The following is a 72,089-nucleotide window of genomic DNA, read 5'->3' as shown; positions in this document are numbered from 1 at the left end:
ACCCAGTAGCCATATATGAGCCAAATGCTATGTATATAGCTGTCACATAATTATCCGAAAAGTAATGTAATGTGAGATAATCTTACAAGAACGTTACCCTGTTCCACGTTTCTAACTCAATCTGACCCAAGAATAGATTACATATCATAGGACCAGCCATTTAGGCCACTAAATCCGGCGTGTCTTATGGTATAATCCTTTGTCGATATGACGTACGTTTAGTAGCAGTTAATCTGTAAATGAAGGTCTTCAGTATTGTAAACACGCATATAGTTTCGTATGTCGATCTATATATATTCACTGATGTCGGTTTGTAGCGATCGTGAAAGGGTGGGTCTGCTATTGTAATCAGTACTCCCCACACCGACTTTGACTGGCAGTATGAAAGGGTTCCTTCTCCAACTCCTGTGTAACTGTCATTAGTAAGGAAGGTCTACAATTGTAATGAATAGTTCACTTCTCGATTTGACTTGCAGAAGGCAAGTGAGCATGCAGTTTTGTTTAAAACTCCCCTACCCGATTGTGTTTGGCAGTAGGCAAGGGTGCCCGCCATTATAAAGAAATGTCCTCATCTAAAATGTGACTGGCATTAGGCATAGTGGCCTGCTATTTTGATGGAAACTCACCAACTTGGTGTGACTGGCAGTAAGCTGGCTGAAAGTAGGAAAATGGGCCTGACATTATAATGATAACTGCACAACTTAATTTCGAGTGGTAGTAGGGTAATTGCATGCCATTATAATAAAAACTCTAATCTGTCTGGAAGTAGGAAAGGGGGGCTGCCATTTTAACGAAAACTCCCCAAATCGATTCTGTCCGCATAGTAGGCAATGGGGCCTGCAATTATAACGTAAACTTCCCAACTCGATTGTGAATGGCAGTAGGCAGTGAGCCTGCCGTTATATCACAAATCCATAACAAACACTTTACATTGGAAACAACGTACGGGGACATCCCCATGCTCTTTCTCGGATAACGCTAAGAGACATGCAATTTTTAAACAATCTTATTTACTGCATGCACACTATTTACTTCGATATTCGAATACAATGTAGAATACCGTAGCGAAGCACGGGTACATTCGCTAGTCTATATCTATCTATATAAATAAAATTGTTTCTGTTTGTCTGTTTGTCTGTCTGTTTGTCTGTTCCACCATCACGTCGAAACGGCTGGATAGATCTCAACCAAACTTCATATTTAGAGTATACTGACCCCGGGGAAGGTTTCGATATGCATATCATTTTAAAATCTTTGAAAAGACGGGGGTTTTATAGGAAAAACGGTTTTCCTCCATTTTCTCTTATACTATTATAGGCAAAATATCGAATTTGTCGTATAAGGACGAGACAAAGCTCAATTTAATCCTCTTGACGCAAAGAACAAAACTCGGTAAGCCCTACGGGCCCGAAAACCATGTTTTAAGGCCCTAAAACCAACCGTTACGGAGATATTGGCACCACACTACCCCTGCTCTAGGAATCGGATAAAGAAATGAACTGCCGTAACCATGGCAACGTCAGCTCCAGGATTCTAGAGCAGTGAGATTATGCATGTACGTTTGGGCATAGCTGTCAACAAAAATAGGTACAAATAAGACTTAATATCTGGGAAAAAAATATACTGTTGTGTAAGGCACTCATAGGACTCCTTTGGGCGGGGATGGAAAGGGGGTGAAGAACGAGTGTAAAAATCTTACTATATATAGAAATGGAAGTGTGTGTGTAAATGACACATCTCCAACTAAACCACCGGAGCAATTTCAACCAAACTTGGTACACGTATCACTTACTATCGGGAGACGAGCACTGTGGGGGTTAAGCCATCCCTAGCGCCCTTAAGGGAGAGGGTCAGGGGGGGTAGTTACAATAATAATCGAGAATAGTGTCGAATTCATAGTTTTCGGGGTCGCTGAGTTGAAAAGTAATACTCTAGAATTTTTTAAAGTCCAGCCCCCCTTTTTTTTTGCTAGGGGCTTTACGTCGCACCGACACAGATAGGTGTTATGGCGACGATGGGATAGGAAAGGCCTAGGAGTTGGAAGGAAGCGGCCGTGGCCTAATTAATGTACAGCCCCAGCATTTGCCTGGTGTGAAAATGGGAAACCACGGAAAACCATCTTCAGTGCTGCCGATAGTGGGATTCGAACCTACTATCTCCAGGATGCAAGCTCACAGCCGCGCCTCTACGCCTCTACGCGCACGGCCAACTCGCCCGGTAGAGCCCCCTTTTAGGTGGGGAGCAAAGGGTGGGGGTGAGATATAGAAATAATAAAAAATAAAAAATAAACAGTTTCGAATCCATAGCTAGTAGGTTCGAACCCCACTGTCGGCAGCTCTGAAAATGGTTTTCCGTGGTTTCCCATTTTCACACCAGGCAAATGCTGGGGCTGTACCTTAATTAAGGCCACGGCCGATTCATTCCAACTCCTATCCCTTCCCTGTCCCATCGTCGCCATAAGACCTATCTGTGTCGGTGCGACGTAAAGCAACTAGCAAAATAAAAAGAATAAAAATGTTTGTTTGTTCCACCATCACGTCGAAAGGGCTGGATAGATCTCAACCAAACTTCATATTTAGAGTATACTCACCCCGGGGAAGGTTTCGATATGCATATCATTTTAAAATCTTTGAAAAGACGGGGGTCTATAGGAAAACCACAACGGTCTTCCTCCATTTTCTCTTATACTATTGATTTTCTGCAAACTCTGTGGACCGTATGTGAAAGGTCTCTTCATCACAAACAACTTTCGTTGTGTTCATAATTTACCTTACTCTTCAAATGACGGAGAAATTTACTATTTTCTGCCGATACCATGCTCGGCATTGAGGGACCGACAGAGCGATAACGAATATATGGGTTACCATGGCAACGTCTCTGACTGCTTGCCAGCAGGGAAGTAACGTATTGTCATTTTCCTCATCATTCCTTTAAATTCGTGGTTGTTCCTTGGGTAGAAAGCAAGAGAGTCGTCAATCGGCCATTCTGCGGGATATTGGCGGAATATCATTGGAGGTTATAACCGTCCTCGAATAGCATAAGTAATAACACAAATATTCATCTTCTTATCTGATTACCTAAGAATCCCTGCGCCTAAATTTCTCTCCGATTACCGCTTTCTTATATCCATAACTCACTCCGGCATAATTTATTGAGGAGCATTTGATTTTCCAATACATTCACTTGGTATTTATATATTTGTCGTCATCCGGATGTCCTCTGTTATAATCTATTTTCTATTAATTTCAACTTACTAAACTGTATTACTTTCTTCCTTAATTACCACGTATGTATGCGAGTGCTAATCCCGAATGCTGTACACTCTTTCCTTTGAGGAAATATTCTAAGCTATGCAAATGTATAACTTCTGGCCCAGGAAAATTCCGAAATATGGATGCAATTTTAACGGCGGTGCAGACCTTCGTTTCGGGGTAATTGGTGGCTAATCAGTAAGTCGTATCAAAAGTCACAAAGCAAATTGCGTTTCATTTTGGAGAGATCTACAACTTTTGTCCTGTGACTTTTCGTCGTATTTCTATCCCTAATACATTAAACACAAGTTGATTTTGTACTTTTACACGTATATGTTATCATTTGGCACACTTATAGGAAAGGTAGAATCATGACATTCGGCACGCACATTGACATGACCATTGGCAATGTTATAGCCAAATTTTATGATTCTAGCTGTCACATGAGAATCAAAAATATAAAGTAGCATTCAAAAACTGTACAAGATTTCACCCCATTCAATGACTCTAACTCAATCTAACCCATAAATAAAGGAGATAGGAGAAGATGTCATAGGACCAACCATGTAGAGCACTGAAAGGGGCGTCTGATGGTGAAGTCCGTTTGTAGATACGTCGTACAGTTGCAAAGCAGTAACTATCGAAATAAAGGTCTACACTTCTAGAGTATGTCTGTACATTGACAATTTTGGCGAAATTTCCGTACAGTTATCCGTTTTAGGTGTAATAATGACCATCTGCATATATTCTCTTCTTGTGTCTGTATGTTTGTTTGTTTGTCTGTTTGTCTAAAACTTGGAAACTACTGGATATATTTCCACCAAACTTGATATTTAGAATCCATCTGTCCTTTGGTAGGTTTTAGGGCAAGTATTGTTTCTGAATCCCTGAATTGACTGGGGGATTATACGAAACCGAAACCGTCATTTTGCAACCAAACTTAATGTAAATTTAGCTGCCGTAATGGAAATTCATTTCTAGGCCTTTTTCCTCATGTGCATCATTTCAATACGAGGATTAATAAGGGAGATATCATTAACGGACCGTTTTCCGGTACAAGTCCCACCGGACTTAACTCAAGAGCGGGTGCGTGTAAAGCGTATGTTTTACAACTTGAAAACTACTGAAGATATTTGAGTCAAACTTTATATTAACATCCACCTGTCCAACGGTAGGTGTTAATCGTCAATAACATTTCATGTTCCCGGAATGGACTGGCGGTTTATAGGGAACCGAAATGGTGATTTTACTCTTCCAGAATATATACAGTACAAGACCAACCTGACTGGAAATCGACCAAACATGATGGAATTCCATCTCTAAAACTTTTTTCATATGCATTTTTTCGACAGGAGGATTAATAAGGGAGATATCATAAACGGTCCGTTTTTCCGGTTAAGTCCAGCGGATATAGCCCAAAAGGTGTTGTACGTGGAGCAGGTTCCTTATTTATCTATGTAAATAAAATCGTAACTACTGTGTGCCTGTACATAAACTATTTTGTCGAAATTTTCGTACAGCTACACGCTTAAGGGGTAATAATGATCATCTGCATATTTTTTGGTTTAGTATCTTGAAAGTTCTACTTTTTACACTTCTCACTGAAAACCCAGATTGCGGCATAATCTACCAGTCGAGAAAGAAAACTGAAATTTGGCAAAATTTTACGACTTAGCCTGTAACGGGCGGAAAACTTCCAAGAGCTTTAAATTTTTCCCTTTCTATCCCGAAGAATATGGAAATATGGAGGCAATTTTAATGATGGTGCAGACCTTGGGGAAGTATCATCACATAACGGATGGCACAATCCCCGTTCAATTTGGAGTGATCTACAACCTTGGTCGTACGACTTTTTGTCGTATTTATATCCATTTTACGTTTGACTTTTCTCTATTTCTCGATCTTAAGTAAAGTAGTACTTTTCACATACATAATTCATACCTTCCATCACTTAGAGGAAAGATAGAATCATCATACTCTACACGAAAATTGGTCCACCCAGTAGCCATATGTGAGCCAAATGCTATGTATGTAGCTGTCACTTAATTATCCGAAAAGCAATGCAATGTGAGATAATCTTACACAAATTTTACCCAAGTTTCTAACTCAATCTGACCCATGAATAGATGAGATATCATATGACCAGCAATTTAGGCCGCTAAATCCGGCGTCTTATGGTACAATCTTTTCTCGATATGATGTACCGTTTAGAAGCAGTTAATCTGTAAATGAAGGTCTGCAATATTGTAAACAAGCACATACTTTCGTATGTCGAACTATATATATTCACTGATGTCGATTTTGTAGCGATCGAGAAAGGGTGTGTCTGCTATTGTAATCAGTACTCCGCACACCGACTATGACTGGCAGTAAGAATGGAGTCCTTCTCCAATTCCTGTGTAACTGGCATTAATGAGGCAGGCCTACCATTGTAATGAATAATTCACTTCTCGATTTGACTTTCAGAAGGCAAGGGAGCATGCAGCATACAGTCTTTGGCTGTAGGCAAGCGTTCCCGCAGTTATAAACAGATGTACCCATCTAAAATGTGACTGGCATTAGGCATACTGGCCTGCTGTTTTGATGGAAACTCATCAACTTGGTGTGACTGGCAGGAAGCTGGCTGGCAGTTGGAAAAGGGGCCTATCATTATAATGATAACTGCACAACTCAATTTTGACTGGTTGTAGGGAAGTTTCCTGCCATTATAATAAAAACTCTTCAATTTGTAATATGTCTGGAGGTAGGAAAGGGGGCCTGCAATTGTAACGGAAACTCCCCAAATAGATTGTGACCTCGCAGTAGGCAATGGGGCCTGCAATTATAATGTAAACTTCCCAACTCGATTGTGAATCGCAGTAGGGAAGTGAGCCTGTCGTTATCATCACAAATCCGTAACAAGCACTTTACACTGGAAACAACGTATGGGGACCTCTGCATATTGTTTCTCGGATAACGCTAAGAGACATGCTATTTTAAAACAATCTTATTTACTGCATGTACAGTATTTACTTCAATATTCGTATACAATGCAGAATACCGTAGCGAAGCACGGGTACATTTGCTAGTCTATATAAATAAAATTGTTTCTGTTTGTCTGTTTGTCTGTCTGTTTGTCTGTTCCACCATCACGTCGAAACGGCTGGATAGATCTCAACCAAACTTCATATTTAGAGTATACTGACCCCGGGGAAGGTTTCGATATGCATATCATTTTAAAATCTTTGAAAAGACGGGGGTTTTATAGGAAAAACGGTTTTCCTCCATTTTCTCTTATACTATTATAGGCAAAATATCGAATTTGTCGTATAAGGACGAGACAAAGCTCAATTTCATCCTCTTGACGCAAAGAACAAAACTCGGTAAGCCCTACGGGCCCGAAAACCATGTTTTAAGGCCCTAAAACCAACCGTTACGGAGATATTGGCACCACACTACCCCTGCTCTAGGAATCGGATAAAGAAATGAACTGCCGTAACCATGGCAACGTCAGCTCCAGGATTCTAGAGCAGTGAGATTATGCATGTACGTTTGGGCATAGCTGTCAACCAAAATAGGTACAAATAAGACTTAATATCTGGGAAAAAAATATACTGTTGTGTAAGGCACTCATAGGACTCCTTTGGGCGGGGATGGAAAGGGGGTGAAGAACGAGTGTAAAAATCTTACTATATATAGAAATGGAAGTGTGTGTGTAAATGACACATCTCCAACTAAACCACTGGAGCAATTTCAACCAAACTTGGTACACGAATCACTTACTATCGGGAGACGATCACTGTGGGGGGTAAGCCATCCCTAGCGCCCTTAAGGGAGAAGGTCAGGGGGGTGGTAGTTACAATAATAATCGAGAATAGTGTCGAATTCATAGTTTTCGGGGTCGCTGAGTTGAAAAGTGATACTCTAGAATTTTTTTAAAATCCAGCCCCCTTTTAGGTTGGGAGCAAAGGGTGGGGGGTGGGGGGTGGGGTGAGATATAGAAATAATTAAAAACAGTTTCGAATCCATAGATTTCAGGGTCTCTGAGATGAATAGTATTACTCCGGATTTTTTGCAAATCCAAGTGGGGAGCGAAGGGGGTGAGATATAAAATTAATCGAAAAACTACATATAAAAATATTATCTTCTTCTTCTTACTATATATAAAAATTGATGTATGTGTGTGCGTGGGTGTGTGGGTGTGGGTGTGTATATGACACATCTCCTCCTAAACCACTGGAGCAATTTCACCAAACGTGGTACACTTATCAATTAGTATCAGGAGACAAACCGCGTGAGGGTAAGACACCCCTAGCACCCTTTTGGCAGGGGGCGAGGGGAGTGGTATAAAAATAATCTTATAAATCAAGTTGTTCGTTTCTGTTTGTCTGTTTGTCTGTTTGTCTGTTTGTCTGTTCCACCATCACGTCGAAAAGGCTGGATAGATCTCAACCAAACTTCATATTTAGAGTATACTCATCCCGGGGAAGGTTTAGATATGCATATCATTTTAAAATCTTTGAATACACGGGGGGTTTATAAGAAAACCAGAATGGTTTTTCTACTATCACGTCGAAACGGCTGGATAGATCTCAAGCAAATTTCATATTTAGAGTATACTCCTCCCGGGGAAGGTTTCGATATGCATATCATTTTAAAATATTTGAATACACGGGGGGTTTATAGGAAAACCAGAATGGTTTTTCCACCATCACGTCGAACGGCTGGATAGATCTCAACCAAACTTCATACTTAGAGTATACTCCTCCCGGGGAAGGATTAGATATGCATATCATTTTAAAATCTTTGAATACCCGGGGGGGGGGGGTTATAGGAAAACCAGAATGGTTTTTCCACCATCACGTCGAAACGGCTGGATAGATCTCAACCAAATTTCATATTTAGAGTATACTCATCCCGGGGAAGGTTTCGATATGCATATCATTTTAAAATCATTGAATACACGGGGGTTTATAGGAAAATCAGAACGGTTTTTCCACCATCACGTCGAAACGACTGGATAGATCTCAACCAAACTCCATATTTAGAGTATACTCATCCCGGGGAAGGTTTCGATATGCATATTATTTTAAAATCTTTGAATACACGGGGGGTTTATAGGAAAACCAGAATGGTTTTTCCACCATCACGTCGAAGCGGCTGGGTAGATCTCAACCAAACTTCATATTTAGAGTATACTCCTCCCGGGGAAGGTTTCGATACGCATATCATTTTAAAATCATTGAATACACGGGGGGTTTATAGGAAAACCAGAATGGTTTTTCCACCATCACGTCGAAACGGCTGGATAGATCTCAACAAAATTTCATATTTAGAGTATACTCATCCCGGGGAAGGTTTCGATATGCATATCATTTTAAAATCTTTGATTACACGGGGGTTGATAAGAAAACCAGAATGGTTTTTACACCATCACGTCGAAACAGCTGGATAGATCTCAACCAAACTTCATATTTAGAGTATACTCCTCCCGGGGAAGGTTTCGATATGCATATCATTTTAAAATCTTTGAATACACGGGGGTTTATAGGAAAACCAGAATAGTTTATCCACCATCACGTCGAAACGGCTGGATAGATCTCAACCAAACTTCATATGTAGAGTATACTCCTCCCGGGGAAGGTTTTGATATGCATATCATTTTAAAATCTTTGAATACACGGGGGGTTTATAGGAAAACCAGAATGGTTTTTCCACCATCACGTCGAAACGGCTGGATGGATCTCAACAAAATTTTATTTAGAGTATACTCATCCCGGGGAAGGTTTCGATATGCATATCATTTTAAAATCTTTGATTACACGGAGGTTTATAAGAAAACCAGTATGGTTTTTCTACCATCACGTCGAAACAGCTGGATAGATCTCAACCAAACTTAATATTTAGAGCATACTCCTCCCGGGGAAGATTTCGATATGCATATCATTTTAAAATCCTTGAATACACGGGGGTTTATAGGAAAACCAGAATGGTTTTTCCACCATCACGTCGAAACGGCTGGATGGATCTCAACCAAATTTCATATTTAGAGTATACTCATCCCGGGGAAGGTTTCGATATGCATATTATTTAAAAAAAATTGAATACACGGGGTGTTTATAGGAAAACCAGAATGGTTTTTCCACCATCACGTCGAAACGGCTGGATATATCTCAACCAATCTTCATATTTAGAGTATACTCCTCCCGGGGAAGGTTTCGATATGCATATCATTTTAAAATCTTTGAATACACGGGGGGTTTATAGGAAAACCAGAATGGTTTTTCCACCATCACGTCGAAACGGCTGGATAGATCTCAACCAAATTTCATATTTAGAGTATACTCATCCCGGGGAAGGTTTCGATATGCATATCATTTTAAAACCTTTGAGTACACGGGGGGTTTATAAGAAAACCAGAATGGTTTTTCCACCATCACGTCGAAACGGCTGGATAGATCTCAACCAAATTTCATATTTAGAGTATACTCATCCCGTGGAAGGTTTCGATATGCATATCATTTTATAATCTTTGAATACACGGGGGTTTATAGGAAAACCAGAATAGTTTATCCACCATCACGTCGAAACGGCTGGATAGATCTCAACCAAATTTCATATTTAGAGTATACTCCTCCCGGGGAAGGTTTCGATATGCATATTATTTTAAAATCTTTGAATACACGGGGCGTTTATAGGAAAACCAGAATGGTTTTTCCACCATCACGTCGAAACGGCTGGATATATCTCAACCAAACTTCATATTTAGAGTATACTCATCCCGGGGAAGGTTTCGATATGCATATCATTTTAAAATCCTTGAATACACGGGGGGTTTATAGGAAAACCAGAATGGTTTTTCCACCATCACGTCGAAACGGCTGGATGGATCTCAACCAAATTTCATATTTAGAGTATACTCATCCCGGGGAAGGTTTCGATATGCATATCATTTTAAAATCTTTAATTCAGGGGGGGTTTATAGGAAAACCAGAATGGTTTTTCCACTATCACGTCGAAACGGCTGGATAGATCTCAACCAAACTTCACATTTAGATCATACTCCTCCCGGGGAAGGTTTCGATATGCATATCATTTTAAAATCTTTGAATAGACGGGGTGTTTATTGGAAAACCAGAATGGTTTTCCTCCATTTTCTCTTATACTATCGATTTTCTGTAAACTTCGTTTACCGTACGTGAAACGTCTCTTCATTATAAACAACTTTCGTTATGTTTATAATTTACCTTACTCTTTACATGACGGAGAAATTTACAATTTTCTGGTGGTACCATGCTCTGCATTGAGTGACCGACAGACCGACAACGAACCTACAGGTTACCATGGCAACGTCTCTGACTGCATGCCAGCAGGGAAGTAACGTATTGCCATTTTCCTCATTATGCTTTTAAATTCTTGGTTGTTCCTTGGGTAGAATGCAAGAAAGGCGTCAATCGGCCTATCTGCGGGATATTGGCGGAATATCGTTGGATGTTATAACCGCCTTCGAATAGATTAAATAATAACACCATTAGTCATCTTCTTATTATTTGTTTACCTAGGAATCAATGGACCTAAATTGCTCCTCTGTTACCGTTTTATTATGTCCATAACTCACACTAGCATAATTTATGGAGGGGCATTTGTTTTTCCAATACATTAACTTGGCATTTACATATTTGTCGTTTTCCGGCTGTCCTCAGTTATAATCCATTTTCTATTACTTTCAACTATCTTAACTGTATTATTTTCTTCCTTAATTACGCCGTATGTACGCGAGTGCTACAAACTACTGGATGTATTTCCACCAATACTCATATTTAGAATACACCTGTCCTTGATAGATTTTAGGGCAAATATTGTTTCTAAATCCCTGAACTGACTGGGGGTTTATACGAAACCGAAACAGTGATTTTGCACTTCCACAAAATATACACAACCAACGTTAATTTAAATCTACCTGCCTTGGTAGAAATTAATTTCTAAACCTTTTTTCTCATGTGCATCATTTCGATACGAGGATTAATAAGGGAGATATCATTAACGGACCGTTTTTTTGTACAAGTCCCATCGGACTTAACTCACGAGCGGGTGCGTGTAAAGCGTATTCCTTACAACTTGAAAACTACTGAAGACATTCGAACCAAAATTCATATTTAGCATCCACCTGTCCAAAGGTAGGTTTTAAACGTAAATAACATTTCATATTCCGGAATGGACTGGCGGTTTATAGGGAACCGAAATGGTGATTTTACTCTTGCACAATATATAGAGAACAAGACCAACCTGACTGGAAATCGACCAAACGTGATGGAATTCCACCTCTAAACCTTTTTTTCATGTGCATTTTTTCGTCAGGAGGATTAATAAGGGAGATATCATGAATGGTCAGTTTTGCAGGTTAAGTCCAGCGGCCATAACCAAAAAGGTGTTTTACATGGAGCAGATTCCTTATCTATATAAATCAAATCGTAACGACTGTGTGCCTCTACACTGACTATTTTGGCGAAATTTTCGTACAGCTTTCCGTTTAAGGGGTAATAATGACCAACTGCATAATTTTTGGTTTAGTTTCTGAAAGTCCTAATTTTTACCCGCCTCGCCGAAAATCCAGATTGCGGCATAATCTGCCAGAAGAAAAAGAAGATAATTGAAATTTGACAAAATTATACGTTTTAGCCTGTAACGAACGGAAAACATCCAAGATCATTAAATTCTTCACTTTTTATCCCCGAAGAATATCGAAATATGCAGGCAATTTTAATAATGGTGCAGACCTTCTGAAATTCCTATCGCATAACAGATTGCACAATCTCCGTTCAATTTGGAATGATCTACTACCTTGGTCTTATTACTCTTTGCCGTATCTGTATCAATTTTACGTTTGATTTTTCTCTATTAATGGATGTTAAGTCAATTTGGAATTTTCACATGCATAATTTACACCTTCGATTACTTATATGAAATACAGAATCATCAAACTCTTCACGAAAATTGGCCCACCCAGTAGCCATATATGAGCCAAATGCTATGTATATAGCTGTCACATAATTATCCGAAAAGTAATGTAATGTGAGATAATCTTACAAGAACGTTACCCTGTTCCACGTTTCTAACTCAATCTGACCCAAGAATAGATTACATATCATAGGACCAGCCATTTAGGCCACTAAATCCGGCGTGTCTTATGGTATAATCCTTTGTCGATATGACGTACGTTTAGTAGCAGTTAATCTGTAAATGAAGGTCTTCAGTATTGTAAACACGCATATAGTTTCGTATGTCGATCTATATATATTCACTGATGTCGATTTGTAGCGATCGAGAAAGGGTGGGTCTGCTATTGTAATCAGTACTCCCCACACCGACTTTGACTGGCAGTATGAAAGGGTTCCTTCTCCAACTCCTGTGTAACTGTCATTAGTAAGGAAGGTCTACAATTGTAATGAATAGTTCACTTCTCGATTTGACTTGCAGAAGGCAAGTGAGCATGCAGTTTTGTTTAAAACTCCCCTACCCGATTGTGTTTGGCAGTAGGCAAGGGTGCCCGCCATTATAAAGAAATGTCCTCATCTAAAATGTGACTGGCATTAGGCATAGTGGCCTGCTATTTTGATGGAAACTCACCAACTTGGTGTGACTGGCAGTAAGCTGGCTGAAAGTAGGAAAATGGTCCTGACATTATAATGATAACTGCACAACTTAATTTCGAGTGGTAGTAGGGTAATTGCATGCCATTATAATAAAAACTCTAATCTGTCTGGAAGTAGGAAAGGGGGGCTGCCATTTTAACGAAAACTCCCCAAATCGATTCTGTCCGCATAGTAGGCAATGGGGCCTGCAATTATAACGTAAACGTCCCAACTCGATTGTGAATGGCAGTAGGCAGTGAGCCTGCCGTTATATCACAAATCCATAACAAACACTTTACATTGGAAACAACGTACGGGGACCTCCCCATGCTCTTTCTCGGATAACGCTAAGAGACATGCAATTTTAAAACAATCTTATTTACTGCATGCACACTATTTACTTCGATATTCGAATACAATGTAGAATACCGTAGCGAAGCACGGGTACATTCGCTAGTCTCTTAATAAAATCTTAAAACGGATAATGTATCGCGGACGACTTGTCCATAGCCGTAGCCTAGTTGCTAACTTAGTAGCTTCTCACGCGATCGACTAAGTTCAATTCTTGGCTGTGCTACGAATTTCAGATTTGTTCGAGTGACTGGAGTAGAATACTCTTAACTAACTGATGTGGGAAGAGTATTAAAATATAATTTTCTGGCATACTAACCTTCCTGCATTTTAAAGGGATATTTTTACTCATGCCAACATCTTTTTAAGTTACCTACTTTGAGTCGAATTTAGTTTCTTTCTTTCTTTCTTTCTTTCTTTCTTTCTTTCTTTCTTTCATTCTTTCTTATTTACTACCATTCCCTAGATTGGAAGACTCGTGATTTACAATGGAATGTCCTGCTTGACGCCAACCCTATGAGGAGGAATACATTCGACTATTTAGTATTTCTGTGGTTGTTGCTACTTTGATGTATTGTATGAAAATGAAACAAAACAAAATTGGTGTAAAATCTTATCGAGCATGCAGCCAGCTACAATTTTGTATTTTTCTTATTGATTATGTACTGACTTGATGAACTGAACTTATATATTTAAGAAGCACACAAAAACACCCTGCCCCGTGCCAGATAAACTAACCAGATGAAGTTAAAATCCCCGACCCGGCCGAGAATCGAACCCGGGACCAACGATGATGCTGACCACTCAGCCAAGGAGACGAACACATCAATTTTGCCAAACTATCTCAATAACGCATTGAAAATTAGTAACATATGCTCCAAGACTATTTAAAATAGCGTCACTTCCCCCTGCTATATGTTTCAGACTCTCAGGGATATAATTACTGATCTGCAGGTTTTCATCTAAAATTATAGAATTTCATATACATAATATAGGAATAATAATCTCGTTATTCCGCTGAGCAGCGTAGTTAACAGGACTTTTACAGTCAGTTCGCGTTCTAGGATAATCAGATGGGCGGGACACACGGCAGTAGATTTACTGGCTCAGTAACAAGAACATTTGCAAACTTCTGGTGCCACTTAAATATTTTCCAATGAAACGAATAATATAAACAATGCCGGGCTGAGTGGCTCAGACGGTTGAGGCGCTGGCCTTCTGACCCCAAGTTGGCAGGTTCGATCCTGGCTCAGTCCGGTGGTATTTGAAGGTGCTCAAATATGTCAGCCTCGTATCGATAGATTTACTGGCACGTAAAAGAACACCTGCGAGACAAAATTCCGGAACCTCGGCGTCTCCGAAAACCGTAAAAGTAGTTAGTGGGGCGTAAAGCAAATAATATTATTATTATTAATATTAATCATCATCACCATTACAATTTACAAGAAGAAGGGTGACTGGAGTGACTGTAACAACTACCGTGACATCTCATCCCCGAGCATAGAAAGAAAAGTCAATGCACGGGTTACTTTGATGTGCTTACAACACCTTGATACTCGCGTCCATCCAGAGTCACAGTGTAGATACAGATCTGGCCATCCCCTGCGGACACAACAGTCTCATTACGTCAGCTTCAAGAAGAGTGTCGTGGAGAACAGAAACCCCACTTCATTGCATTTATTGATTTGGCCAAAGCGTTTGACTTAACAGAAACAGACTGCTCGGCGTTATTGCCTCCTTTAATCACAATATGTAAGGAGCCGTCTGCTTCAACTGGAAATCAGAAATCCGGGCGAGTTAGCCGTGCGGTTAGAGGCGTGCAGCTGTGAGATCGCATCCGGGAGAAAGGGGTTCGAATCCTATTGTCGGCAGCCTTGAAGATGGTTTACCGTGGTTTCCCATTTTCACGCCAGGAAAATGCAGGGGCTGTATCTTAATTAAGGCCACGTCATATTCGTTCCAATTCCAAGGATCTTCCTGTCCCATCGTCGCCATAAGACCTGTTTGTGTCGGTGCGACGCAAAGCAAATAGCTAGAAGATCAGAAACATTTCCAGTGAATAGCGATGTAAAACGGACGAGTATTCTTAATCCACAATCTTTGGTATCTTCTTTTCCATGGTTTCGAATTATGCTTTTGGAGACTGCACTGAGGATGTGTATCCTGCTCTGAGGATGTGTATCCTGCTCTGAGGATGTGTATCCTGCACTGAGGTGTGTGTCCTGCACTGAGGATGTGTATCTACACGTCAGAGCTGAAGGGAATTTCCTCAATTCTGCCTTAATGAAGGCTATGAGAAAAGTGAGGAGAGTACATGCTTGTGAAATTCTATGTGCTGATGACGCCACTTCGATGGCCCATACACAATTCCAGCTGCAACACCTAGTTGAACGATTCTCAAGTACCTGCACAGAGTTCGGTCTTACTGCCAGCATATAGAAAACTGCTGTAAAAGCCCAGGGAAGTGACAATATCCCGTCAGTTGCCATCGGAGGACACGTACCTGAAGGTAGTTAAAAGATTTCATCTACCTAGGCTTCACTATTTCTAACACTTTTGTCACTGCGTGCCGAGATTACAAACAGAATTGCCAAGACTATGACCATCATGTTGTTTGAGCCATCAGTCCATAGATTGGTTTGAGGCAGTACTCCATGTCACCCTATCCCGTGCTAACCTTTTCATTTTTACGTAACTGCTGCATCCTACGTGTTCTCTATTCTACTTCTCATATTAATACATTGGTCTACCCCCTACTGTTCTTACCGCCTACATTTCCCTCAGAAACCAACTGCACAAGTCTTGAGTGTCTTAAGATGTGTCCTATCATTGTACCTCTTCTTCTGGTCAAATTTAGCTAAATTGATCTCCTCTCACCAGTTCAGTTCAGTATCTCTTCATGCGTGATTTGATCTATCCATTTCATCTTCAGCGTTCTTCTGTAAAACCACTTTTCTAAAGCTTCTATTCTCTTCCTTTCTGAGCTAATTGTCGTCCATACTTCACTTCAATACAATGCTACGTTCCAGACCATAGTCTTCAAAAACATCTTTCCGTTTCCTATATCAATATTTGAAGTGAGCAAATTTTTCTTAAGAAAGGTCCTTTGCTTGTGCTAGTCTGCATTTTATGTCCTCCTTCTGCCATCGTTAGTTATTTCACTACCCAAATATTAATCTACTTCCATTAATATTACCTGCATCAAGTGACTTCGCTTGACTGCATTCCATTACTTTTGTTTTGGACTTATTTATCTTCATCTTGTACTCTTTGCCCAAGACCCTGTCCGTACCATACATCACTTTCTACAGATCTTCTCCAGTCTCAGATAAAATAACAATATCATCAGCAAATCTCAGGGTTTTGATTTCCTTTCCTTGGATTGTGATTCCTTTCCCAAATTCCTCTTTGATTTCCGTTCCGGCTTGCTCTATATAAAGGTTGAAAAGCAGAGGGGCAAAATGCAATCTTGCCTCACTCCTTTCTGGATTGCTGCTTGTTTTTCAAAGCCCTCTATTATTATCACTGCTGACTGAATTTTATACAGATTGTAGATAATTCTTCGTTCGCGGTATTTGATCGCGATCACCGTCTGCTTGGTCCAATCAACATTATCAAATGCCTTTTCAAAACATACGAACGCTGTGTATGTGGGTTTGTCCTTCTTAATTCGATCCTCTAAGATGAGACGTAGTTAGGATTGCTTCACGAGTTCCTAAGTTTGTTCTGAAGCCAAACTGATCTTCTCCCAACTCAGTTTCAGCTTGTCTTTCCATTCTTCTGTAAAGAATACGTATTAAAATTTTGCAGGCATGACATACCAAACTAATGATAGGGTAGTTCTCACACTTGTCAGCACCATCTTTCATGGGAATAGGTATAACAACATTCTGCCGAAAATTGGATGGCACTTCTCCTGTCTTATACATCTTAAGCACTAAATGGAATATCCTCGCCATGCTGGTTTCTCCTAAGACAGTCAGTAATTCAGAGGGAATATCATCAATTCCACGTTCCTTGTTCCTACTTAGGTCTCTAAAAGCTCTGTCAAATAGTAACCTCAAAATTGCGTTTCCCATTTCATCAGCATCAACAGCCTCTTCTTGTTCCAGAATCATAATATCTAAGTCTTTACCTTGATACAATTGTTGGATATGTTCCTGCAACCTTTCTACTTTTTCTTATTTTTCTAGAAGTAGCTTTCCACCTGAGCTCTTGATATTCATGCACCTAGATTTCCTTTCTCCAAAAGTTTTCTTGATTTGCCTGTATGCAGCATCTACCTTTCCTAGGACCATAAATAATTGCACATCCTTACACTTCTCCTTCAGCCATTCTTCCTTAGCTACCTTGCATTTTCTATCCACTTCATCCTTTAATCACCTGCATTCTTTTCTGTCCTCTTCGCTCGCAGCATTCTTGTATTTTCGTCGTTCATTCATCAGATCTAGTATCTCCCGAGTTATTAACTGATTCTCAGTTAATCTTTGTTTCCTTACTAACATTTCTTCAGCATCCTTACTGACTTCACTTTTATGACTATCCACTCTTCCTGTATTGTGTTTCCTTCAGCCTTTCCATTTAATCCTTGTGAAAAATGTTCCTTGAAAAAGTCCCTCACAGCATTTTCTTTCAACCTGTTTATATCCCATCTCCTTGCATTTCTTTCTTCAATTTTTTCAACTTCAGGTGGCATTTAAGGAATAAAAACTTGTGGTCAGAGTCCGCGTCTGCTCCTGGGAAAGTTTTGCAATCCAACACTGGTTTCTGAATCTCCGCCTAATCATAATGAAGTCCATGTGATACCTTCCAGTGTCTCCAGGTCTCGTCCACGTATACAGCCTTCTTATGTAGTGTTTGAACGAAGTATTAGCAAGGAGTAAATTATGAACGGTGCATAATTCAACTAACGGGCTTCTTTTCTCATTCCTTTGTTCCAATCCAAATGATTCTACTGTATTATCTCCTCTTCCTTGGCCTGCCACTGCATTCTAGTCTTCCATCACAATTAGATTCTCGTCGTCTTTTAAATATTGTATTAAATATTCTCCCTCTTCCTACACTTGTTCGATTTCTTCATTATCTGCTGGAATGTTAGGCATATAGACATGCTCTATTGTGGTGGGCATTGGTTTGGTGTCTATCTTGACAACATTAATCCTTTCATTATGCTGGTCGTAGTAGCTTACCCGCTGCCCCATTTTCTTATTTATTATTAAACCAACTCCTGCATTTCCCCTGTTTAATTTTGTGCCGATAATTCTGTAGTCACCTGACCAAAAGTCCTGCTCTTCCTGCCAACGTACTTCACTTATACCAGCTACTTCTGACTTTAGTCTATCCATATCGCTTTTCAGATTTTCTGACCCACCACAGCGATTCAAACTTCTAACATTCCACGCTCCGTCATATCCAGGCTGGAAAACAGGTTGTGGACCAAGAGACTGCTGGGAGTAATACGGGTCTATAATGCATAAGTCATCATCATTATACTTGTTTACAGCTAGATCTGGACCACATTTCCCAGAAATGACACCTTCACTGTCCTTCAGATCTCATGAAGTGGAAGAGTAACTAACACTTCAGTCGTACAGCGTACAAGGATCTTTAGTATGTATCCTCTGCTCAGTAATAAGCAACTCAGATGCCTGGGTCATGTAAGGCGAATGGATCCAAGACCTTACTCTATGGAGAATTGCTCGAGGGTACGAGACCATTTGGAATACCACATATTCGGTTCAAAGTTGGCTGTAAACTGGTCAACATCTGGGAGAGTTGGACTGCCAATGACCGAGATACGTGGTGAATGATTGTAGTGTAGAAATCGTAGAAGGAATGGAACGAAGTTCCAATGGCATAGCAGCCAATCAGAAGTACAGAATGACTTCTTTCCGCACTTACCAACACTGAGAAAAGGATTGAGACTGCAATTTGAGCCACCTCAGTCACTTAAAGGATGTTGTAGAAACTGAATTAGGGCGCAACACCATCGTCCTACGAGTTCGAATGGGTGAATAATAATAATAATAATAATAATAATAATAATAATAATAATAATAATAATAATAATAATAATAATAATAATAATAATGAACTTGCAGATCCCTTTCTCCCTAGTTGATATAAACCTATTTGTGCAGGTTTTCTGTGGCAATATGGTATTTAAAGGCTACGTTTCACAAGTGACTCTTATTAATATACAGTCGAGGTGTTGGGTGTGAAAGCGAGTTGGTCTGGTTCCAAACCGCTATGTTGATCAAAAGAAGCTATTCGGTCATTGACGGTGGATGAACGGATATGAAATGTATGCTACAGTTACTGCTCCACTTCTCTATTTAGTTCGGCGGTTACAGAGTGAACTTCGGTATACAGGTAGCCAGGGCTGGTCCGTGGTTCGACGCCTCTGAAGTCCGACCGACGACCCTTCAGCGACTTAATGAAAATGTTTTAGTATTAGTAGTTCTGTATTTCCCCAGTACCACAGTTCCCTACATATATTCTAGTACTTGTAACTCGAATTCCTCCCCAAAGCCAGTGGACAAATGCAATAAATATATTCAGTTCAACAGCGAGTTCTGGAAATCCATACACCATCAAATTTTCAAACTGATAATTTCCAGTATGTCATGTGAATTTTCATCGAATTATTTTCAGTAAAAATACTTCTGAAGAGACTCATTTTGTGAGACCTGATTGATGAACGACGAAAATACAAGAATGCTAGAAATGAAGAGGGCAGAGAAGAATACAGGCGATTAAAGAATGAAGTGGATAGAAAGTGCAAGGCAGCTAAAGAAGAATGGCTGAAGGAGAAATGCAAGGATGTCGAAGGCTGTATGGTCCTGGGAAAGGTAGATGCTGCATACAGGAAAATCAAGGAAACCTTTGGAGAAAGGAAATCTAGGTGTATGAATATTAAGAGCTCAGATGGAAAACCACTTCTAGGGAAAGAAGACAAAGCAGAAAGATGGCAGGAGCATATCCAACAGTTGTATCAAGGTAAAGATGTAGATAATTTGGTTCTGGAACATGAAGAGGCTGTTGATGCTGATGAAAAGGGAGACCCAATTTTGAGGTCAGAGTTTGACAGAGCTCTGAGTGACCTCAATAGGAACAAGGCACCTGGAATTGATGACATTCCCTCTGAATTACTGACTGCCTTAGGAGAAACCAGCATGGCAAGGTTATTTCATTTAGTGTGCAAGATATATGAGACAGGAGAAGTCCCATCCGATTTTCAGCAGAATGTTGTTATACCTATTCCCAAGAAAGCCGGTGCTGACAGGTGTGAAAACTACCGCACCATTAGTTTAGTATCTCATGCCTGCAAAATTTTAACACGTATTATTTACAGAAGATTGGAAAAACAAGTTGAAGCTGAGTTGGGAGAAGATCAATTTGGCTTCAGAAGAAATGTAGGAACACGTGAAGCTATCCTGACTTTACGTCTGATCTTAGAGGATCGAATCAAGAAGGACAAGCCCACGTACATGGCATTCGTAGATCTAGAAAAGGCATTCGATAATGTTGATTGGACCAAGCTATTTATGATTCTGAAGATGATAGGGATCAGATACCGAGAACGAAGAATTATCTACAATCTGTATAAAAATCAGTCTGCAGTGATAAGAATCGAGGGCTTTGAAAAAGAAGCAGCAATACAGAAAGGAGTGAGGCAAGGCTGCAGTTTGTCCCCTCTCCTTTTCAATGTTTACATGGAACAGGCAGTAAAGGAAATCAAAGAGAAATTTGGAAAGGGAATCACAGTCCAAGGAGAGGAAATCAAAACCTTGAGATTTGCCGATGATATTGTTATTTTATCTGAGACTGCAGAAGATCTCGAGAAGTTGCTGAATGGTATGGATAAAGTCTTGGGTAAGGAGTACAAGATCAAAATAAATAAGTCCAAAACAAAAGTAATGGAGTGCAGTCGAACGAAGGCAGGTGATGCAGGAAATATTAGATTAGGAAATGAAGTCTTAAAGGAAGTAGATGAATATTGTTACTTGGGTAGTAAAATAACTAACGATGGAAGAAGTAAGGAGGACATAAAATGCAGACTAGCACAAGCAAGAAAGAGCTTTCTTAAGAAGAGAAATTTGCTCACTTCAAACATTGATATCGGAATTAGAAAGATGTTTTTGAAGACTTTCGTGTGGAGCGTGGCATTGTATGGAAGTGAAACATGGACGATAACTAGCTCAGAAAGAAAGAGAATAGAAGCTTTTGAAATGTGGTGTTACAGAAGAATGCTGAAGGTGAGATGGATAGATCGAATCACGAATGAAGAGATACTGAATCGAATTGGTGAGAGGAGATCGATTTGGCTAAATTTGACGAGAAGAAGAGATGGAATGATAGGACACATCTTAAGACACCCAGGACTTGTTCAGTTGGTTTTTGAAGGAAGTGTAGGTGGTAAGAACGGTAGGGGTAGACGAAGATATGAATATGACAAGCAGATTAGAGCAGATGTAGGATGCAGTAGTTACGTAGAAATGAAAAGGTTAGCACAGGATAGGGTGGCATGGAGAGCTGCATCAAATCGGTCTATGGACTGATGACTCACACACACAACACACAGGTATACACAGGGGACGAAAAAAATACAGAGAAAACTTTGGGAAGATGTATTAAGGGAGAGGGAATCAGAACTTTAAAATGAGCCTATTATTTCATCGGAATCTACAGTATGTCTAGAAATATTACTCACTGGTACAGACACAGCCTTGGGGAAGGAGTGCAAGATGAAACGAAATCTGAAACAAAAGTAATGGAATCCAATCTAATCTCAAATCAGGATATGAAGATTTAGGAAACCAAGTAAATACTGCAATTTGTATAGAGAAACAACCAGTGTTGATAAGAAAGGAAGCAGAACTCTTGGCTTAATGGTCAGCTTGTCGGTCTTCGGTTCAGAGAACCCCTTGCTCAATTCCCGGTCGGGTCGGTGAGTGGGTGCTTGTGTTTGTCTCAATACAAATTTCCAGCTACGCACAATACCTCACACAAGAAACCACCGCAGAAAAGCAATAGTGAAAACATCACTCCAGATAGGAAAAGCATCCGACCGTAAAACTAGGCAGAATACACAGTGCAAACCACAGGTAACTTGGGAAAGAATATAGAATAGTGTAGGACATAAACCGGAGATAAACTTAAGCAAGAACTTTAATGTGTGACTTAACAGAAATTAAATATGGACAATAAATGGTGCAGGGTAAAAAGAATATGTGCTTCTGCAGAAGAAGTGTAAATATGATACTGGTTGATCGAATCACAAATGAAGAGTTTATGACCCACATTGAAAGGCATTCTATTTGGGGAAACTTAGTAAGGAAAACATTGATAGGAGATAAATAAAGACGCCCAAGGATTAATCAGTTCGTTTTTGAGATAAGTGTAATGGATAAGAAAGGTGGAGAGCGACCAATAAGGACTTTGTAAGGAGAACTGGTATACAATAATCACGAAATTACGAAGAGTTTACCACAAAATAGGGTCACATGGAGAGCTGCATCAAAGACGTACAGTGTATCCTCACCTAAAAAGCAATACCTCGTATCTCAATGCTCTTTCTATCAATTATATTCCTTAAGAAAGGACACGCCTCCCAGCCGCTTTTCGATACGCAGTCCATCAGAACAATTCGTTGTGTTCATTTTCCTATGGGTGCGTGTAAAGGAAAACGAACCTTATCATACAGTACTGAATGTACGTATGTTTGTATGACATATTTACGCACTCCTCAGGCGTCAACATGTAATGATAATTATATATAAAACTCGACGGCACTGTCATAGCTCTGCAGGTCACATTAAATTTGGACTTAAAGAGATGGATATTATAAACTGTAACTTATTTGGATACATTATTTAAAAAGGGTTCATTTACCGTCTATCTGCTGTTAGCATTACACTTTACGAAATTAGGGTTTGCATGATTTTCAAGGTTAAAGTTGATGATGATTATTGCTTTAAGAGGAAGTACAACTGGGCAGCTATCCACCTTAACACTAACCGTACGGAAATTGAAGAGGTCTGAACATTCGAAGATTGAACGTATCGGAAAATATGGGAAAGGGCCATGATGAGAGTGGAAATGAGACTCCCTAGGCCTTGAAAACCTAATATTGTCATGGTCCGACGATAAAAGGAGTTGACCAAGAAAGGCTGAATAGGAAAAGTGAAAGTGACGAGCCCGACACAAGTACGTGGAAGTAGGCCAGCTAAGCTAGAGCCCCGTGGTCACCATCCCATGCTTCCAAGTCGAGAGCCCTTGGGATCCGTCTTCAGTCGCTTCTTACGATTGATAGGGTTACTTTGGATGTAACAACAACAATAATAATAATAATAATAATAATAATAATAATAATAATAATAATAATAATAATAATAATAATAATAATAACGGCGTGTAGCCTCCAGAGAGCCCTGGTGGAGGTTTTTCTTTGACACCTACAGGCGACCTGCAAGTCAGTGAGTATTAGGCCCTAGCAGTGATGAATTCTAATGGTGAAACTGATACACACTGTGTTTTCTCCTACCACTACTGCAAATATTAATTACCTTCACACAGTTACCCTTTAAATTAGTTAACCACCAGCCACTGTAATAAGCGACGAATTCGGAGAGCATACGTCTTATATTTATTTTTGTCAAGGCGTGGGGTGATAAACTCACACGCCTGACAATATACAGGAATATGGATCAGGACAGATGTAGATTGTGGTCGCATTTCCACAATTGAAGATTGTACTTTGAAATTGAATCAATTACTGTTATCCCATGAAAAGTGAACTCATGACTATACCCTGCATCACAACTAACTTGCACTATTTTAATTGAATAATATCAAAAATACCCTATGAGGTTTGGTGTTACATACAACAAAACCTGATATAAATTTAAGAAGCTATTGGCATTTTACGCGAATTTAATTTGATATCGCCGCTGATTAATTTCTTCATATTATTCATGCATAACATATCAGATGCTGTAATTTCTTTATGTCTGCAATCACCGCCGTTGAACTTGGTACTCCTGGAACCACCCCGTCTGATTTGTAGTAGGAGCTGTAGTCCGTTCTCTCATCTTCTTGCGTACCTGGGGTTGACCTACCTTCCTCGTCCGAGTGTAATGACCTTCATTTGGTCACATCCACACGTATTCATAGTCAGAAATTGCATGAATTTACTGAACAACCTGTAATATTCGGGCATGTCTGTCTGTCTGTCTGTCTGTCTGTCTGTCTGTCTGTCTGTCTGTCTGTCTGTCTGTCTGTCTGTCTGTCTGTCTGTTAGGTCATCACCCCAGAGGCCGGTTGGATCCTCAAATAGCACCACCAAAAGTTATGCGATTATAAGGAAACCCCAAAAACCAATGGCAGCACCAAAATGAGGCGTACTAGGCAAGATGAGGAGTGAGGTAGTTTGCCATTGCTTTCCTCACTGTGTCAGAAAGTACTATTGCAGCACAACTGACCCTATGAGCAGCACCTTTCATAACACTCAGATGCACTAGTCGTGCTCCGAATGTCATTACTCAGCACTACCCTTACCCCAGCAACTTTCATATTGTCACAGCCATGGATGTTGACTGGGACTTCGGTGGAAGCTACACTTTGCTCTGGCCTGTGCCAAGAGATGGATGCAAAATACTGCATCCATCAATAAATTACAGCAGGCAGGTGGAGACTGTATCTACGCATTATCAAATTCTCGAACACAGTTCGCGAATTACATAATAGAATTCAATAAAGAATTCAAAGTACACTGGCGACTGTTAACTGCATGGGCCTATTAAGTTCGATATATACTGCATATACATCTGCAGACAACGGCACAAAGCCTCATGTGAATATACTGAAATAAATTTGCATTCAGGCGTTCTACCTCGCAATTAGATGCTGCTGCTTGTCCATCACATCAGTACAAGTTAAAACTCATATTAGAAGACTCGACATTTCTTACATAGACTTATATTAACTCGTCATGTCCACACATCTCTCTTCAACAGGGTTATCCTTTCCACACCGATACACGGTTGCTAGCAAATACGGAAGCAAGTACGAAGCCACGTGGCTACGCGCGATACAAAATTTGTCAAGTGGCTCACTAGCTTCCCCACGCGCAAGAACGGTTACGAACTGTCCGTGTCAATGGAAATTTCCTTGCTAAGGCAACATTGATTAAACATGGTTGCACAATGTCAGCTACAATGCCTTCAGTTTCAAGTTAACATGTAACTTTGTTTTCAAATCAACAAATCTCACTTATTGACATTAATAATAATTAAAGACATAAAAGACGATGAAGAATATAGAGAAAACTTTGGGAAGATGTATTAAGGGAGAGGGAATCAGAATTTTAAAATTATAATAATTAAAGATATAAAGGCATAAGATGTATGATACATAATACTACAATCTAAATTATGAAAATCACAATATAAAATCTAATGAATCGCGTCAATAATGATAAGAATTATAATGAATGCTGAATGAATATGTAACCCTGTTGTACGGTTACAACACACACACACACACAGCCCCTGCCTGAGTAATTGGAATTAACCAATTAAGGTTAAAATCTCCGACCCGGCCGGGAATCAAACCTGGTACCCCTTGAACCCAAAGACCAGGACGCAATTACGTCTACGGGGAGATAAGTACCGAATCTGAACAATATTTTAATAAATCAGATTGAAATAATACAAGCTATTTTCTGTGTTAAGTAGATGTGAATTTTGCCTACATTTCATGCAATTTCCAAACGGAGAGAAGTGGAAAAGTTTTATATAAACGGTGATGAATTTTTTAATCGAGTTGGTTACGGCCATAGCCACGAATACTGCCTACTGTGGTGACACGGATGCAGGAGCAGTTCTGGGCCATTAGTTTGCTCATTGCGAAACGTACACATTACATTTGACCTGCAACCGAACTGTGTGCTTGGAAGTCACAGTAAAATTAAAAATATTGTCCCTTTCTAGGGACTACAGATTTCTACTCTTAGTTTTAATGAACATAATATTTTATCCAAATTGTGAAACGTCAAGTGGGGTAAGGGAGCCATGATAATATCTACTAAACAATAAATAAATGAATTACTACTAAGGATAACCACTCTGAACGTTGAGTTTCGGACCTACTTGTAACAATTTTCATACATCCTGATGCTCGCCTATCGGAAAGGCTGCCTACCATCAGTACAGTAATTACTTATAAGAATATATCAAACAACTAAGGGTAATATTGTCTCTATAAGAGTCCTTTAAGTTCTTCACAAAGGTAACCAAATATGCCAGCACGACTTCCCAACCAACCTACAGTCCTCAGAATGATTGTTGAGTAGCACTACCTTAGTTTGGCGTGGAGTTCAAGCACTCAAATCTGTGGTATGGAATCCCGCGCAATCAGCCGTTATTAAGAGATTTTAAATGCGAACGAATTTTCCAGCAAATTTTATTACAACAGTAATGAATTATATTTCAGAAAAATCTCTCTGATTCTCATAAAATATATTTTGATTATATGGCCATCGATTAAATGGACATGACAATGTTGTTACGGTTTGGTGAATTCTGGAGAATAGGATACAATTTCTGGCTGGTAGCTTGAAACGAACTTCGAAGCACGGAAGCAAGTTCTCAGCAGCTGTTGCTTATCGTTGAAAATGAAGATTGAATTCCTTTATTTTGCATGCGCGTGTGTTAATTGTCTCACAACTGGTGTTACTATTGCGTTTGTAATAAGATACATACTGAAATATTCGGAAATAGGATAGGTTAACTTATCCATGAATCAGGGGTAACATGTCAATACTATGCTAAACCTTGTAGGGCTATATAATGGGAGACTGGAAAACCAGTTACTGTATACGGCCAATTTTCGCTGGTGTTGCAAGAAAGGTAAACCTGTAAGGAAGGACGCATTCACTATTGCCTGTTTCATTACTTATTTATTTATTTATTTATTTGATTTTTGTCCAAAAGGCATTTTGGACGCTTACATAACATTTCCCTTTCTTATTCCTAGTACTATAAATATTATAGAATAAAAATTATAATATGAAACCTAATACTATACTTATGAACTATGGAGAGTGGTAAGTGTGTTTTTCAACTTCATATTTTAATTTCTCCTAAAATATACATTTATAATCTAAATTAATATAAGGGCTAAACAATTATGGTACACAAGTATGATACTCTATTTAATTCATATGTTCTCTCTGTGTGAGTTTCCCCCTGACTGGCCATAGAAAGGCAATCTCCTCATGAAATATGTCCTCATTCGGCATTTTATTAATTGACTGGCATATTTTGTTTATTGGCGAATTCATACAGTGATTTGCGTATGAATTTTTAATAAAGACATTTACATTATTTCTGTTAATTCCAAATGGTGCATACAGGTTTATTTGGTGGAGTAACTCTCGGTTATCTGATCTACCTTTGAGAACTGTATGTAGGTACTCGTATTTTACATTAGTTAATGCTCTCCTAGTATGCAACTTATCTATCATGAAATTTGTTATTAAGTCATTATATGCCACATTTTTGCACTAGTTTTAGGGATACAGAAATACAAATATGCTAGAAACTTAGTTTGAACATCTTATATTACTTTTATAGTTATGTTTATTACATGATAGATTCCAGACTATAGATGCATATTCTAGTACTGTTCGAAGTAGTGAATTGCATACCTTTATAGACCTAATGGCATTGATAATTTTGAATTTGTTTGTGTTCCTCATTAGAAATCCCAGGCTCCTCTAGGGCTTATTTACATCGTTATTTATACGTACGTTTAACAGAAGTTTACTAGCAAATATTACTACTAAATCCTTCTTGACTTCAACTCGTTTTAGGATAATACTGTCCATTTTATAAAAATGGATTTGTGGTTGTCTTTCTCTAGTAAAGATCATGGATTCATATAACTCAACATTGAATTGAAAGAAATTGTATTTACCCCACTCAACCAGTGCTGTGAGGTCTTGTAATTTTTCGTTATCCTTGTTTGAAGAAATCTGCCTGTAAATATTAATGTCATAAGCATGTAACTGAAATTTAGAATTCTTCAACACAGAACAAATATAATTTATTATTATTATTTGTTAATAGTTTAATGCCGCACTAAGACACGGAAGGTTTTTGGTGGCATACAAATTGGGAAGGAATGACCGTGTCCGCAATTATTAAGGTGCAAGTTGAAAACGGAAAACCATGGAAGTTTATCTTCAGGGCGTCCAACGGTGGGGTATGCTTTTTTTTTTACTAGTTGCTTTACGTCGCACCGACACAGATAGGTCAGATGGCGACGAGGGGACAGGATAGGGCTAGGAGTGGGAAGGAAGCGGGCGTGGCCTTAGCCCCAGCATTTGCCTGGTGTGAAAATGGGAAACCACGGAAACAATTTTCAGGGCTGCCGACAGTGGGGTTCGAACCTACTATCTCCCGAATACTGGATACTGGCCGCACTTAAACGACTGCAGCTATCGAGCTCGGTGGGGGTGGGGTATGAACCCACTATCTACCGAATACAAGTTCACAACTACATGGCTAAAATCGCTCAGCCAACTCGATCGGTGTGTGATTCTGCGACGGTCGGTAGTGTGATGATGTACACAAACACCCAACTCTGAGCTAGAGGAGTTAGCCCGACGCAGCTAAAATACCTCTCCTGTTCGGGAATCACACCTGGGGTCCTTTGAAAAGAAGACCACTCGACTGACCCTTCAGCGAAGGAGATGGACTTCGTCCAGTAAATGTCACGATGATATCTCATCCATAGTGCCGGAATTCCTTCCTCGCTCATACGTACAAGTAGTCACATTATAACAACAAAGGTTATGAGAATGTGTACAGATATATTAAATATTCCCCACCCCCTACAATGATTTAATAACGTTATACATATCTAAATGTATCCAAATTATCAGAGTAATCTACAAAAATTGTCTGTCTGTTAGGTCATCAGCCCAGAGGTCGGTTGGATCCTCAAATAGCACCACCAAAGGTTATGCGGTTATAAGGAAACCGCAAAAACCAATGGCAGCACCAAAATGAGGCGTACTAGGCAAGACAAAAATTATGTAAAATTAATTGAGAAATAATTCTCAAATTCAGTGCTTCATGAACCATTGATTAGATATAACTTCCTGTTTGGAAACAAGGTACACATGAGACTCATCTAATTTGAATGTAATCAGAGTGCCAGAGACTCGAACCCATTGTGACATCAGACATTCTCCTCACGTAAGCTGCCCCCGGGGGGCAGTTCTCACTCAAACTGGGTTAGAAGGGAAGAGAACGACAGAGGGCGCTGCCTGGGCCCACCATTATTCATGAACATGCGCTCCCAGCCAAGAGAACACCTACGGAATTTTCAACTCTGTCTACGTTGGTATGAAATATCTAAAATATATCACGAATGCGTGTCAGAATGAAATTACGTTCTCAGACGAAGTGATTCAGTATAACTTCAAGATTGATAACTTCAGAATTCAAACGTGGAAACTTGCTTCGTATGGAATTACAGTATACATTACACATTTTAAGTTTACTTCTAATTGTCGACAAATATAAACTAGGATCGTTAAATTGATACTAATATAGTGTCAGGAAACTTGAATAATATTTTTAAGTGGAACCCGAGAGTTGGTTTGTGAATTTTTATTTGGGACATCTTATTTAAATTGTCTGGGACCCAAACCACAGCCTGCTGAGCGAGAAAGCAGTGGCAAAGTCTCTGAGCTCTCACGCATCCAGTGGCATTTAAATATGAAAGCTGTTATGTTTTCGAAATATTATAATTGAGGAACTGCGTGGAATAACGACTTAACTGAAAAAACATAGATCTGGGGTATTGAGGCTCAAATATTTCCTGTGTGGACCAACTGCTTAGCGGGCGGCAATTTTAAAATACTGACCACGCATTCTATGGAGGAGATATTGAATTAATAATTTCTGAATCGACAAACAGTGCACGCAGGATATTATTTTTGGAATAATCAGAAGAACTGCCCAACTTAAGTTAAGTTATTATTCAACCAAACTCCTCAATTAATTTCCATAGCTTTATCTAAACTGTGTTTAATTCAATCACGAGAAATGTAATTGTTGATATTTTATTCTAGTTGTAGTGCGCATGGTCCGCCTCTGTGCTGTAGTGGTTAGCGTGATTAGCTGCCACCCCCGGAGGCCCGGGTTCGATTCCCGGCTCTGCCACGAAATTTGAAAAGTGGTATGAGGGCTGGAACGGGGTCCACTCAGCCTCGGGAGGTCAACTGAGTAGAGGTGGGTTCGATTCCCACCTCAGCCATCCTGGAAGTGGTTTTCCGTGGTTTCCCACTTCTCCTCCAGGCGAATGCCGGGATGGTACCTAACATAAGGCCACGGCCGCTTCCTTCCCTCTTCCTTGCCTATCCCTTCCAATCTTCCCATCCCTCCACAAGGCCCCTGTTCAGCATAGCAGGTGAGGCCGCCTGGGCGAGGTACTGGTCATTCTCTCCAGTTGTATCCCCGACCAAGAGTCTGAAGCTCCAGGACACTGCCCTTGAGGCGGTAGAGGTGGGATCCCTCGCTGTGTCCGAGGGAAAAGCCGACCCTGGAGGGTAAACAGATGATGATGATGATGTAGTGCACATGTTGTATGTAAATATAAGCAATAAGTAATTATAAGCAAATTACATTAAACACTTTGTCCGATTCGACGAATGTAACAGGATCTCCAATTTACATTTTCTCAAATGTAACTCCGACAAGGATAAGAAAAATGTATGTGCATAGAATAGTTTACATTTGAATTTTATCTTCAGTGGAGGTTAAATATTAGCAGCCATTAGCAGCAATAACAAGAAAAATGACCATTGTTAAATAAGGACTAACAACGTGTGAGACGTATGTGACAATTTCAATATTCAACTGATCTGGCACTGAATCCATTTGTTTGTACGAGACTCTTCTGATCATCACTTTTCTACGATCTTCCATGATCTACTCTTGTTCTTTTCCGCTTGTGACTAGGTTATGTATGCCTCTGTTACGAATTTCGTGGCACTTTCTTCGTTTAGTCCATTTACACTGGTCGGCCCTACTCGTCCGTTTGCTGTGATTAATGTTATTAATACTAACTAATACCGTTAACGGGTAAATGGTCACCCGAGTTCCCTTTGGTTCAGAAGACCCCGGGTTCGATTCCCGGCCCGGTTAGGGTTTTAATCTTAAGTGGTTAATTCCCTTGATTCGGGAACTGGGTATTACGCTGATCCTAAAATTCCTGAAACTAACACAGCACACATATACTCCACCATAAAAAACTCACTTTGCTATACATGATGTATGCCGCTCACTCTCATCGGAGAGTCTGCATTACAAGGAATGTACCAGGCTACCAATAACCACATGAAATTATTCTTGTTGTTATCATCATTGTTAATAATAAAGTACTCTAAATAACAGTCGATTTACTCTTGAACACGTAATGGGGATATACAGGGCGAAGCGAAATTCGCGCACTCGGGCGTCGCAGCACGACTCCTCACATGTCTCTCACAAAAGTTCGTCCTGCGAGTATAGCCGGGAGAAAAAGGACGTTGAAGAGTGGCAATCTGGCAACACTGTAACCACATGTAGGGTAAACTACCTCTGTCAGCACGTTGCCTACGTGATCAGTAAAAGGCCTCCGCATGGCAGCTTACACAGCGTGAAATACACGGCCGACGGTGAAATACATTCTAGTTCCAGAGTCGCCGCTAGACTTCGTGTTAGTCCTCCACTGTTTAACACTGATGTATATAGAAATTGTGCAGCAAAATGTTAAGTTAGTGAGTTTTTAGATCAGGTAGACCTTAAAAATAATTATGTAAGGTGTTGATTTGTGTATTCAGCTTGTAGGGAGTATATACTTTCTATATAAATGTAAGTTTAAGATAAAGTAATAGTTATAAATATATACGAGGTTCTGTACTTACCGCCGAGGGAGTATTTATTGTAAACGTCCGATTCCTTGGATGAATTGTCAGAGTTGAGGCATTCGGTTCAGAGGGTCCCGAGTTCGATTCCCGTGTGAGTCGGGGATTTTAATCGCGCATTTCATGTTAAATTCTTCTGGTTCGGCGTCTGGGTGTTTATGTTTGTCCCAACACTTTCCTCTTCATACAACATACTACACTAAAAACCATCACAGAAACACGTAATAGTAATCACATACCTCCATACAAGGTTGGCGATAAGAAGGGAATCCGGCCGTAAAACAAGGTCGGATCCACATGTGCGATACAATTGGCACCCGCGTCCCCACAACTGTGGGAAAAAGCGGTAGAAAAAGAAGAAAGAAAAGAAGAATATTTATTGTGAACATTCTATTCACAGGATGTCTATTGTGCGTCCTCAACAATTGTTTTTTGCTATGAACCATTCTGCAAAAGTAAATTTCACAAAGGTAGCGGAATTTCTTTCCACAAGTTCCCAGCAAATACAGAATGACGAGAAAAATGGGTCAAAATTACATCACGTCGGTGTGACGAGAAAAATAGCATGTGGCAACCTTCCTCGAAAAGTATAGTATGTAGTGGCCATTTTGAAAGCACGTGCTTTAGCGTTTCTGCTAAAACCAGACGCTTTCTTCCAAATTCAATTCCAACACTTCTTTCAGGGTATCATCGTATTTCATAATAAAACGCGTAAGCTGCCCAAGAAAAGAAGCTATGGAAATGCATTCTCGCAGGCAAATACAAATGTTTCAAACGACGTACAAGTGGAGCGAAGAGAGTGGTGATGGTGGTGGTGATTGTTTTAAGATGAAGTACAACTGGGCAACCATCCTCTATATAACACTAATCAGAGTGAAAAATGGAACGGATCCGTCACTTCGAAAAATAAAGGTGTCGGTCTAAGAAAGACAAGGGCCACGAAGGTCGTGAAAATGAAAGACTCCCTAGGTCTCGAATACTCTAATACAGTCGAGGACAAAAAGAACAAGAGTTGATCAAGGGAGGTCGAATACGCGTAGGATACCGGTGGACGAAAGTGACGAGGTGGCATAAGTGAGTGGAAGCAATGCCAGGACTCAGCTAAAATCCTCGTGGTCGCCAACCCACGCTCTCAAGTTTAGAGCCCCTGGGGCCACTTTTAGTCGCCTCTTATTACAGGCAGGGGCTACCATGGCCGATATTCTACCGCCCCACCCACAGGGTTAACTACCCGAGGCAGTGAGGTAGGCTAGACAGTAAGAAGAATTAAATTTAAGAAGGTGAGAATAGAAAGGTAGATACAGACATGAAGAAAAAAAAACACAGACACCTCTCAGGTCACCTTGCTAGTATGGCCCTACTTTCCAGTCGCAACTGTACGATCTGACTCGTATGAGCTCTTCTTGAATTACTGTGTGATACATTTATTTTTCGTTACTAAACGTCGTATCACTTTTCTAGTCAAAACGCAATGTGTTTTCTTTATAATGTGCTTCTATGTGTAAGTTATTCTCGAAAATGCCAATTCGAACCGGGGTGAGGAATGGAGGGCTAGCCTGACATCTGGCGGCTCTATTTGAACTACTGCTACTCTGCCAATTTAGTACTTGAAAAGACCGCGCATGCAGAGGCCTTTACTTATCTCGTAGGCAACGGTCAGCACATAATAGTCGTGCTGTACAGTTGGGGCAGTGGATAGAGTTTTGGGTTGTCATGCAGGAGGTCGAGGGGTCAATCCTGGTTTGAGGAGTATGTTTTTTATTTCGTAAATGTAGTCCAGGTGGTATGGTATCTGGCATCTTAATCGTCAACAGCGATTGCAGCGGGTCCTCCAGAAACCATTTTCACTTACATACTACGATCCTAGAAATGGACGAACATTCGTTTTCATTGGTCAGCTTTGAAAGACGCACTTTCCACGTCGTGGGCGTGAACTTATTCGAACCACTTCATCTACTAGATGCGTTACAACGTGTTCAGCGTTACTAAATTTTGTAAATGTAGGATACATGTGATCTCAGAAACGGGGAGGATGCATCAACCACTCAGTTTTCTGGTTTGTTCCTAAATAACTAGGCCTATCAGAACGAGGTTCTTACGCCTCCCGGTCATATATTTGTATGCAGTCCATCAAAATAATTTTCGCTGTGTTCATTTTCCTTTGCTAATATCTAAAGGAAAGTGGACCTTACCGTAGCGTATTGTAGGGATGTTGATTGCATGGTAAATTTGCACACTCCTATAGCATAACGTGTTTAAGGTTCATTTTCCTTTACAAAGTGGCAGAGGAAAATGACCATAACGAAAATTATTCTTTTGGACTGAATATGAATATGAGACCGTGAGGCGTGACCAGTCTGAAGGAATATAATGGATAGGAAGAGTATTCGGACTCAACGAGGTTTTTAAAGAAAGCCATCGATATGCAACATCGAGAGGCCAAAGCCAGGCACACGTTGAAAGCATTCCTTGTAATGCATATTCACTTCCACATCCTCCCGGACATAAGCCGTAGAGAGGTTCCTTCCTGCCTTGAGATCTGTTGAAAGTTTTTATGAATTCCGATGGAAGCATCCCTCGTTACAGGAGATTAATCAAACAGCAACGTTGGTTTCTGACCCTCCACTATGCTTGTAACGAGGATTCTAATGGAACACTTTGTGCAATGCTAAAAAAGAAAGGAAACAATCTATTGAGTAACAGTCGGGAGATACTATACATTAAGTTGTACCCCATTTTGGGAGATTCTGCTCCATACTACGTCGTGCTACGCTATTCGTTTATGGACATTTAAGACCAAATTAGGCAACAATCACGCATTATTGTAAGTTTTCTTTACAGCCTAAAATCTTTGCATTCTTTCTCTGGCAACCTGTCGTCTTTTCCCTGGCAATCCCCTGTTCAGTCTCTGCTCGTCATGAAAGCCTTTGAAGCTGTTGATCACTCATATATACACTGACTGACAGAGCAAATGCAACACCAAGAAGGAGTGGTTCGAAAGGGATGAGAGTTGGGGAAAAAACAGAGACGGCACGGACGAATAATTGATGTTTATTTCAAACCGATATGCAGGTTACACAATGCGCACGGCATCGACTCAGTAGGATGTAGGACCACCGCGAGCGGCGATGCACGCAGAAACACGTCGAGGTACAGAGTCAATAAGAGTGCGGATGGTGTCCTGAGGGATGGTTCTCCATTCTCTGTCAACCATTTGCCACAGTTGGTCGTCCGTACGAGGTTGGGGCAGAGTTTGCAAACGGCGTCCAATGAGATCCCACACGTGTTCGATTGGTGAGAGATCCGGAGAGTACGATGGCCACGGAAGCATCTGTACACCTCGTAGAGCCTGTTGGGAGATGCGAGCAGTGTGTGGGCGGGCATTATCCTGCTGAAACAGAGCATTGGGCAGCCCTTGAAGGTACGGGAGTGCCACCGGCCGCAGCACATGCTGCACGTAGCGGTGGGCATTTAACGTGCCTTGAATACGCACTAGAGGTGCCGTGGAATCATACGCAATAGCGCCCCAAACCATGATGCCGCGTTGTCTAGCGGTAGGGCGCTCCACAGTTACTGCCAGATTTGACCTTTCTCCACGCCGACGCCACACTCGTCTGCGGTGACTATCACTGACAGAACAGAAGCGTGACTCATCGGAGAACACGACGTTCCGCCATTCCCTCATCCAAGTCGCTCTAGCCCGGCACCATGCCAGGCGTGCACGTCTATGCTGTGGAGTCAATGGTAGTCTTCTGAGCGGACGCTGGGAGTGCAGGCCTCCTTCAACCAATCGACGGGAAATTGTTCTGGTCGATATTGGAACAGCCAGGGTGTCTTGCACATGCTGAAGAATGGCGGTTGACGTGGCGTGCGGGGCTGCCACCGCTTGGCGGCGGATGCACCGATCCTCGCGTGCTGACGTCACTCGGGCTGCGCCTGGACCCCTCGCACGTGCCACATGTCCCTGCGCCAACCATCTTCGCCACAGGCGCTGCACCGTGGACACATCCCTATGGGTATCGGCTGCGATTTGACGAAGCGACCAACCTGCCCTTCTCAGCCCGATCACCATACCCCTCGTAAAGTCGTCTGTCTGCTGGAAATGCCTCCGTTGACGGCGGCCTGGCATTCTTAGCTATACACGTGTCCTGTGGCACACGACAACACGTTCTACAATGACTGTCGGCTGAGAAATCACGGTACGAAGTGGGCCATTCGCCAACGCCGTGTCCCATTTATCGTTCGCTACGTGCGCAGCACAGCGGCGCATTTCACATCATGAGCATACCTCAGTGATGTCAGTCTTCCCTGCAATTGGCATAAAGTTCTGACCACTCCTTCTTGGTGTTGCATTTGCTCTGTCAGTCAGTGTATTTTGTTCGGTCTAGGATTTCCTCCCGATTTAACCCAGATTGCTCAAGAGTCTTATGCAGACATACACAACATCTGATGGCACCACTAACCCACCTCTCTGAAGTTCTTCAAAATAGGGGTCATCTATTTCATTAGTATGCAAGGGACCTAAACATGTTTCACTGCTTATCCTTCTGGATATTGTTCTTGCTATATAGTCAGGAATGTATATTACCCCTGACATCTGAAAATGCCCGCCAAAAACTTGACATGATGACAGCGAGTCTAAATTGTTTATTACTTCCATATTGGGCCTAACAACATCTGTCTAGACGGAATCAGACATTTCTAACTTGCTACATCCAGACTACACTTTTCCATACCACCACCACCGAAAGCCTAAAACACTCTTAATCATAATTTTCATCCCACTTTCTAGGACTTAAAATGTAGTAACATTATATTTACAACAATTATGCTATAGGTACTTATTTCAAAGTTATCACTTTGAAACTTCCCTAACAGTAAATACTTTGCTTTCACAGTTCCAAACTAACCTTTTTAAGTAACTCTTCTTACTTTTAGTGTAATGTTCGAATTGTTCTTTTAAAATTATGAGGTAAAACAAAGAGTTCGTGCTTTATATAATTACCTAACAAATACCTCTGAGCTTGTCGGGCATTTTTAATACATTCTTTGTATACATTCAACACTAACACTACTAGGAGTGGCTCCTATATAATTTAATGAAGATTCATTTTTGAGACCACTTGGATATTTTACCGTCGTCTAAACATGTAATTTATTTTACAGACACCTGATAACTATTAACATACACAGTGGCATTCATATCTTGGTGAATTTTTAGTAAATGGCTTACATTTGGCAAATTATCCATCTTGTATTCCCTAATCTTCATTTCCAGTCTCCTACCTTCAGAATATGACAAATATTTTGGCAAATTTGGGAAAATAATTGAACACACATCAACAAGAAGCTAATTAGGTTTAGGTGGTAGTATAGTTACGTTGCCTTTACTATCAAAAATGTTGTCCCGTGTTGATAATCTTTCGTGTGTAAAATGTTTTATACACACGACGGAATCCTTCCTAGGTTCCCAATTATTCCGTTTAAAGTGACAAACCCATTTTTGTTTTAATTCCTCGTCTGAAGGAAACCTAAACGAGGTAAACAAAACACCTTCTGTTTCATGCTGTAGTTGTTACGATGTATGGGAACACAACATATTCTGGGCACCTGCAAATACATGAAACGTTTTGTTATATACCCAAATTCAGTCTGCGCATTCACAAATAATAATGTAATTGATTTAACGTTCCACTAACTACCCTTACATTTTTCGGACATTCCACAATGCCGTAATTTTGTCCCATAGGAGTTCTATAATGTGCCAGTAAATCTACCGACACAAGGCTGATGTATTTGAGCACCTTCAAATACCACCGGACTGAGTTGGGCTCAGAAGCCACTTCTACTGCCGAAACTACTAATCCCTGCTGCGCCTTTACATTATTTAGATAATAGGCTCTACGTATGATCATTCAATCACTTATCTTGTTATGTATAGTCGAACATATCCGTGAACAATAAAACAAAACACCAGACAAAGTTCACTACACATCAACATACACGGATAGCTCCCGTGCTTTCACCTTGGCCTCCGCTGCACGTTGCCAAACTTACATGACTTCGGCTTGCAACTGTAGTCGACTAAAGTTATATACAGTGCCATCAGAGATAGGTATCACGGTGAAGATGGGGCAGGACAGAGCTAGGATTAGGAAGGAAGTAACCGTGGCTTTAATTTAGGTGTAGTTCCAGCATTTTCCTGGTGTTAAAACGGGAAACACGGTAGACCATCTTCTGAGCTGCCGACAGTGCTGTTTGAACCTACCATCTCCCGAATGCTAGCTCATTGCTACGTAACCCAATCCGCGAAGACAACTCGCACGATGGCGAGTTTCTAAACGGTTCAGAATGTCGGAGGAAGGTTATTCAACTGTTTATCCATCATGTGTCACGCACATTCAATATGACTTAGAATCACGGACCTGGCGTGCCCTTATAAAGCTGTGGCGGGGATAACGTCCCTAGAGAAGCTGTCAGTAATAGTGCAGACATTGTACTCATGAAATATCTCATTTGCAATGTTCACTATCGGAGCGGCAACCACTGCATTGAGAATCCTGTCAACATGCTGACTAGCAGTCATGCTGTATTGTCCTCAACGATTAGCAATTGTGATTTTACATTAAAATCGTATTACCTGGTGGTGGCCCTGTGTGTTCATCGACAAAAGGTGCTTTCTGTTTCTCCCACTGGTACGTCGCCGTACATGATTGTGAACAAACACTGCGGCAAGACGAAAACGTAAGACGACATAAGCCATTCATCGACCCAGTGTGAGCTATCTAGTCACCAGACCAGGCTTATACGTCGATACTGTCGGACCAATGGAATACTTGCTACATAGACAAGAGATTGTTAGCAGACAATTACCAATATTGTGCGTCCCGTAATGTTATTTGTCGCATTTGCTCGAAAGTGTGCTGGTGTTGCTCAACGGCCCCTCCGGAGTATCCGAATGATGCGACAGTTCTCCCACTCTATAGTCCGCCGGGATGGCCTTATAGATGGCTTTCTTTAAAAACCTCGTAAGTCCGAATACTTTTCATAACCATTATATTCCTTAAGACTGGTCACACCTCCCAGTCTCATATTTATATGCAGTCCAAAAGTGTAATTTTCGTTATGGTCATTTTCCTCTGCCAATTTGTAAAGGAAAATGAACCTTAAACACATTATACTGTAGGAGTGTGTAAATTTGCCATGCAATCAACATCCCTACAATACGGTACGGTAAGGTCCATTTTCCTTTAGACATTAGCAAAGGAAAATTAACACAGCGAAAGTTATTCTGATGGACTGCATACAAATATATGACTGGGAGGCGTGACCAGTCTTAAGGAATATAATGGGTAGGAAGAACACTTGGACATACGAGGTTTTAAAAGAAAGCCATCGTTATGTTACTTCTACAATCATATGTGTCTTCACTTGACCATTGTCGCCATACACGTTGTACCGTACATGCAAATCAGAAAACACATGCAAGTGCTGTACTCAGAGATAATCCACTCCAGCACAGACCAAAGATCAGAGCCCTTCAAACTTCTACAGTTGTTGGTAAAGTACTCCTCTCTACCCTTAAGGCGTATTTGACTGAAGTTCACTTTATTTCACTTCAAGGATTATAAGTGAGAAATGCTGAACTGTGCTCCACGTACTCAGGTGGATTGTCCGCGATCAGTCACGTAAGAAGGTTCCAATCGACCTCAAATCTATTCCGTTCCTCTAACATCAGTAGTTGCTTTGGCACGTCAACGGCCTAGGGATTTTTAACACCAGGAAATAATTTATTGTTTGTATTGACATTAGAGGAATTGACATGAAGATGAGCTCGGATTCTCCCACTGGCACGTCGTTGTTCCTTAATGTGACAAAGATTGTGGCCATGACGAAAACGCAAGTATGGTAAACTGATATGAATGGGACGGCAGGGAGTCGAACCCACAATCTCCCGAATGCAAACACATAGCTACGCGACCCCAAAACCACTACTGAAAGACAGATAATCTGCGGAAATTAGAGTGTCCAGTGGTGAATATCAAGACATCCTTAGCTGAATTGCTTGACTCTCGCAACTAGAACCGCTAACTATTATATCAGGCAACTCTTCAGTTTGTGCCGCGAGGCTGAATGAACCCCTCTCAACCCTGAGTCCATAATTTAAATCCTCGGTCTGGCTGGAAATGGAACCCGAGGACTTAGGGTAAGAGACAGGCACATTATCCCTTAATGATGTTAGAATTCCCATTTTGATTAATGTTCATTCGTAGCAGGCGCTGTTAGAAAAATCTAATGTACTGTACTTGTCATAAGAAGCATTATGAATTGAAATCACTCTTGTCTATGAATTGAACTTTAATACCATTTATAGGCAATTGGAAGTAATTTAGCCTCAAATGGAATTACAAGAATGTTTCATCAAGTGAGTATTTACGTGTTCCTCAAAGTTATTGGCCAGATAAATGATTATCAACAAATTTAGAAAATTCTATACGTATCGCAGAATTTTAAACACTCTAAAGGAGGCTTCTGTTAATTGACGGGCTCAGTGGAAGAGCTACACATCCCAACAGGAGCACATTTGGAGATAAATAAGGTTTTTATTAAACAGCATAAAACTTAAAGGTGATATGTTATTGGTATTAATTAGATTCTAGCACGTCATAGTCTCTCGTCCTGCAAATGATGGGTCAAATAACTATAATAATAATAATAATAATAATAATAATAATAATAATAATAAGAAGAAGAAGAAGAAGAAGAAGAAGAATAAGAATAAGAATAAGAATAAGAATAAGAATAAGAATAAGAATAAGAATAAGAATAATAAAAGAAGACTAGGAATAAATCTCGACCATATGAAAAACATAAAAAAAATTTAAAGAAACTGGAAAACCTAAAAGTAATATTTAAACCAAAATAACGTCGCTGCCGGGACAAAACCTCCTATGTGATAATATTTTTGGAGATATACTGACCCGTAGCACATACATTATGAAGAGCGAGTATGCCTTGACGATGTTCACACAATATTGCAACTTAGATGACAGAACCTTACAGGCCAAAGTTCTAAGCTAAAATATTTCACATAGGAAGTTTGTTTCGGTCCATTGTCGTGCCTCCTCTGTTGTCTATCAACTGCGATTAACAAACACTAGCTTCTCATTGACCAAGTGCAATCGTTTTCCGATTAAGTACAGTAATATGTTAACCAACCACCGTTACATCCCTGAGCTACAATAGCCTGCTGATGTTATTTTCAAGCCCAGGTGGGAGCTGTTTAACAACGGGACAACTTGTGACCGCGTGTGGCACACACATCAATCACTTCCTGGATGGCTGTCAGATTCACAATATTCCTGGACTCGTGTGTTTCAAATATATCACATATTGGACACGTCTGATCCGTGATCGCGCAACGTTTAGTACAACTAAGGCCACCACTGTCAGAAGTAAAACTCTGGTGAAGTGACGAAACCTCATGGACTTGCATACGCCATACAGGTACCTGACATCTCTTCCGTTTCATGAGCCATTGTTGTGATGGGTCAACGTATACAAAATCAGGATACACTAAAGCGCACTGTAACTAAATCAGCTTCAGACGATTCAGTCTATTATTAGTAACTCCGAAAACTAAAGGCATAGGTTGAAGATGTCCAAAGGTAGAGAATTCAATGACGTATTTTTGCACAACAAACTGGTCCAAACCCCAAAAGTACAGCAAGGTAATGGAATGGAACTCTTTAAAAATAGTGGATTTAAATACTAAACCGATACAAAATTCTTTCTCATCTACGGTTACCGTATGTTTTCTTTTCCTGGACACGTCCTCCTTTTGAGGCAAGAAGATGTGTCCGGACAGATTTAACAAAAATCTCTTTTGGGCTCCGAGAAAAAATGCGAGTTTTGAACAAAGGAAATCAATTGTTGATGTAATTAATCGCAAATAAATGCAACTGTAATACACAATCCCACACAGTAGACATAAATATCAATCTTTGAGTTGGTAAATTTATTTTTGTTTAGTTGGCGATATCATGTGGAATTCGTCTATCCTGTATTCAGGCGGCATGTTCTGTCTTCCGCATTTCTTCCTTAGTGGGTTTATTGAGGTATTGGTGTGTCTTGTAACAAATTAAATTACGAACTTGAATGCAAAATGACGAGAAGAAAATTGCTATTTAATGATGTGCTTTTGGCGAAATACAAATCATTCAAAAGAGGAAGAGACGAACACGAGACAGAATGTTTGAATTGCCCTGCCGGAACATACATATCGGTTGATAATACAGTTAAGTCGTTTAAGTATTACAAGGGAAAAAATTGGATCGTATTAATTTCAATGGGTGTTTGTAACTATAGAGTTACATAATTTTAAGGGAAAAATGAAATGGCGTACGGCTTTTAGTGCCGGGAGTGTCCGAGGACGAGTTCGGCTCGCCAGATGCAGGTCTTTTCATTTGAAGCCCGTAGGTGACCTGCGCGTCGTGACGAGGATGAAATTATTATGAAGACGACACATGCACCCAGCCCCCGTGCCAGCGAAATTAACCAATTATGGTTAAAATGCCCGACCCTCTCGGAAATTGAACGCGGGTCCCCTGTGACCAAAGGCCAGCAGGCTAACCATTTAGCCATGGAGCCGGACATTTTAAGGGAGCAATGGATCTACAAGCAAGAGCCTCCGTGACTCGGGCGGCAGCGCACCGGCCTCTCACCACTGGATACCGTGTTTCAAATCCCGATCTCTCCATGTGGGATTTATGTTGGACAAAGCGGAGGCGGGGCAGGTTCTTCTACGGGTACTCCGGTTTTCCCTGTCATCTTTCATTCCGGCAACACTCTCCACTATAATTTCATTTCAACTGTCAGTGATAAATCATTGCCCCAGAGGAGTGCGACAGGCATCGGCAGCCGGCACAATTCCTATCCTCACCGCAAGTTGGGGACTTCATTCATCCCATCCCTGATCCGGTCATTGACTGAAAAACAGGTTGGAGGTTTTCAATTGATCTACAAGCACGTGAAAATAATCCTCAACGCACGAAACATCTACAGAGTGTAAGCTCATCTTCCAAATTTGCAAATATTTTTTTCGAGAAATCAAAGCAGAGAGAATGATTTAGTTTGTGCAGTTGAAGACACTCTAGCTCAGGGCCTCTCAGGGTGCATGCGCGTGGTGCATGCACTGTGCACGGTGCAAAAGACGACTTCGCTTGGTTGACCAGAGTGCAGACCCCCCACTCCTCTCTCCCTACACCTGTCTCCCCGTTCGGCCTGTCTCCGCGTTCCTCACCTTCACTGCTGTTTCTCCCCCACTGCGAAATGTTTACGTGTGGTGAGCGGAGACGCACAGTTGTATGGGACAAGGTTACCAGTGTTATTAAAAAAATTAAAAAAGTGAATTAGAAATACACATACATGTTTGAGAGGAATGTAAACATAATTTTTAGAAAATGCAGAACCTGTAACCAAAATGAAAATGCTACAGTACTGGAACAAACCTCATTTGTGGATATACAATGCTCTTCTTCAAGCTGTTTCAAATTCCTTAATTCTTTCTCTCTGACGTCTCCTATGATTTCACAATAATTTTCCGAATGTAGTCTGTTGTAGTGTCTTTCAATAGACGATTTTCTTACGCACGTAATTATCGTCCCACAGATTAAGCATTTGGCGTTATCTTCACGACAAACAAACAAAAAAAAATACGAAAGTTCCCAGTTCGATTGAAATGGACTTTCGGAAGTCTTTGCTTTCTTCGAAACAGGTTGCTCCATTATTTTGTAGTCGTGCGCTTATCTATTTCACTGATAAACACGTCGTCTACCATCAAACGCTTCGTCGCTCTCAGCACACTACACCATCCGAGTCAAGCCGAGTTGAGGCGAAGCGTACCGATGCACAGTGCACAGAGCCTATGCACCTCGCTCTGCACGCGTGAGAGTTTGGGCGTTTGAGAGGCCCTGCTCTAGCTTTTCATGCTGTTCTTCACCACAGAAGCTTTAATTCAATGGACTGAACAAGTAAAGTACAAACAGTTCTGTACAAAGACTCTACTATTGTTAAGCAAGTTTCTTGTGCTGAAGCTGTTGTTGCACTTTTTTCATCCCCATATTCAATAGACGTTACTGTAGGTGTGCTGGGTGATATTTATTGCTTGGTGTAGCAACAGAGAAAAGCAACCATGGTCCTATGAAAGTGTTACTTGTTCTAATACAATTCTTTGTTACAAGAGCAGGCGGGATCAGTACTAATGTGATTGAAATGAAATGTACTTCCAATGGAAAATCAGACAAATAGCTACATGCATAAAGGACATATTAGGAACACATGGTATAGGTAAGAAAGTTGTAGCTTTCGGTGGTAATAATTTCATTAACCCCGTTCTATATCAGCTAAATCTTACTAGTCCTACGTATTTATTGGCTAAATATTCAACTAGTCATTAATGGAATTATGGTTAATTATCTTCGATTATGCAAGGAGTAATTCAGTTAAACATATTTGGACTGAATGAATAAAACCGATGTGTACCTAAATACAGTATACTCATGCAACAGGACAATACAATTTCATGCACATCTGCCCAGCGAGAAAAATAAGACTAGTTCGCTAAGCGAGTTATCTGCGCGACATATATTTGGTCCAGCTGTGAACTTGCATTCGGCAGATAGCGCTTAGAAACTCACCGTCAGTAGCCCTGAAAATGGTTTTCCATGGTCCCTCTTTACACACCTGGAAAATACTCGGGTTGTAACTTATATAATGGCACAGTCGCTTCCTTCCCAGTCCTAGTCCAATATTCCATCGTCACATTGTCTAAAACTCATGTGAGTTAGTGCGAAGTTAAACCGCCAGAGAATATAATACTAGTCTGAATAACTGTAAGCCACAGGTGCTACCATTGAGAGGAGGACAGGGTTGAAACCCTCCTCACTCGGCAAACCTATGACTGTTTTAGTGTCTCCTCACTTCAAAGAATGTGAATATCTACATCGCACGAAACATGCTGACCACTTCCTCTTCCTCCATACTTCTTCAATCATCTGTAGATACTGATACAACACAATACAGCACAGTTGAGGAGATATAGCAAACCTGGCTGTCCGTAACCTCATAAATGAATCTTTAATTGAACTAATTTTATTGATTTTGAATCATTCAACATAAATTTCGCATGTCAAATTCTAGGAAAAAACTTTTGTCATAAAATAAAAACATTCACAATGTTGAGATCGATGATCTGAACACAAGACGGACAAAAGGTAGCTGAATATACTTGCAGAGAATGATGAGAAATATAAGAAGGAATAGAGAACTAAAGTATCAAATTGAGGTTTAAATGCCTACTGTTAATAATAACCCACATGCTTTCTACATCTCTTCGTTCCAATCGGCCAGGCTTAGTACATTCAAATTAGATAAGATGAGACCGAGATCTGTAACTGATTCGGATGCTCACACTTCACAACGGGAATAATAAGCAGAGTGTAATAATAATGATGGCCCAGAACAAAGGTTCTGGCTCATACGGTGATACCTCGTGTTGGGATATTTACACATTCACTAGATATACTTATTTGCGGTGAGATACAGTAAGCAAAGTGCACTGTGATTTCTAGTATTGGCTAGAACATGTCTGTTATTTCTCAATTTTCAATTTGACGATATGAAAAAGACTGTGGTATGAACAATTCTAGTAATACAATTGCTTGTGCGGCCAGTTCCCGTGGTGAAAGGTGTGAAAGTGTAGCTCATAGGGCCATTTAGCGTATGTATTTCAGTGGGCTAGGCAGATTGATACGTAATAGCATCTTCTGGCACAATGAAGAAAGGAATGGGAAACACCTCCACTATTTCTTCATTTACCTAGTATGGCTTTATTTTTTTTTTTTTGTGTTGAAAGCACGTAGGCGAGAGTTCCGAGGCGAACAGAAGGTCTCTCTACTCGTCGTTTCAGCGGAAATGCGAAAAACTCGCAACAGCACCAGCACGGCGTACACATAACTGGGGAAAAATAGATCTGTCTATGGCGGAACAAGTCCGCCATGTCAGAGTTGAAAACCCCCTCATCGCTACACTGTTAAAGATCTAATAAAAGCTAGTGCTAGTTGGCAAGGCAGAAGATAGTAGATGTTAATGTATTTGTAAATTACAAGAAGATGAAGGCAAGTAGTGGAGGCAAGGCGATTTTGCTTGATGGGGTGACTAGGGGACAATGAGTTGGCGGGGGGGGGGGGGGCATGGCTGGAAATTGTGATAAAAGGTGAAGAGAAAGAAGGTTAAGAAGAAGATAGAGTAATGCAGGGTTGTCATGACTGGGTTGAGAAATATGAGAAGAAGGAGTAAAGCTGTTGAAATGTGGTGGTGGAGAACGTGGTTGGCGGAGATGCCTGGCGTGCTTGTAGTGAGACCGTATGGCCTTCTTGATGAAGGGGAACCCAGGGAATGAAGCCGCATGTTTCCCCTCACAGTTTACACACCTCGCGTGGTCACGAGGCACCTTGCAGTCAGTGTGGCGATGGGCACCACCACACCTATTGCACCTGGTGGAATTGGTGCACGTCGCAGCTGTGTGGTGTAGCTGGAGGCAATTGTAGCATTGGATGACCAGGGAGGGGCGAGGGGTGGGGGAGGATTTAGGTGGGGGTGCTGAAACGGTGCTTGAAGAAGTCTTAGGCGCTGATGTCCGGCGTTTCTTTCTTCTTCTGGTCTGGGTGGCACTGGAGGTAAGAGTTGGTACTGGCATAGGGCTTGAGTCGGGAATCGAAGTCAGGGTAGTTTCAGGGGGTAGGGATGACATCTCGACTATATATGGCAGCTGAGAGTGAACCTGATGACGATCCAATCTGCTTCAAGGTGAAGACTCAACATACATCAGATGCTATCTATTACTGAGGATATGATATTAGAGCGTTTCATGATGTGATAAACTAATTATTATTCATACATTAGAATAAGGAAAATACTATATTTGAATCACTGGAACATGTTTTAAAATAAAACACTGCTATCGTTTCTTTAGGAAAGGACATTTCAGGTTGCATGACACTTTAGTGACAGTTTATTTCCAAATATTCTAACCGGAGATATACAAACTGCCTAGTGAAGATTTCAGCTACTGTTGAGCTAAAGTCTATGTCTCTTGGCTCCTCTCTTGAAAGTCTCGTTTCCCTTTCAAAATGTAAATTCCTAACTAACCTCCTTACTATGTTTACCATAGCATCACTCTCGCTTTCTTTGATCTCATGATTTCTTACTACCTTCTTTTATAGAATTTTCCTTGTAGCTTGCTTCGTGTGAGCAGAGGAAGAACATATTTCCTCCACTGCCTCTTCTTTAAAACGGTGCGAAGCTCTTTTGCCATTTAGTTATTGGCACATCTGGACTAACAGATATTCGGAAAATATATAATATACATTAATTAATTAATTTTGTAATAATTATGCCCAACCTTTACAAATAAACACGATGTAAATACATACTGATATAATATGTCTTTCCAACACAACTTTCCTCGTTTATACTACGACCTAGCTGGTGTTTAAAATCCATACATCCTATCTGCATCTTCACAGATTTATGTTGGGAGCGTAATGCCTAGACCCACTGATCTCTATACATGGATGGCTGGTAGCTTGGGTAGCAGTAAGCCGAATAGAAGATGACTGGCGTAGTAAGATGGCAGCGAGCGCACGGTGCAGTAGACCACGAGGAGCGCGCTTGCTTTGTTTATGCTTAGTTCCTTCGAGCACACTAACAGATAGAGAAGTCGCTCCCTACGTTTCTACCGGCCAAGCGTGGCACCAACTTCATAAGAAGACCATTAAGGAGTGTTTTTAAATCCCGATTTAAGCGTGCTCGTTATGATTAATTGATTTAAACTATTCGAAAAGGTGAAAAATGCTATTCCCTTGGAGTATTTCCTTTTCTTTTTGTATGTCGATAGCTTTCTTTAAAAACCTCGTAAGTCCGAATACTCTTCCTATCCATTATATTCCTTAAGACTGCTCACGCCTCCCAGTCTCATATTTATGTGCAGTCCAAAAGAATAATTTTCGTTATGGTCATTTTCCTCTGCCACTTTGTAAAGGAAAATGAACCTTAAATACATTGTACTGTAGGAGTGTGTAAATTTGCCGTGCAATCAACATCCCTACAATACGGTACGGTAAGGTCCATTTTCTTTAGACATTAGCAAAGGAAAATGAACACAGCGAAAATTATTCTGATGGACTGCATACAAATATATGACCGGGAGGCGTGACCAGTCTTAAGGAATATAATGGGTAGGAAGAACATTTGGACATACGAGGTTTTAAAAGAAAGCCACCGATATGTGTAATATTCGGATGTGTTTACATATCAGTTAAGTGTTACGGTGGCGTGATTAGGCCTTACGTGGCTAACACTATAATTACCACTTTTCTATACACTAAAACGACGCACTACGAACTCTAGGCTATAAATCACTTTTACAAAGGAATTCAGATGAAACACATCAATAAAAAATCACTAGTTTAGATATTTCACTCTCTGAATTGAAACTATATGCTACTTCTGCATGTTAGTAAACTATAAACAAACAAGGGAGCCATGCTTCTACTACTACGATTAACACAAATACGAAATCCTAAACGTAAATAAATAATACATATACGGTACATAACATATTTAAACTATCAAAGTAGTATATACATGTGTGGCAGATATAAATTGAGTACTATTTGGAAGAGGTACAACGTTCTCTCCGTCAGTTCAAATTAAAATAGGTTAGGAGCGTGCACTGTCGGCAGCCTTGAAGATGGTTTTCCGTGGTTTCCCATTTTCACACCAGGCAAATGCTGAGGCTGTACCATAATTAAGGCCACAGCCACTTCCTTCCCATTCCCAGGTCTTTCCTGTCCCATCGTTGCCATAAGACCTATCTGTGTTTGTGCGACGTAAAGCAAGTAGAAAAAATTAAAATATTTCCTAACATAACGTAATTGTATTGATTAAATAGTAAACAAGTGACTGTCAGCATGCCCAGGTGTACTTCTACGGCAAATACGCCGCGAAATACTTGAATATCCAGCGAAAATCACACAATAAACTATCATTATGCCATTACAGGAGAAGTGTGTGTGGTTCTGGGATTTTAAATGTCCAGCGGGCTAATATTATATGGCTTCTACAAGCTTTAAACAAGCCGGAATGACTAAAATAAAAATATTTTCTGAAAGAGGAAGTATTGGGCTTTTTTGTATGAATAAAAAGAAAAACCGAGTTTTGGGCTTAAAATACGAAAAATTCAGTCATACCTCCCCTTAAGAATGTATAATTTCGTGGCATACATGTATATAATTTGCATCAATGTTTCCAGAAACTGTTTTTCACACGTATTGTGTTACCGATCGTTAATTGCATGTATACAGCACCTAAGTTAATATTTGTCGGCCGTTATTTTACACTTATTTTTATTGCTATCCCGGAGATTTACTAACATCGGAATGACGTGTCAGTGTTCCTAATGGCCGGGCTGAGTGGCTCAGACGGTTAAGGCGCTGGCCTTCTAACCCCAACTTGGCAGGTTCGATTCTGGCTCAGTCCGGTGGTATTTGAAGGTGCTCAAATACGACAGCCCCGTGTCGGTAGATTTACTGGCACGTAAAAGAACTCCTGCGGGACTAAATTCCGGCACCTCGGCGTCTCCGAAGACCTCAGAAAGTAGTTAGTGGGACGTAAAACAAATAACATTAATTAATAATTAGTGTTCCTAATGTTCCTAATGTCCTTATGCTTTGAGTGAACATGCCCCTATATTTTTAATTATTCCAATGCGCCATTAATTGCGATTTCAAATTGATTATATTATCATTGCTTCCGCATAAAGAGAGCTCTAGGATGGGTACACCAGCATGGCGGACCGCGCGCTCAACTTGGCGCACTTTCCTCCTGCAGCGGAGAGCTGCCATCAGCGATCCATGTATAGAGATCAGTGCCTAGACCACTTCATCAGTACTCCTACAATAATAATAAATGCATACACACATATTGATTATAGTCTATTATGCCTTTCATCGTTCAGTCTGCAAGCATCTGCGAATTTACTAAACGCCGCCAAAATCCTCTATTTGTAACTACTCCTATGGCCTCCTTTAGTTCTATCTCTCTTATCTTCTTAAATCATTGGCAACTGAGTCTAACCATCGTCGTCTTGGTATCCCGCTACTTCTCTTACCCTCCATAACACAGTCCATTATTTTATTATGTAACCTATCCTCCTCCATTCACCTCACATCACCCCACAACTGAAACCCGTTTATGCGTACAGCTTTATCCATCGAGTTCATTTCTAACTTAGCCTTTATTTACTCATTCCGAGCACTAAAATATTTATAGGATCTAATTCACAATGCCTTATTTTCTGTAAAAATAGATGACAGATTATGGTAGAATAAGACATTGCCTTAAAATGCAATAATATATCACGCAAAATTACTATTTAAAACACATTAAAACATGCAAACACATTCTAAAACAGAGTCAAATTATTAAAACGTAGCGAACAACAATACGAAAATTAATGCGAAACACTATGTTTATATGCGATAAATCGTCGCCATAAGACCTATCTGTGTCGGTGCGACGTAAAGCTCCTAGCAAAAATATATATATATATGCGATAAAACAAACCAATATCCCCCATAAGACGGACGATGAGGTCTGCTGACTGCTTGTCATCTCGTAGGACGAGGGAGATGGTGCTCGGGAGTTTTAGACTACTGCTCAGTTCGGCCAGGTCCACGCACTCCGTAAGATGATCGCCACAAGTACACACCGGAGGGGGTTCTCCTTTGAGTAAATAGAAGCATAAGGAATAACGATAATACAATTAATTAAGGTTACTATTGATATCGTCGCTGGAAAGGTAAAAGGTTGTATTCCACAAAGCTCTTCCTATCAATTATTCTCCTTAAGACTGGTCACGCCTCCCAGCCACATATGGATACGCAGTCCATCAGAACAATGTCCGTTGTGTTTGTTTTCCTATGTGGATGATTAAACGAAAATGAACCTTACTTGCATTGTACACTAGGAGTGCGTAAATACGTAATGCAAACGTACATTCCTACAGTACGGTACTGTAAGGTTCATTTTCCTTTACACATGGGCATAGGAAAATGAACACAACAACATTTGTTCTGATGGACTGCATATTCATACGTGGCTGGGTGGCGTGACCAGTCTTAAGGAGAATAATTGATGGGAAGAGCTTTGTGGAATACAACCTTTTACCGGTCAAGTGACGATATGTTCAGTGTTGATTGTACTTTACTTCCATATCTCCGTCAATATAGTGAGGAGAAGCAACTCGTTAGTCATTCCTACACCTTGAAACAGATACTTTTTAATTTCGTGTGGCTATTTCTAGCCGAGTGCACCCCTTGTAAGGCAGACCCTCCGATGAGGGTGGGCGACATCTGCCATGTGTAGGTAACTGCGTGTTAATGTGGTGGAGGATAGTGTTATGTGTGGTATGTGAGTTGCAGGGATGTTGGGGACAGCACAAACACCCAGCCTCCGGGCCATTGGAATTAACCAATGAATGTTAAAATCCCCGACCCGGCCGGGAATCGAACCTGGGACCCTCTGAACCGAAGGCCGGTACGCTGACCATTCAGCCAACGAGTCGGACAAAACAGCTACTATGAGTGTCAGATAGCGTATTAGGCATATGGAATTATTAATAATAATGTTATTGCTTTTACAGTAGGTCCGGCTAACTACTACTGCGATTTTCGAAGACGCCAAGATACCGAAATTTCGTCCCGCAGGAATCCTTTTACATGCCCATAAATACGTTGACTCGAGACTGAAGCGTTTACGTACCTTTAAATACTAGTAGACTGATTCAGGATCGAACCTACCAACTTGCAGACAGAAGACAAGCGCTCTATCATCTGAGCTGTTCAGCCCGGCTGTGGAATTATTCAATGTATCTCGTTGCAGAAGTTGGTATTTATAAGCAACTTACATCAGTTTACTTAGTCACAGACCATCATAGGTTGCTGTTTGAGTTAGGAAGAAAATGTACATGATCCCTTTTTGTAGGAAAATGAATCGGAAGTGCACTCGGAAGGCTCCGTCGTTTAATAGAAATAACAATTTAGGCAGCATATCCACCTATTAGAGGCATAGGCATGTACTTTCCTCTGACAGCGTTGTGGCAAATATTAATAATATACTAGCTCATACTCCAATTGAGCGTGAAATTTAATCCAGATGCAGTAATTCGTTCAGACGTCATGGTTCCGCAAACATTCAACCATATTTTCAAATATATTACCGTAGTGCGGTTATCTGGTATTCACTAATTCTGTAGCTTACGGGTTAAAATAGGCTTCTTCTCATTATTTTGATATTACATTAACTTAAGTTAATATAACGACGGTTCAGAACGGGACTCTCTTGCACAACTTAAATGTTATCCTCAAATCATTGATCGGAATTAGCGCAATGAGAAACAACAGACTAATTACTGCCTTCATGGACTTCAAGAAGACCTACTATTTGATAGACGAGAGAGTTGAAATTGACGATACTTGCCTGGAATTGATGCAACGAACTCTCAAAGGGATGTACACTCAAGTCAAATTCATGAGTGGGCTCTCAGAAATGTTTGAGATTAAAACGGGCCTGAGAGACAGGGTGATAGTCTCTCCCCACTCCTGTTCAACTGTGTTTCGGGGAAAGTGTTTACAGGACGGAGGAAAACATGAGCTAATAACGTCACTGCTGTTCCAAAACCACGAATAGGACAGTGGTCTTCATATTCATTATTACCCTTAAGACACGCCACACCTCCCAGTAACATATTGATATGCAGTGCATCAGAACAAATTTAGTTGAGTACATCTTCCTTTGCATGTGTGTAAAGGAAAATGAACCTTACTGTTCCGAACGGTAGGAATGCATGTTTCTGCATGAAATATTTACCCACTCTAGAGTATGATATATTTAAGTTTAATTAAGATTAACTTTTAGATTATTTCTTATTTCAAGTACACACCAACAGCTGTTTTTTTTCTTAAAGAGTAGTTTAGGTAGTGCATATTGATTGTGATGACCTGTAGGCCTGCATATAAAATATTATATGTTCTCGAGTTTGTTAGTCAACAACTTCATAAATTTTCTTATTGCTAGAAATACCTATGTCTTCAGTAACGTAACAAGGAAGGAGGCATTACACCTGCTGAAATTTACGACAGATTTTTTATAAAGAAAATCGTGGATGGTTCATGGTGAGGGTTACTGTAGTCACTTCCTAGTTCGTGAACCATGGGCAACGGCTGAGTGGCCTAGTAAGTAGTCCTGAGAGTCAGGATACCAGTTGCTATGGAATGGGAGTGGGCACTCGAACATATTCTGAGTCATGGCCCTACTTGTGCTCAGGTGGTTAGAACTATACAATTCACCGGTTGTCCGTAACCCGTTAGAGGAGATATCCTCACTTGGACTATGTGCAAGTAGGGTAGCATCCTGCTTCATGAATCTACTGAGCTCAGAACATTTTAAACAACCCTTGGACCTATGGGAGTAACGGAGTCCCACTCCCATTTGACAGGCGAGGGTCTCCTTGGAAACAACTTGACGAACGAAATGGAATTCGATGGGGAGCTATCATTATTAATGGGGTTCATGGAAGAAAGAAAGTAGAACTGGCTGAGTCAGCAAAGAGGATGCATCTGGATGTGCTAGGAGTAAGTGATATTCGGGTAAGGGGAGATAATGAGGAATAGATAGGAGATTATAAAGTGTACTTGACGGGTGTTAAAAAGGAAAGGGAAGAGTCTCCGGTAGGGCTCTTTATCCTGAATACCATTGCACGCAACATAGTTTCTGATGAGCGAATGATGTGGGTAGATTTGTCAGTTGGAGGAATTAGTACTAGAACTGTCTCCGTGTATTCACCATGTGAGGGTGCAGACGAGAATGAAATTGACATGTTTTATGAAGCATTGAGTGACATCGTGGTCAGGGTGAACAGCAAAGATAGAATAGTGTTATTGGACGATTTCAATGCGAGAGTTTGGAATAGAACTGAAGGATACGAAAGGGTGATTGGTAGATGTTGGGAAGATATGGAAGCTAATGGGAATGGGAAGCTTTTGCTGGACTTCTGTGCTACTATGGGTTTAGCAGTTGCGAATACATTCTTCAAGCATAAGGCTGTTCACCGCTGCACATGGAAGGGGGTACTGGATCCATAATAGACTATAATAGACTATATCTTAACAGACTTTGAATTCAAGAAATCTGTTAGGAATGTACGAGCTTTTCTGGGATTTTTCTATGATACAGACCACTATATGATCTGTAGTGAGCATCCGGGAGATAGTAGGTTCGAATCCCACTATCGGCAGCCCTGAAGATGGTTTTCCGTGGTTTCCCATTTTCACACCAGGCAAATGCTGGGGCTGTACCTTAATTAAGGCCACGGCCGCTTCCTTCCAATTCCTAGGCCTTTCCTATCCCATCGTCGCCATAAGACCTATCTGTGTCGGTGCGACGTAAAGCCCCTAGCAAAAAAAAAAAAAAGATCTGTAGTGAACTGTGAATTAAGTATCTCTAGGCCTAGGGCAGAGAAAGTGAAATATGTCTGCAAACGGTTAAGGATAGAAAATCTCCAGGACGAGGAAATTAGACAGAAGTACATGGATATGATTAGTGAGAAGTTTCGAAGAGTTGACAGTAAGCAGGTTTAGGATACAGAAAGTGAATGGGTTGCATACAGGGATGCTGTAGTAGACAGAGCAACGGAATGTCTAGGAACCACTGTGTGTAAAGATGGGAAAAGGAAAGCATCTTGGTGGAATGATAAAGTGAGAGCAGCTTGTAAACGTAAAAAGAAGGCTTATCAGAAATGGCTCCAAACAAGGGACGAGCCAGGCAGGGATTTGTACGTAGATGAAAGAAATAGAGTGAAACAAATAGTTGTTGCATCCAAAAAGAGGGCTTGGGAAGATTTTGGTAATAACCTGGACATGCTAGGTCAAGCAGCAGGGAAACCTTTCTGGACAGTAATAAGTAATCTTAGGAAGGGAGGGAAAAAAGGAAATGAACAGTGTTTTGAGTAATTCAGATGAACTCATAATAGATCCCAGGGAATCACTGGAGAGGTGGTGGGAATATTTTGAACATATGCTCAATGTAATCCTGGTGGTGTTGAGAACAGCCAAGCTCATGTGATGGAGCAAAATGATGTTGGTGAAATTACGCTTGAGGAAGTGGAAAGGATGGTAAATAAACACCGTTGTCATAAGGCAGCAGGAATAGATGAAATTAGGCCTGAAATGATGAAGTATAGTGGGTAGAGTATAGAGTAGTAAGATTAGCATGGAGTGTTGGTAAGGTACCTTCAGATTGGACAAAAGCAGTAATTGCACCTATCTATAAGCAAGGGAATAGGAAGGATTGCAACAACTCTCGAGGCATCACATTGATTAGTATACCAGGCAAAGTATTCGCTGGCGTCTTGGAAGGGAGGATGCGATCGGTCGTTGAGAGGAAGTTGGATGAATACCAGTGTGGTTTCAGACAACAGAGAGGCTGTCAGGTTCAGATTTACAGTATGCGCCAAGTAATCGGAAAATGCTACGAGAGGAATAGGCAGCTGTGTTTATGTTTCGTAGATCTAGAGAAAGCATATGACAGGGTACCGAGGGAAAAGATGTTCGCCATACTGGGGGACTATGGAATTAAGGGTAGATTATTAAAATCTGTCTAAGGCATTTATGCTGACAATTGGGCTTCAGTGAAAATTGATGGTAGAATGAGTTCTTGGTCCATTGTACTTATAGGGGGTAGACATGGCTGTAATCTTTCACCTTTGCTGTTCGTAGTTTACATGAATCATCTGCTGTAAGGTATAAAATGGCAGGGAGGGATTCAGTTAGGTGGAAATGTAGTAAGCAGTCTGGCCTATGCTGACGACTTGGTCTCAATGGCTGATTGTGCCGAAAGCCTGCAGTCTAATATCTTGAAACGTGAAAATAGGTGCAATGAGTATGGTATGAAAATTAGCCTTTCGAAGACTTAAATTGATGTCAGCAGGTAAGAATTGAACAGAATTGAATGTGATATATGTAATACAAAGCTAGAACAGGTCGATAATTTCAAGTATTTATGTCGTGTGTTCACCCAGGATAGTAATATTGTAAGTGAGATTGAATCAAGTTGTAGTAACGTTAATGCAGGGAGCTCGCAGTTGCGATCAACAGTATTCTGTAAGAAGGAAGTCAGCTCCCAGACTAAACTGTCTTTTCAGACCAACTTTGCTTTACGGGAGTGAAACCTTGGTCGACTCAAGATATCTTATTCATAAGTTAGAAGTAACTGACATGAAAGTAACAAGAATGATTGCTGGTACAAATGGGTGGGAACAATGCCAGGAGGGTGCTTGGAATGAGGGTATAAAGGCTAATTTAGGAGTGAACCTGATGGATGAAGCTGTACGCACAAATCGGCTTCGGTGGTGCGGTCATGTGAGGCGAATGGAGGAGGATAGGTTACCTAGGAGAATAATGGACTCTGTTATGGAGGGTAAGAGAAGTAGAGGTAGACCATGACGAGGATTATTAGACCCAGTTTCTAACTATTTAAAGATAAGAGGTATAAAACTAAATGAGGCCACAACACTAGTTGCAAATCGAGGATTTTGGCGACGTTTAGTAAATTCACAGTGGCTTGCAGATTGAACGCTGAAAGGCATAACAGTCTATAATGATAATATATGTGTGTATGTATAAAATCGTGGATCTCAATGAAAATCCTGAATAACCTGCTAAACCGTGATGTATATCAGCGGGAAAACTACAGAGGATGAACCCACGGTGGAAAGACCTGGGGATAAATGTGAAGGAGAGAGCGTAAGGCCGAAGTCGAGGAAGGGTCGGTAGCTTGTGTGCTCGTAGCTCGTAGTTGTCTGCATTGTGTTAATAATAATAATAATAATAATAATAATAATAATAATAACAATAATTTGCAGTGTTAGAAAGAATCATCTTCAAATTATTTCCCTTTTTCTTCCACTAATATTTCTATACCCTGTTCTTCCAGGTATTTCTATGCAATGTGGACCTGACTGGAAGTCCTTCCCGAAGTCAGTCCTTTGTGGAGGGAATATTTTATCTTGCTACGTAGGTGATTTCTGTGTAAATTAAAATGTATGCATTATGACATATGGAAACACGCAGTCCCCGCGGTAGTCTAACCCCAGCTCGGCCAATAATCGAACTTGGAACCCTCTGAACCGACGGCCACTGCTCTAGCCGTTCAGTCAGGGTCCTGAACACCTAAGTGCTGATAATGAGATTTTTATTTTATTTTAAGTACACACCAACTGGTGTTCTTTCCTTCAAGGGTAATTTAGATAGTATATGTTGATGGTGATGATCTGTAGACCTGCATATAGAAACATATTCTGGAATGGAAATGACGAATGGCTTTTATTGCTGGAAGTGTCCGAGGGGAATTTCCGCTCGCCAGATGCATGTCCTTTTATATGACTCCCGTAGGCGACGTACGCGTCTTGATGAAGATGAAATGATGATGAAGGCGAAACATACTCCCAGGTCCCGTGCAACAGAAATTAACCAATTATGGTTAAAATTCCCGACCCTGCCGGGAATCGAACCCGGGACCCCTGTGACCAAAGACCAGCACGCTAACCATTTAGCCATGGAGCCGGACTATATTCTGGAGTTTGTTATTCAACAACTTCGTATATTTTGTTATTGCTAGAAACATTTCTTCAGTAACGTAACAAGAAGTAATCATTTATAGAAGAGAAAGGGAGAGTTTGAATTCTGTCCACTTCTTACAAGACCTTCGTCTTTACCCTGGAAGCTGCAAGCACTTAGCAGATGCTCAGCATAAAAACTGCATCCCCGGAGCGAACTGATCTAGCTATATAACAACATTCAGTGATGAAACGGAAGATCAAGAAAAGAGGAACGCCTTCCAGAAAGTGGAATTTAGTATCTAAAACAGAAAATTATCAACTTTTTCGTGCTAGTACTCTACTCTCCTATAACATTACTTCAATATTTTTTGTGATTATTTCAGTTCTATGAAAAACGTTAAGGGCCCATTAGTAATATCGGCGTGTATTTATGTATGAATGTGTTCGTTCACTGCGTGTCGGACTGTTTAGGTCCATTTTTCAGTTTAGTTTTTAGGACACTAAGACCAATGGGGCAATTCGACCCTACGACCTCTTTGATCAATACATTTTGATCCCTTTCTCTTTTTGATCCTTGTTTCACTTCAGTCATGTTGTTTCCATTTAATATACAGTAACATTATCTTAGCAACGACAAAGCATAACTTGGAATTTATAACAAACTTTATGAGTGAAAGTTAAATGAACATAGAAGGAAGGAATGATGATTTTCTGAAACATACAACAGCAGAAAACAGAATTCAAAACTAAGACAGACCGCTGAATCCTTGACAGCTTGCATATATAGAGGTAACTGGACAGAATGCCCTTTTTCAGGCGATTATTTTCACGCCTTTAACTTCTAAACTACGTGACATACTCCAAGGAAATAAACGACGATCGACAGAGGAGGAATCTATGTATCTAACGCAAACTAAATTTGGACCGAGTGACGTCATCTAGTGATACGTGGGAAGGGGAAATTTTAAACACTAATTGACGTGTCGCGTGGCAATGTAACTCGAGAATGTGAAGCGATAAAACATTCCTAGTCGTATCAAACAACTCGTTATAAACCAGGCTACAACCTCAATTTAGCAACAATCACCATTCAGCTGCACTGGGTGGGGAGGAAAAATTCGCAATGTTGAAGCCTTTGCAGCGCAGATTGGATGGGGTATATCTGCCACGGACAGCAAACGATAATACACGTCGTGTTGAAGAAAACAAGCCCAAACTTACTAATGATAAGAGGTGTAGAAGGGTACAAGGGGAAAATAAATTCGAACTAGAGCAGCAAGACGACCACGACGCGGGTACTTACAGTGCGCCTGTCCCGAATCCCCAATGGACGTGAAAGCGTACATCGATGTAATCCAAATTACTGATCACGGTACAAAAGACACTGAAATATAATTCCAGAGACCATCGAATTTCGAGAGACATATTAAGATCGCGAGTGTGCAATTGCAGAGGACGTTGTAGATAAATCTATTAACATCCTATCACGAGAGACGTATTCAGGCATAAAACTTGCGGTTGTGTGTCCAATGCAGCCTACCCCGCTTTTCCTCGCTACAGACCACATTCAACATATTAAGTTCTGTTTTCTTAAAGTACTTAACTGATAATTCTCTCTTGACAACATATGAGTGTGTGCCCAGGTCAGTCTGGTGTTGAAATACGTGAGCATACCTAGTCGGTAGATTTACCGGTATGTAAAGATCAACCAAGAGCCTCCGTGGCTCAGGCGGCAGCGCGCCGGCCTCTCACCGCTGGGTTCCGTGGTTCAAATTCCGGTCACTCCATGTGAGATTTGTGCTGGACAAAGCGGAGGCGGGACAGGTTTTTCTCCAGGTACTCCGGTTTTCCCTGTCACAATTCATTCCAGCAACACTCTCCAAAATCATTTCATTTCACCTGTCATTCATTAATCATTGCCCCAGAGGAGTGCGACAGGCTTCGGCAGCCGGCACGATTCCTATCAACGGCGCTAAATGGGGGCTTCATTCACTCCATTCCTGACCGGATCGAATTTAAAGATCAACCACAGGACAATGTGTTTTTGAACATCGTAACCCTCAGAATCTATTATTATTATTATTATTATTATTATTATTATTATTATTGCCACTCTTATTTTTTTAGCCGGTGTTATATGTCCACATATAACACTCTAAATAACTAGCCTCCTGATATATTTATCAGGAAGTATGTCAACGCCAGTTTTTAGCTGTTTGGCAATCTGATTTTACGTCATATCGTCGCTTAAGAAACAATACCTTTTGTTCGACAATACTCTTCCTATTCCTTAAGATTGGTCACACCTCCGACTCACGTGTAGATATGCAATCGATCTGAACAAGTTTCCTTGTATTCATTTTCGTATGCTGATATGTAAAAGGAAAAGTGCGTAAATACGACATGAAAACATACATTCCTGTAGTATGGTAAGGTTCATTTTCCTTTACGAGCAAGCACAGGAAATGAACACAATGAAAATTTGTTCCCATGGACTGCATATCCATGTGTGGCTGGAAAGTGTGACCCGACTTATGGACACTAATAAGTAGCAAGAGCTTTGTCAGATACGCGGTATTGATTCTTAAGACATTTGACAAGTAATCAAACATTCTTAATTTTGCTTGATGCAGAACCCTTTGGCCGCCTTGACCAGAGATATCACAAAGATCTGTGAAGTCATTTGTAAACACATGGCTTGATGAATTTCAGCGAGAGGAGAAAATTACTCCGAGTATAGATAATCAGACTTATGTGTCCAAGCAGCTAGACAAACTACTCCGCCAGCATTCGCCAGTGAACGACGACCAGCCGAGCTCGTTTCCTCCATTGGTACTTACCAATTCCGTAGTAATGATGACGAAGTTTGCTTGCTTGACATAAACTCACGACAGAACCTTTCAGGCTGCGTTGGTAATCCGGGATTGGCATGCAGATTTAGTTTGCTGTTCCAAATGAATCAGATTTGCATAAGTCTATATTCCTCTCTGCTTATATAATGGCACAGACAAGGATTCTCGTCCTTTTTATAAGAGGAAATGGAATATATTACGTGTTATTTATTACCGTTCCCGAGCTAGCTCTGGAGAAGGAAGTCATTCCGATAAGCAACTCCCTCTTCTTCACACCCACAACTTGGTGTATTTCGATGGAAAAGAGACGTCACACTGCGGTAATTTAAACATAATTATGAAAATTAGACGGTTAAATTTGCTTCCTTTTAGAATTCCCAGGGCAAATAAATCAGAGACCTCTTTAATCCATTGAATACATAAAATACCTAGGTAATCGGTGTATGTTTTAGGAAATCAACATTCATTCTAAAACCACATAAAATATAGAATATTCAATACTGTTTCCATCTCATTTAGTATCTTCCTTCGCTGGAGAAATTTGTTCGTGCGAATAACGGGAATAAGAAAGTGGCTCCTTAATTTGCACATATTCTTCAAAAAAGGAACTTTTTAAGGGTAACAGGATAGATGAGAACGATAATGTAGAATATTAGAACATCATCACCTGAAAAATAGAAGCGAGATTATTTTCATATCAGGTGGTTGGCATGTGGAAATACACTATTTAATTTCATGACCTACCAATAACCGTTCAATTAAGTTGTTTCTTTTTAAGGAATAATTCTGTTACCATATGTTTCCTTTTTCAGGTAGTTTATAAAAGTGTTTCATGAAAATTAGTTTCTGCATGATGAAGAACGTGTTATAAATCAGCTGCCTCGAAACTGAAAAGCGATGGTTTGACATATCACAAATTATTCAGCCAAGCAGGTACATCACGAATGAGAAAGACCCAAAACACTCGAAATTAAAATCATTAACATTAACAAATCCATTTTGTGTAATAAATATGTTTAAATGTTTCTTTTTTTTTCAAGTATTATTCTGTTACCATTCAGTCGCTGCTGCGCCAAATCCGCGAACGTGATACTGCTCTTCCTACCAATTATTTCCCTTAAGACTGGTCACGCCTCCCAGCCACATGTTGATATGTAGTCCATCAAAACTTTTTTCGTTGAGTTCATTTTCCTATCCTACTATGTGAAAGAAAATGAATCTTACTGTAGCGTACTGAAGGTAGGTTCAACACCAGTATTGGTTTGGTGTGAAATTGGGAAACCACGGAAATATAACTTCTGGGCTGCCGATGTTGGAATTTGAGCTCACCACCTCCCGAATGCGATCCTAGCCGCACGGGCAACTCACTCAGTAGACTTTCTTCCGCTCTTCAAAATCCTATCACCTGTACCAGGTATGAGCCCACCATTTTTGATTCTGGAGTCCGACGCTCTAACACACCAACAGAGTGAGGTGGTGAGCTAAAACTACTTTTCTCCCTCACATTAAGGTTTGCCTTTTATATATATTATTTTAGATTCCCTTTTAGCAGATGAAATACATAGTTGTCAGAAAATATAACGAAATATAAAAAAACAGCATCAAATCATGATAAATTATGATACAGAATCGAAATCCAATTGCACATTTTGAGTTCAACTCCTGAACGGGTGTCTAATGGCCTGTTCATTTCATTGTTGGTGTCAAAATTGGTAACATTCACTGAAGAAAATGGAAATTTGCAACACCCACAAGGAGTGGTGCTATGTACATTGCTGCAATTGAACATGCAGGACGAGTTGTGATTCGATGATTACACTTTCAGGTACCTCTGACCACAAGTTTGGACAACAATAAATACAGGATGTGCCCACCACGAGCTGCAAAACATTGATGAATTCGTCGAGGCATGGAGTCAATAAGTCCCTGGATCGCTTCCTGAGGAATTGTGGCCCATGCTTGCTGCACTGCACGGGTCAGTTGTTCCAGAGTTCTGGGTGGCTGAGGACGGTTGGCCAGTTGTCGACCCATTATGTCCCACACATGCTCAATAGGACTGAGGTCTGGGGATCTGGCGGGCCATTCTAAGGTTGTGATGTCGTGGAGAGCTTCTCTGGAGATGCGTGCAGTGTGAACCCGGGCATTGTCCTGCTGAAACATCCCATTAGCAATGTTCGCCATCATAGGGACAACCACTGGATTGAGTACCCTATCAACGTACTGTCGAGCAGGCATAGTGCCCTCAACAAGCACTAATTGTAATTTCACATTAAATCCAATAGCTCCGCAGACCCTAATGCATGGTGTTGGCCCTGTGTGCCGCTCAACAATAAGATCTGGGTGGCCCCTCTCCCCGGTACGTCGGCGCACACGATTCCGGCGATCACTGCGGGCAAGACAGAAGCACGATTCATCACTAAAGACGACCCTATGCCATTCATCGACCCACGTCGATCTTTCTCGACACCAGGCCAGCCTTACACGTCGCTGTTGTGGGGTCAATGCAACACCTTCTGCAGGGACACGGGCTCGTAAGTCAGCTCCACGCAGGCGATTACCAACTGTTTGTTGTGTAAGGGTACGAACATGCCGAGTGGATTACTCCTCGCTCAGCGCTCATCACTCCTGTGTCTTCACACAGGAAGCTGAGAGATGCAAAACAAACCCATACATTTCAATCGTAGCGTTCATGCCGGCACTTCACTCATCCCTCTTCTCTCCGCTCCTCCCTCAAGAATCAAATCGGTTTGATTTTGGAGCGATGTGCTTCTTGAGCGCTGTTCTGTGATTGGTTGGCTCAAGGCCACGGCCGCCTACTCATAATATTATCGGCCTGTGTTCACTGAAGGTAAAATATCCATGTTGAATATTATCTTTATACTCAGTAAATTTAATCTTTCGATGAAGTACAGATTGCTTTATTGAAGTGGAGAATAATATTATATTGCTACTGCTTACGTTATTGTAATGACCAGTTCTTCTTCAATGCAAGTATGACTGACATGATAGCTGCTGTACTTCCGTGGTTTCATATTGCCTTCAATTCCTTTCAGCAAATATTGAAATGTCTGCATTCTTCTTCTTCTTTTTCTGCCGCCTTTTGCCACACCTTGTGGGGCCGCGGATGCGAACCGTATCACAATGTTGACTGACGCTGTTTTACGGATGGATGCCTTTCCTGACGTCAGCCTTATGTGGAGGGATGTAATTACTATTGCGTGTTTCGGTGGTAGTTTGTAGTATGGTGTGTTGTCTGAGTATGAAGAGGAGAGTGTTGGAACAAACGCAAATAACCAATCCCCGAGCCAGAAGAATTAATGTCGCCAATAAAATCTCCGACCCGGCCAGGAATCGAACCCGGGATTCACTGAACCGAAGGGATTAACGTTTGCCATTCAGCCAAGGAGTCGTATGCTGAAATGTCTGCATTGACATTCCTCAATAGTCGTGACATTTCTGTGGGTCTTTCTTCACTTCTTGGTATAAATGATGGAATTCACCCAATCTCTGCCTTCTCTAATTAATTGGATGTGCGCTGTATCTTCTGTCAGAACTTGAAATCAAGTACAGTTTGCGTGCTATCATAAGTTCATCATCACTTCTGCTACTATACTTAACTATTATGTATGCTATTTTGCTTTACGTCGCACCGACACAGATAGGTCTTATGGCGACGATGGGATAGGAGAGGCCTAGGAATGGGAAGGAATCGTCTGTGGCCTTAATTAAGGTACATCCCCAGCATTTGCCTGGTGTGAAAATGGGAAACCGCGGAAAAACATATTCAGGGCTGCCGACAGTGGGATTCGAACCCACTATCTCCCGGATGCAAGCCCACAGCTGCGCGCTCCTAAGCGCACGGTCAACTCGCCCAGTACTATTATGTATACAGAGGAGTATGAACATTTTCACGAAACAAAATTACATATAAAGAACACAACCCTATCTTCTCGTGAATGCTGCACAATCATAACTGGATGGAAAACTTTTCCTCATTAATGAAGAAAGAGCGAGGGTCTCCTACCCGGTATGTGCGCCTTTGAATGATGAGTGATGAGTGAAGAGCACTGCTATGAGCACTGAGTGAGGAGTAATCCACTCGGCATGTTCGTACCCTAACGTGGGGTGCCACGGCTGCTCGAATTTGCGCTGTTGTTCCATGGGTTTCCATCCAGGTCATCCGAATGATGCGGCGATCCTCTCTCACAGTTGTCTGTCGCGCTGGGCCTGTGCCAGGTGTACGAGTGTGCGTACCTTCATTTGACCACTGCTGCCATACATGTTGTACCGTAGATGCCCGTCGGCCAAAACGTGCAGCGACAGTTCTTAGCGATAATCCAGCCTCACACAGCCCAATTATCCGAGCCCTCTCAAACAGCGACAGTTGTTGATAGCGTGCTCTTCTCTGTGGTCGAGGCATGTTTGACGGGGAACACTTCACTGCACAGACTGCAAGTCAACTACGCTACACCAGAGTCCATATACTGGAGTTGATTCCTCCGCGACCAATCATGCGGGGAGACCTGTAGCAAAAATCCAATGGGTCTGAAACTTTGATCGTTTACATACCTACATGGCATCGATGACAAATCAAAAACGACCAATGCCTTCATGGTGTTGCATTTTCCATTTTCTTAAATGTAATTAATCAAAATTATACTGCTCTTCTGAAGAGAACACTATCAGTGTGGTTTTTACTGCGGTGTACAGTATTGTTGAGACTTTCGTGCAAACATGTCGCTTGAGACAACGGGACGCCCAGTATATTCTCGAATGAAGATACCGCTTGTTCAATAATGTTACATAATATACATTCATATTGTCCGACTCGTTGGCTGAACGGTCAGCGTACTGGCCTTCGGTTCAGAGGGTCCCGGGTTCGATTCCCGGCCGGGTCGGGGATTTTAACCTTAATTGGTTAATTCCAATGGCACGGGGGATGGATGTCTGTGTTGTCTTCATCATCATTTCATCTTCATCACGACGCGCAGGTCACCTACGGGTGTCAAATGGAAAGACCTGCACCTGGCGAGCCGAACCCGTCCTGGGATATCCCGGCACTAAAAGCCATACGACATTTCATTTCATTTTCATTCATATTTGGAAATGTAGATTGAATTTGCGCCATATAGAGTTTCAGATAAGACTAGGTCCCTCAGACACTTGAAATGAATTGTGTCTCCTAAGTAGCTTATCTGTTAACATGGAATATGCTTCATTTCTATGGCAAGAACAGAACGCTTTCCGAGTGCTGGGAAAACGACTCTCTGAGTCACTGCTTCCCTATTCTCAATTCCCTCCCTTTCAAAAGCAAATTATATTTCTCTATATAACTTCTCTTATATGGTTATTGTATACTTCAACTACCAGCAAGCACGAACCGATGTTCTCAAGTGATCCTTCTTTTTGTGAACCTTACAGTGAAAACCGGTCGACTGCAACTACACTTATAAAACTGTCATTGTCATACGTGTGTTTTATTGAGCCAATACCCTGTGAATCACATACAATGAAAGAGATACGATAATTCAACTTCATAAAATGTTTTCTCTCATTATTTAAGTGCTTATTTGAGTATGTGTGTTTACCAATCACTCGACATATGGATATAAACAAAAATCCATAGTTGTAGTCCTTTGAAAAAGCAACAGAAAATTGAAAATGTTCCCTTGTGGAATATGGAAAAGGGGACTTTTAGGACATGAAGGAAAAGTAAACCATGAGATTGCTTACAATGCACACAATATTACTAAAGTTATATACAAATAAATGCATCTTTTTTCAGGTATATTTGTGTCTCTTTCTTTTCAAACTATTTAGCTTGCTTCTCGAACTCCTCACTAATGATGTTTATTAAAAAGTCGATGATTTCACCAGCTGTCATACTCGTGATTGATACATCCTCAACAAGTGATTTCCGTTGTTTAACTACCGATAAGGGTATCTCCCTGTGACAGCTTATTGCTCTACTATCGTGATATCTTCATCCGAACGAACGCTAGGTCCTGGTTCATCACTATATGTCACCACTCTAAGCCTTTCCCCTTTTATAACTTCATATTTGCAAGTAAACGACGTTTATGTGTTGGCGGCATAATGGCGCACGACATACTCACGTAATTCATTAACAGATAACGTAACCTGAAAGCGGAAACTTATTGGTTTACTAACTCTACCACTAGTATCGCTATCGTCACATCATACGTAGGCCCGTTCAAATTGAACTGGAGACCTTAGCATTGCAAAATTCAATAATCATGCACAGAGTCTTTTTTTTAAAAGATCTTTTATTCTGCTATTTGCTTTACGTCGCACTGACACGCATAGGTCTCATGGCGACGATGGGACAGGGATGACCTTGGAATGGGAAGGAAGCGGCCGTGGCCTTAAGGTACAACCCCAGCATTTGCCTGGTGTGAAAATGGGAAAACAAGGAAACCATCTTCAGGCCTGCCGCCAGTGGGATTCGAACCCCCTATCTCCCGGATACGAGCTCACAGCTGCGCGCCCCTTACCGCAAGGCCAACTCGCCAGGTTTTAAAAAGGATCAATCTATTTACTGAAATATTTCAAATGAACATCGGAGTAATAATTGCGGAACAAGTTAATTTTTACAAATTGCCCATTGTACGGGTTTTTCGTGAATAACATTTGGACCGGATATGATTTCCAATTTTTTATTTTTCTATTTAATAATGTTTTACGAAACACGCTTTTCGACACCTTCACAATTTCCGTAGTCCGACTCGTTGGCTGAATGGTCAGCGTACTGGTCTTCGGTACAGGAGGTCCCGGGTTCCATTCCCGGCCAGGTCGGTGATTTTAACCCTCAGCGTCGCAGCCGTTTAAAGAGCTTCCTACCCCGCGGCCGGATGAGATTTCAACTACGCGCGACTGAAATTCATTGATTCACTTAAAGCGTTACTACTAGTATAAGAGTAGCCCGATATTCACGAAATTTGGAATTCCTTATGGTAGAACTATGTACATGAAGATAATTACATAATTGATTCACATTTCCTTAGTCATTTAGTTCCGTGTGATAGAGTTCGAAGCACTCTTCGAGACAGAGACCCAAGGCACACTCCTGGCAGCAATACCCCGATGTCTTCTTTTCACCGTGTTTTGAACACGCGATACAACGTCTCTGAGGTTTGGATTTCTCACTCTTGGGTGCTAATTTCCTGATAAAACGTATTTCCTGCAACCTTGGAACTGAATTATCTGATGCGCGCCGGCCTTGAATATTTCGTTTCCCGTCCGAGAAGCGTATTTTGTACTACGTAAACAAACCTTCCATCAGCTGAACCCGATAAGATAACTGCTCAATGTTTGTCCCTGTGACTTGTATAAATATTATTGGAGAATCTAGGAATCATAATTCACTGTTGAAAACTTCCCTTTGACCTGTATGCGTATCTATAGTCTCCTACACGAAATTTCCAAGTACTGGTTCCTCCTCATTGTCACTCTCATCATTTACCACTGCATCGGCCACAGCCACATCATCTATTTCATTATCACTACTGCTAATACTGCCACTACTACTTCCGACTAAACTTTCATTTGAATTATACAATATTTCAAGCATGTTACTCTCAGCAGGAGCTAGCCATTGAGCGCGGTGCGTCACATAAGCTGATGAAGCTGCAGCGGGACCGAAAGCGGCAGGACGAAACTGAATGAGGGGAATAACATTTATGACGAATCAAACCATCTCAATACATATTTCAGATTAAAAGGTCGATACATCGTCTTTCAAACGAGATATATACCATGCACAACTGCTTCTCGTGTCGTATGACAGAAAGCAGCACTAACTGATGCCTACACAGAGCACTCGCGGAGAGTTACGAAAAGACTACAAGCTGAGAAATAAAGACAAATATAATAAATAAACCGCACTCTCAATACAAAATTAGAGCAAAGAACGTCACACGAAAAGACAAACTTCTCAGATCATCATTTCTTTATTTTATTCTGTGGGAAAGAATGAAACAAACGGACTATTAAAAAAGCAGGGATTGGTGCTCAGACATAATTGACAAATACTTATCCTTGCAAAAACAACTACACTTTATAACGATTTTCAATTCTTATTTACAACACTGACAAACCCGAAAATGTCTTCTTGGAAACAAAACAATTTGCATATCCTTAACACCAAAACTCTTCGCGCTATAGTCGTAAATGCGAAACCATGTATGGGTCTACACCACGTATAGAGGTCGGCGGCTACGGAAGAAAAGGGGGTCTATACCACGTATAGAGGTCGGCGCTGAGGGGTTAACCTTCATTGGTTAATTCCAGTGGTCGGGGGCTGGGCGTTTGTGCTGACCCCAACATCGCTGCAACTCACACACCACACACAACACTATCCTCCACCACAATAACACTGAGTTACCAACACATGGCAGATGCCGCCCACCCTCATCGGATGGTCTGCCTTGCAAGGGCTGCACACGGCTAGAAATAGCCACACGAAATGATTATTATTATTATTATTATTATTATTATTATTATTATTATTATTATTATTATTATTATTATACCATTTCTGTATCTTGAATACTTTAGTCATAATTAGTAAATGTGCCTATGCTTCGCTACGGTTTTCTACACCGTATGCGGATTTCTACATAAATTACTTTACTCGCGGTAATTGAGATTTTATTAAATTTATTGAAGTGCAGACCTTCATTTCGATATTCACTACCACTAAACGGTACGTGATATTAACAAACATGTTGTACCATCAGACGCCCATTTCATCCTTCTACATATCTGGTTCTAAAACATTTTCTCGTATCTCCCACATTATGGAATTGAGTTCGGTGTAATATGTGAATAGGGTGAAATTTGCGCACATTTTTTAACACTTTACATTAATTTCTGCATACTTATGTATAAGCTAGAATCATGAAATTTGGTCCACATATAGTGATGACTCAATTATTCCTATAAGTGTCAAACAATGAAATACACTTGTAAAAAGCACCAAATTTACGAACAATCCACAAATACAGCCAAATCTAATGTATAAGGGAAAGAGATATGACAAAAGTCATATGATCAAAGTTGTAGGTCTATATCACTTCAAATTGAACGGAGATTGTGCCATCCGTTTTCCGATACGATTTACCGTTTAGCCAAAAAAAAAGTAGCTCAAAATAGTGTCTGCACAGTCATTAAAATTGCGTCCGTATTTCGATATTTGGGGGGAGGGGTAGAAAGTAAAAAATTTGAACATCTTGGAATTATTCCGTCGATTACAGCCTAAAAGCTATGATTTTGCCAAATTTAAATTTTTTAGCTTATCTGGCAGGTTGTGCTGCCATCTTGATTTGGGGGAAGGGGGATAAAATTGAGGAAATTCACGAATTGTTCTTAAGCCCACGAAACCTATAGGTTGTCGCTTGGGATAAAATATACGAATGCGTTATTATGCTGAGCCAAAATTTGAAGCCTCCCAGCGTTCCCCCTTCGGGGAATATTTCTAGGGATCCTGGGGTCATCAGCTTCTCCGGTACCAAGTTTTAAATTTCTGAGATTTCTGGAAGTGCCTTATTAATTCACGTCTTTTATTCATGTTTATACCTTTATGTATAGATCGCTCCAGACCGACTTGTTTTTATATACGTAGATTGAGTGAAATAGCTTAACTTTACGTTTTTTCTGAAGTGGAGTCGTATACTGTGTGATCTGAGGAACAGTTTCAGTGTTAAAGTCCGTGATTAAGAGTATCTGTATTTCAAGTGTATGCCTTAAGTAGAAACGTGCATCCATAAACGTAATTCTAAGAATAGTCTCTCTGTCGTTTGTTTCTAGCTCTCTGAGACAGGATGAGTTGTGGGGTGTTCGATTACCGAACGTGGTGCGAAATGAAAAACCTCCTCTGACCATATGCTCATTTGATTTAGATACGAAGTTTTCAGAGAGAAGATGATGATCGCCTTTCTACAGGAGGAAGAATTGATTTTCTTGGGTCATTCTTTGATGTTGGCAACGGTGATTTAGTACAGCAAGCTAGTTGCAACCTTTGTTAATGTAAATAATAGTTTGAAGAAACGATTTTGTTAGGTTCATAAAACTGGAAATAACTCGTTTGTGAGTATATGTGAAGTGTGTGAAATAGTAAGGTAGGGGGCTAAATTCCGTCCCCGCACCTAATTTCGTCCCCCTGGAGATTTTCAGTTTGCACGGTTGGTACTTGATGTTTAGTCTTATCCCATTGTCTTGTTGTGAGAGTTGGTTGTTTGCACCACGTTTAGTTTCCCTGTTCAATGAAGATGTATTTTTCATGTTGAGCTGAGTTAGCTCAGCATTGAAATTAATAGCCTGTTATTCCTAGAGTGAGCACTGATATATTAAATACTGGACTGCATTCAGTCGTGTAGTTCCTGGCGTAAAATCGCTACAGTGAGGTGGTTGGCATGAGTTACTGTAGCGGCCCTTATAATAAATCAGGAAATGTTCGTAATTTCGTTCCCCTTCATTTCATTTGTTATTTATTAAATTTATTATTAGTTTCAGACGGGAAAACGCAGGCAGTGGGATAAGGAGGCTATGAAATAGGCTATTAAATCAGTGAGGGGCAAGGAAATGGGTTACAAACGCACAAGTAAAGCGTTCAACATCACACGATTAACGCTGAAATACCATGTTAAAAACAATACCAAGAATACATTTTCAGTGTTTGGTAAGGTTAGCAAGGAAACATACAATGAATTAATAAAATTCTACTTTTCATCAATTTGGTGGGGGTCGAAATTACGAGCATATTTTTGATAGTTTTGTTTTTGTGGTGTTTATGTTTATGTCAAATATTGACTACCTTACGTTATAACCCTTTCATTGTAACTTCCCCGTAAGTGGAGGATATATCGTCGTTGCCGGAGCAAACCCTCCTATGTGATAATATGTAGGAGAGCTGGTGACAAAAGATAATGATTTAAATGATGAAATAAAATTGAGGATTGCTTCAGATATTAAATTTTGCTTAGCTATGCTGAAAGTGCTCAGATCCGCAACATTGGTGGAAGAATGAAGCTGATAGTTTATAGAAAACAACTGCAACCAGTGGCAATTTATGGTTCTGAAATACTGACCCGCAGCACATGCATTTATGAAGAGCGAGAATGCCTTGACCGTCTTCACACAATATTGCACCTTAGATGACAGAACCTTCCCGGCCAAAGTTCTAAGCTAAAATATTTCATATAGGAGGTTTTTTCCCGGCAGCGACGATATTCAGTAATATACATACCAATTTCTAGCCGTGTCCATAATGTTATTGAATTTCTA

This window comes from Anabrus simplex, chromosome 1 (genome assembly GCF_040414725.1).
Source record: "Anabrus simplex isolate iqAnaSimp1 chromosome 1, ASM4041472v1, whole genome shotgun sequence".
Lineage (NCBI taxonomy): Eukaryota > Metazoa > Arthropoda > Insecta > Orthoptera > Tettigoniidae > Anabrus > Anabrus simplex.
This window is presented reverse-complemented; position numbering follows the sequence as displayed.